Source organism: Colias croceus, chromosome 10 (genome assembly GCF_905220415.1).
Source record: "Colias croceus chromosome 10, ilColCroc2.1".
In the NCBI taxonomy this organism is placed as follows: domain Eukaryota; kingdom Metazoa; phylum Arthropoda; class Insecta; order Lepidoptera; family Pieridae; genus Colias; species Colias croceus.
Window position 1 is genome coordinate 3364484 of NC_059546.1, and position 72089 is coordinate 3436572.

Here is a 72089-nt window from a genome sequence, read left to right on the forward strand (position 1 = left end):
GATGTGAAACACGATCATTTTTTATTTTTTGGTTTCAAGTCCTAGGGGTATCGTCAATTTATTAAAAAGTATTTGATCCGGCAGAGAGCATACAATTACAAGGCTTTTAAAATCACATTATAATGCATAAATAAGTTCGTATAGTGTTTATTTGAGATTGTACTTATTGCACCTTAGCTATTTTATTTTACAATACATATATGCACAAGATTAAGTCTTGTAATAGGTAAGAATAAGGTTAAGGTGTATGGGTAGAAATATTGGTTTCTTCCAGTGCAATCTATTGATGTAGATACCTGTATCTACATCAATAGCTCTTTAACAAGATCAGCTTAACAGTTTTCCAGAAACAGTGTTCTTATTTCATGTATTTCTGAGAAGATTGTTTCTGTTATACACTTATAGCTATAGGATGCATCTATTTTTGAATAAAAGAGACGTAAAAGTTGTTATTCGTCATACTATGCAGGAAAATTCTATGGTCGTTACAAAACTGAATTAATATGCAGATAAACTTCTAAAGTAGAGTTCTAATGAAGATTATAATATGAATATACGTGAACGTGAAGTAAGTCGGAGTTTGCAACGTACTACATAGTTGAGGTAATACGTATATAAGTTGAGGTTTCCCATGCAAGTCCCATGTATACAGGGTGTAATCGTTAAGTGTGCACAAGCGATTATTCCGTAACTATTGCAGATACCAAAAAACTTTAAACTGATATCGAAAGTACTTAACCTAATGAGTAAAATGGCCATAATAAATTTTTAAAAATAAAACGAGAAATATCCAAAAATGTTACATTAAACGCTCCCATACATTTTATTTCCCATACATTTTGTATTCATAGCAGATTTTCCAAGTGATGTCCTCATTGTGCAATACAATGAGGAGCTCTATTTACAGTTTCTAAATGAACTTCCCTTTAAATTTGCGAAGTAGTTAAAGCAGAAAACCAAAAAAGAAAGAAAAAGCTAAAATCTTTCATATTAAATGTACTAGGTTGATCCAAAAGTAATGATAATTGGGTATTTCCTGTGCACATAAAAATATAAAATAAATGTTTTTTGCTTGCTCATGTATTCACTAAGTAATCACAAAAAAATCATATCAACAGGCCACGTTTCCAATTATTTACATTAATTTGAATGTGAACCGTGCGTGCCAGAATGTTTCCCGACGAAAAGAAAAAACAACGATTCGACATGTAGAGTGTAAATTTCAAAATTTTTAATGATATCAGGATAATTTTTTGTCACGTTTTGTGATCATGGACGTTACCCGAGTTCACCATGTTTATGCTGAAACCAAAAAACAATCAATGTCCTGGATGCGAGCTTCCAAAATGACGATGAAGAAATTCAAAGTGAAAATCAGTAGGTTAGATTAAAGCGGTAGTTTTTTGGGACTGAAGGAATAATTATGGTGGAATATTTTAAAAAGGTCACTTTATTGGGCTCTTACTAAACAGACCAAATTAAAAGATTGCGGTAGGTTAGTAAGGAAAAGAGACATGGCAAACTGCGGACCTGAACGCTGTTTCACCAAGACAACGCACCAGATCACAAAGCGTCAGTTGCGATGGCTGCCATTCAAAAATCGGCATTCAAAATGCTTGAACACCTACCCTATTTTTTAGATCTAGCTCCTATTTACTTTTATCTCTTTCCTCGGCACAAGAAACACTTTCTTAGCAATAAATTATTTTAAGACGACAGCGAAGTGATGGCCGCGTGGAGGGGTTTTTGTGGATGAAGTCAAAGTTTTTTTTTAAGTTTAGGAAAAAAATATTGATGTATATTTTCTAGTTAGAAGACTATCTAGAGAACTAAATAATTATTATAACTGTAATGACCTTGTTTAATATTGATTATCATTACTTTCGGATCAACCCATGTACATGGGATATTCGTATCTCATACTAAATGTATGGGAGGGTTTCAAGTTCATTTTTTAGATATTTCTCGTTTTATTTTTAAAAATTTATTATCGCCATTTTACTCATTAGGTTAAATACTTTCGATATCAGTTTAAAGTTTTTTGATATCTGTAATAGTTACGGAATAATCGCCTGTGCACACTTAACGATTACACCCTGTATATTAACCGCTTACACCGCCCTTACTTCCTTCACAATGTATATAATAAGTTTATATAACGTAGATAATATAGAACTATTCATATAATAAAACGACTACAAATTGAATATAGTTTTAAAAGAATACTTGTGATCTACAATCGATATCGAAGCCAAAAATATAGTTTTTAGAATGTTTGTCTGTTTATTTGTATGTATGTCCGGGATAACTCATAAATTACTATATATATTTACTTCAAAATTGGTACAGAGATAGCTTGAGACCTGAGAAAGGACATAGGATAGGCTTTATCCCGGAAATCCCATAGGAATGGGAACTATACGTAATTTTCTTTGAAAACGCAAGCGAAGCCGCGGGCGGGTCGCTAGTGAGTTTATATAACGTAGATAATGTAGAATGTGCTATAAACTAGCCCACTGTGGCATTGCGATGTCTGGAAATGTTACTTATCCGCTGGGAACAGTCCAACTTTCCCGGCCTATGTCTGGATCGTAATTGCCAATTTTGCCACATGTTTATGTATTGCGTTTGTGTTTTAATATGACAGGATGTTAAATTATATAATGTAGTTTTGGAATTAGTTAATTATCAAAAGGTAATTACCTATGTAGTTTAAATTTTTATTATTAGGCTGTAAAAAGTAATTGGTAAATTTTGTAACCTAGCAACCATATTGAATAAAAGTTTCCAAACAACCTAGTAGAAAAAGTAATATTGGAAGTGCACGAAACAGCATAAAACTAAAAGAAAGGACTAAAATAAACCTTATCCGCTGTTGGCAAAGTTGTTTCTAGAACTTTCAAGTCATTTTTATGTTCGATTTCTATTTCTTTCGTCACTTTTAAACGCTAATTAGAAAATACATGAAAACTTGTAGTCACATGGAATTTATATAAAGACATTTATTATAAATTCCATTCGCAGTTGAAGCTTCCCAAACATTTCGTGACAACCACGAAACGCTTTAAAACAATTAGAGAGCACAAAGAGAGAAAACAATGGAGGCGGCATATTCATAACTACGCATCCCACTATTAATTTATTTATCCCGTATCTCGGGAACGCGTTTAATTTAAAACTTTGTATGAGGGACTAATCTTACTTTCGTGTCAAGGGACCGTTGTCTCCGCCGGTCCGTTCGCCGGGCTGCATGGATAATGACCGAGTTTTAGAATTACAATTTTACACATCCCTCTCCCACTCCTGACCACTATAAGCTGACCCTTTCAGTCGTGCGGAAAATCCTGTTTTCAGTTCAGCGAAAAATAAAAAGACAGCTCCAAAAAAATTGGACGATTTATAATTTTAAAAGGGTTCGGGTCAGCTTTACTTATTGTCTTCGCAGACGAATTAACGGTCGTATTTAATTCAAAGGACTCTATAGAACGGGGATAACGACGACCCGGCTTTGTTATGGGATTTGTCATTAAAAGTTTTATAACATCTTGCACGCTAGATAGATTGCTAAACAGATTTTGGAAACATTTAATATTCTCTTGGAAACGCAATTATTAAGTTTATTTTATGTACAAATATAATATGACAATAAATTATTTAATTATGTTTTTGAGCTATATGACTCTATATTTATTTTCATAGAAGCATAGATTTGTAAAAACAATATAAACTAAGACTAAAATTGATTCAAACCAAATAGTGCTCGAATCAAAATTCATCTCGGAAGTGAACAAACCTCAAGTCTGTGAAAGTCAAATAGGGCTCTAGAGTTCATCGACCTCTGTTATGTGGTTTCTACTGAAAGCCACATTTATTATCGGTGTATTAAATTTGAACCTTTTATGGGTTTCATCAATTTAGATCAAGTCTACTCTTACAATAATAATAATATAATAAATAAGATTGAATAATTATATCTAATCGTAAATTCACGTACTTATTTAACTTGCTATAATTTGAATGAAAATGTCAGCATCTTACCACTTCCCAATAATTACGTTATATTGCTATATACTCATATACTTCTTTTTTTATTGCGTCATTCAGATTATATTATAAAAAATAAGAAAATCGAAGTCCGTTTCGTTCAAATGTCGAGTATTAGAAACATTTAATACTATTACCTAATTGTGTATTCTTGTATAACTTAGAACTTAGAAGTGAGTCATGTTAATAATTTTAAATTAACTAAACTTTAAAATTATCATGACAATGTAATAAATAGGTTTAGTATAGTATAGTTAATTAATGTAATAATTAATAATGTAATAAATACTTATCACCAAAATACTTTTCATCCAATAAATTTAAATCCACAGATTTCTCGAAAATAAAACCTAATACTTTTTACGCTTTGAAATTCGTCGCTCATTTTTATCAAATTCGCCAATACATTACTTACTTTTCCTTCACATTTAGTGCTCTTACATGTATGAAATATGAAGCAGTTTGAGCTTTCAAATTTATTATCTATCGTTATTCTATAATCCCAGATGAGCTACCAAGAGATATGACACCATTTAACATTCCCTAACACGTTTTATTTCGCTATCTTTATAAAGAGGATTATTTTTGTGCGTTGTTTTTACTCTGCTTTTTCAACGGCTTATGAAATTAAGGTTCTATTTTTAAATAATTATTAAATAGCTCTTTAAAAGTTATAAATATATCTAATGCAATTGTTTGATTCAGCTAATTTATAATAATATAGATAATAGGTATTACGTAATGATTTAGGAGCTTCTTCATCTTACTCTTACTTACTCGTCCAACGAATGTAAAAATTTCTTTGAAGTTTGAACGCGGCAATCTCGGAAACTACTGGTCCGATTTGAAAAAATCTTTCGGTGTTAGATAGCCCATTTATCGAGGAAGGTACATAGGCTATATATTATCATCACGCTAAGACCAACAGGAGCGAGCACTGCGGGTAAAACCGCGGAGAACAGCTAGTTTTCTATACATGCCACATCACACTGCATGCGATATAATGTCTCCTTATGAACATTTATAGACAAAAACTACTATACTATATTTTCAACCATCATAATTAATTCTGAAGACAAACTTATAGCAACTTATAAGCTCTTTATAGCCAAGCTCATTAGGAGTTAAATATTGCAGATGCAGATTCTATTGAATAGAACATATCATTTTATTTTTAAATTTTTCACTAATAAAAAATCAAATTTCTGCAGTTTGTTTAATGTTACATCTGCATGCAACAACCAGTAACCTTGTTAATTATCTCGCCACATAAAAGGTTGCTTTATACCTCTGTAACGTGCATAATTTATCGTATACGTGATCCAAGAAAATGAAACCTTTTCAAAGCATTGTAAATCCGTAAAATATGGACAAGGAACATTCGCGTCTTAACAATGGAACGGTATACAACTAAGGTATACAGTGGAAATTGTACTAAATATATGAACTCGTAGTTGATGTGATCTGCTTTTATTGACTTACATTGTTGAGTTATATAATATATAAGTTGTCTATTTCAAATCACATGTAATTCTCATGATCCTAAAACTAAAGGTTGCCTGCAAGAGATCGCTGTTTTAGCCATAAGGCCGCCTTTTGTACGTGTTTTTTCGTATTGTTTCCTTGTTTGGTGCAAATAAGTAAGTAAGTATTTCATTCATTCATACACATTTTAATTTAACCTTTCAAAAATCTAAAAGCTTCTTTATGTTATTCTTGAAATCTGTAATTCTATGTGTGTTAGGGATACAAGTTTGATAGAGAAAGAAAGACGAGAATTGTTGTTTTTAGTTGTGATGAGTTCTATAATTGATACCTTAATACTATGATATATAAAAGAGCTAGATCCGTTACCCGCTCTCTATTTTGGCAAGAAAAAACTCAGGTAAGTGCCCGAGTTTCACTTAGTCACGCACCATTCAGCGTCGTGGCTGGACGTTCTTTTTGTATTTTAATCGGCAGTTGTTATTACGAAGTACATGAGTGAGACATGTATTATGTCTCGTGCGTGAGAGTGAAAGAGAGAACAACTGTATTGGTGATAATGCGTTAGTAAGTAGGTATGTATTAATTACGCTGTTTTTAGTGCAATGATGTTGGCGTATGCCGCGTCTACTAGTATAATAGGTCATTGCCTTAATACGGATTAAATCTTGTATTACTATTAATAATTAATTGTAATATTATTGACATGACATCTGAATTTCTACCACTTAAGCTTTGCTTTTTTTGTAAACGTTCTATTTATTTAAACAATAGGAGGCCCGTGCCCCAGCAGTTGGAACGTTTATGGGCTGATGATGATGATGATGATGATGATGATGCTATTGAAATGTTTGATTCTTGACCTCAGAAATAAACTATTTAATTTATATTTACACCCTTTCAGGATATAAATATACATGGACATGAAATAGCAAGTCTTACAGAGATATATGTACATAGTTTCGCAGAAGCTCAAACAAAGATAGCTGGAAGCAAATCGAGTGAGATATTATCAACCCTCCGGCTTCAGGGTCATTAAAATGAAATTTGCTTTCATGTTGCCACTATCGCAGATTTGAGTAAATATTATACAAGTATAGGTATAATTTAACGATCAACAATTGGGAAATGTAGAGAGATATAATGTTATGAGTATGTTTTTAAATTGGTTTAATTACACGAGCCCGAATTTAATGTAGTTGAACAGTTTGTCATACAAATTATTGATAATTCATAAAAAAATACATATTTATCCCATATAGAAAAAATCTTAAGAATATTCACCTTTTCTTGTTTAATATCTCTTTGTAAAGAGTGTAATCGACGGTTAAAATTTTTCTATAGGTAAGTAAATATAATAACGAACTTTAATTAAACCTATGGTCACTACTTATAACAAATCATTTAAAATATTACTTCTCGACATTTGCATTTTAAAATATTAAATCTTTTTATTCCACTTTACAAAAATCTTATTTTCATTCAATCTTAAAAATATACTTAAATCGTATGATATGTATTTTGCTTTTCTTATAATATAATATGTGTGGCTGCTCTCTCAGTACAAACAATTATCTTTTAATAATGTTTATAAAGTGCATTAGCATATACATTATACACATCGTGTGGAAAGTGCACACAATTCAAACTAATCTCGTTCAAGCAAACGCTGCCGAAAGTTAATAAAACTTTAGTGTTTTAGTTAAACGGCAAAACGCGCGGAAATGGCCAGGCTTTTAATTGTTTTTGTTGTAAGTTTAATGAGTGGAGATGTTTTACTCAATAAATTACAAACTATATAAATATAATAAACATAATAAACGGTACTGTAAAGGAAAAACTCATAATTACCTCTGATATAACATTCTGCTTATGTCCTTATGAAATGATCTTATGCTACTAAACTTACGACTATGAATGATTCATCTCACTCGACGTCGAAACCCATTTAGAAGATAGTTGAATATAAATTCAAAGATAATCAATAAATCAATTGAAACAGTTATAAATTCATATAATTCGTGTTAAATAAATTATTTAACAAGAAATAGACCTCTTCATAGACAAACGTAAAACCTTTGATTATTTACTTTAATCAAAGCGTAAAACAAAGGCATGAACAAGTAACCCTAGCAAGTTGATTGCACACAATTCCGCACAAGCTTTGTCGAATCGAATATCCCTAAATTTGCTTCAGTTTGTCCACTACACCTTACAATACCGTCGCCGTCGCTTTCAAGTGGCGATGCAATTACCGCTCAAGGAGTTTATTTAGGAGGAACTGTGTGTCTTGATCTCCGCGGTCGACGAACAAACAACACTGTTTGTTATACAGAATCTCTGTTTAATCAAAGTTATACCTTACATTGCTATATACCTTGTTTACCGAATATGGCCTGTATAAATAGATGGTTGTAGGTCTGAAATGTTATGCATTTTAGGGTTAAAGTCAAATTTCATTTGTGAAAGACTATTAATTATCATCAAGGAAAGTCGACTGTAGTGTATTCTTACATTGCTATATACCTTGTATGGACTGTATAAATAGATGATTGTAGGTCAGAAATGTAAGTATTTTGGGGTTAAAGTCAAATGTCGTTTAACTACTGACTATTGATTATCACCAAAGAAATACTGTAGTGTATTTACAAACAGTTTAGTCTTTAGTGGATATAAATAGAGCTTGTTTACGTTTGAAAGGTTAATAACACGATTGGGTTAGGTATACAATTTTTTATTTACTGCCCAATTCTTAGATTAATCGTACATTATAATGGTCACAAAATGATTAATTAACGTATTCTCACTCATTTTCAATAAAAAAATATCTTAAAATGATAAATATAAAATAACTCAGATTACAAAATTCTTTCAAGGTGACATACAAATGAAGTGACTGATATTATATTTATATTTTAAACCACAAGGGTTGCGATTCCATTACGTGATATTATTTATAAATTTATTCACGTATACAACTCAAGGCAATTCCTTACATTTTTGAAGTTCTTTAATTTCCGCATGTAAATAAAGAGCTCGTTCGTCTTTATTTGTATTCACGACGTGAAAACTTTTCACGTTATCAAAATGAATTGTGTATGAATTTTTTGGTGGCGTATTTTATAAAATTGCGTCACAATTTAATAGGAATTCCTTTGTCGAAATTTACCATTGTAAGTAATTCTCTTATGGAGGACGTTATTTATTTCCAAGAAAAAATTAATTAAATAATAATAGTTTAAAAAAACTAAAAAAACACGCTTTTTATAGAAAATTAGTGTATTGTCATCGGTCCTCAATAAATCTACAAAGTTTGAACGAAATCTGGCCGTTTAAAGTGGGTCAAAATCGCGCCCAAAGAAGTCGGTTACAAACATACAAACATACAGGTGAAGCTAATATAAAGCGTGTAAAAAGATGTAGTACATACATTAATAATTACTCAACACTGTGTTATTTTAAAAGTGCGTAAGAATAGGAAACATTCATTTTGCGGGGAGGGAATCGCGTCTCTTTATAAAGGTTATAAGGACACTCAGAATAAAAAAAGTAGAATAAATTCGATTGCTGCGGTGGATTCACGAGTGGCCTGGCGGTCCAAGTCGTCACTAAGGTTAATTGAAAAATGCCGCTGATAAAAATTTTCTTTATTCATTCTTTTTTTATTAAAATTACAATTAAAATGGGCGAAAAAGTCACTCTATTATAGAGCACTTGCAATTGTGGATTGGGGTTATTTCGGAAATTTATACATATATTTTCAGAGCATCGTTTTTCATTGTTAATATCATGTAGGTATCATATGAATATATACAGGTTTGATAATACTGACATCCATTTAAAAATATAAAATTTGAGATTGTGTTTCAATTATCGTTTTATGTTATCGGATTTACTATTTACCTACCCCGTCATCCTTAATCACGCCCGAGCAACTTATATTTTACAGTTTAATTGAAAATTTATAACTGTCTACTAAAAGTTAACATCACATGCTATTGTACGTAATGAAAGGAAGCAAACAGCCAGCAAGCTAACAATTTGCATTATTTGCCGGCTTCATAATATTTATTCTCTAGGTAAGTCAGTTTACACGAACTTCTAACACTAATGAACTTAACCACAAGTTCAGTTCGTGATCTGGGTTAATGGAGCACTACAAAAAGCGTTCAACATTATTTATTTCACTGCAGGCTATTATAATTAGTTTGTTTTATATTCCATTGTTATCTTTAGTCGAGCGTATTTGCTGTTGCGGGGTTTTGTGTTTGGTTACCGTTTTCGATTGGACTGTGGTTGTATGGATTCTTCACTTCAGATAGTTTTATTTATTTACTGTGCTATTAACTTGTCTTACCGCTTACGAATAAGACGAAGTCAGCATTCAAATTACCTACGTCAGAATTATAGATACAATTAATTAGATACCTACCCTGTTCCGGCCGGGAATGATGAATGGATGTTCATGTGGAATAAAATCTGTCTTTATTATTAAAACCAAATACCTAAATGATAAATCTGTACCACAGTCTCACAGAACATAAACAATAGTTCATATACGTACAAGAATCTTTAAACTGTATGGCTTCTCTATTGATAAGCTTTATATAAAAACAGATGTGAAAACAATTTATTTTCTTTCTAGTTTTAAAATCCTGCTATTAACTACAGAATATGTTTGCTCTACCAACTCGTGTGTAGCCATAGAGATAATATGTACTAATTATCTCTATGTGTGTAGCTAACATTTAATTTTATTCCATTCCATTACACGCGTAACATTACATTGGTCTGCGTTACAAATGAACTCATACATATTGCTTATCTGCAGATTCTGCGTACAAAGGAAAATGCCGGCTGATCTATTATGCATCGCACAAACCACAGGCACTGCAAAACTAATATTTCGTCTCTCTGTACTGCCCATTTCAATATTGGTTTGTTGAATATTTTGCTGTGGCATGAATTGTACATTTAAATATGTTATAAACTGTATATTTTTTAGTTTATTATGTACTATGAAGTATTTAACTTGAACAAATTAAACTGACATGAAAAATGTTAGGAAAATAAATGAACACATAATTTTTCCCTTATTTTTATTCATAAATATTAGTGCACATTTAACAAGTAGCTTCAAGGTATATTACATTTACAAACTATATGATATAAGGTTTATATATTATCTATTGATTTTACGCACGTTAAGAAAATTTACTTTTACAGAAATAAACAAAAAATGCTAATATATTTACAAAACTGATATTTATATTCATTTTGAATGGCTACAATTTAATTTCTATTGTAATAACAGTAAAGTTCAAAATGCCACCAAGAAAATAACATATGTATCTCATTGTCTACAATCGTTACACAGTAGAGATAAAAATGCTAATCGGGTTTTATTTACAACACGTATACTTATATAAATGTACATTTACACTACACTTACATCTACATATTCTGGAAGCACACAGAAATCATTTTACATATTATATTTTGTTACAATATTATATATTATACAAAATGTACCGTCTGCGACAAACTAGAAAGTTCTTGAAATACGTTTAATATACATTATTCACTCATAGTGTCGGGAATTCTAAATTTTCACGAGAAAAATTTTCAGAGATAACGTAATTTTATGGAAGTAGAAGAATATCTTTTCAAGTATAACCAGATAAATTGACATGACAGCAGAGCGAGCGTCAAATATCAAAGCTTTCGTGATACAATTATCATCGGGAATCATATTATATTATATACAATAATAATTATTATAACATTTCTGTGAAATACAAAATTACGAACATAAATAGAAAGCAATATACGCACTTACGTAATCTAATTTTCTCTCAATACATGTTAATAATCTGTTATGAACAGGTTGGCTAATTATTGTGTCTTGTTATTGTATGTTAACATCTCAGTAACATGGAAATCAAGAGTTTATACAAACTTATGTATTTGTTATTTTTTATGTTTTAGTTTGTAGTGTTACAGAGAATAATTGAATTGATCGAGTCGTATTCGTTGTTGTAAACTTTAGGCCTTGAAAAGAAAGGACTTTTAGGATTCATGCATTGATATAGTTTTTATAGATTATAACATTCAATCATCATTTTTAAACGTTTATGCATATCTTTTATCTGTTAATCTCTGTCTATAGATGCGAACAAAATTATGGTTAACAAATAATCTTAATAATCACTTTTGGTGTTGATTCAATTCCGTTAAATTAATCTTATTATATCCATTTGAACTTTGTTCAATTCAAACATTAAAAAACACAATAGTGAGGTGTTAATAAAAAGCACAATCAACTAAATGATCTCTTATACTAAAGATTATCCAAATGACACAAGACTGAAATAAATTAACCGTGAACCTTTTCATAGAGTGAATGGCAGGCACAGAGCATACAAAATGAACGATATTATCGCATCCAACGGGTCATTAAAATGAAATTTGCGCTCGCTTAGAAATAATCTTTTTACGAATCTGTAGCAGAATATCCTCAATTGTCTGTAACGATTGTACTAGGTGAATAATATAAACTGTTGTATAGGTAACTGGTATAGTTTGTCCCGTAGTTCGGAGAAAGCATTAGCATTTGTTTCAGATTGATTTACGATTGAATATATTGATCTTTAGCCTACCTCCTCTTCACTTTTAGAGATATAGGGGGTCTATTCTCAAAGCAGAATGTATAAGTTTGAAGTATCGTTCATCATAAATTTAATCCTTATAAAGTGCATTTTATAATACGAGTAAGACCACATGTCATGATAGTGCCGCACAACAATGATTTATTTTCCGTTTTCTGATTCATTTACATAAGTAATTACTGCGGTTTTTTCCTCTGATACACAATAACGGCTTAACAAAAACATTGTTGGTTTACGTTTTTACAACACATACATAATTCATTAGTATCTCGCAATGTTATAGTTGAAATAATTAAAAAGTACATTTGTTTAACAAACTATAACCGTATAAACATTATAGCCTGAGTTCAAACTATTTTTATTTTACGAACTGCTTCATAAACACAAGCATTATGAATTAAGCGAACAATGTAAATGAGCCATTACTGGTCCTTTGTTTACAACAATTAAAGATATGTCTTATCATTTCTGTACATTATATTACACGGCTATACATCTTCGTCATCGTCGTCTTCCATTTCACCGTTCTTCCCCTTTTTTATTGGCGCACACAAACCGTTTTTACATCTAAGTCCCGGTTCACATGTTCCTTGGAAACCACCACAATGTTCTCCGACAGTCCTTGCACACACTTGACAGCATCTGTGGGAAATAAGATAATTATGAATTATAATAAATATTATTAGATAAGACGCTTAGGATAGCTTTAATGGGTGAGTCTCGGATGGGAAAATATAGATTAAATATTTAGTAGAGACATTTAGCAGGTCATAATGTGTGTCTGGGTCATACAGAGCGAAATCTAAGTTACCTACGTAAAAATGTATATTGAGTATTTCTAATCATTTCAATTATTCGGAGATCAAATCTGAGATCAAACTGCCGTGTATGTAGTATGTTTGTAGTATGTGTATGTAAAGCTATAAAACAAATGACTTAACACGCTATTACAACGCGCTATTATTAAAAAAGTTAAAACTTTTTTATCTGTAATACAGAAATAGTGACTCGCGTGTAGTTAAACAAAGTTCCTTAGTACTTTATTCAACTACGCCCTTATACAGGGAAGTTCTTAATGTAATTGCATTCACAACTCCATTCAAGTTCAAAAACTTTCCATCGTGACCGCCACTGAGTTGATAACGGAAACTTTACAATCATTTGGAAACAATCTTTGTAATTACCTTCTTTGTATTCTCTTTATATCAAGGGAAAGAAAATAAATATTAGAACAGAGAAGAAAAATGCAGTGAAATCTCATCTGTTCAGAAATTAGATGATTTACATTTAAGTTAGTGCTAATCTCATTTTTTTTCTTGTGCTTATTTTTAACTCTATGGCTAATGCGGTGATCACTGATCATATCATATTTCAGAAATGCAATTTCCTTATTTTTATAAGTATAAGGATAACCTTCAAAGTTTAAATTACTAAATGTTTGCGTTCATTGTAGTTCTTAATACTTTTATGGGATTCCGGATTACCCTAAAATAATAACTAATCTATGAACCGACCTAACTTTTCAAATTATAGTTACTAACTTTGACTCGTTTATTGTTTATCTTGTGGCTACTTCAATTAGCCGGCTGTGTTTAATAACCGTTGATTTAGACTATTAAATACATAATACAACTCACTCTATTTAATAATACGTTTGGACACATCCATATCACGTCGAATGAGGGATGCATTAGATTAATATTACATTAATATAATATGAATTAAAATAATCTTAACTGATAGGTGTATTTAAAGAATAATTCAGTTAATCTTCCTTTTATGTCATAACGAAATAAGAAAATAACTATTGTCAGTCTAGAATTATTGTAAGCCAAGAATAACGAAGATTATCAATCTCGTTAAATATTATGAAGATAAATTATTGTACTGTAGTAGACTGCAGTAGCATGTGCAGAAGCCACCCCGTTTAACATTACTTTATATTTAAATTTTCATTTTAATGGATTTATTTCAAACTAAATTTCCGCCCGCGGCTTCACCCGCGTTTGCAAAGGAAAACCCGCATAGTTCCCGTTCCCGTGGGATTTCCGGGATAAAAACTATCCTATGTTTTAATCCAAGTTACCCTCTATATGTGTGCCTCAATTTCAGTGTAATCTAGGTTCAGTAGTTTTTACGTGAAAGAGTAACAAACATCCATACAAACTTTCGCATTTATAATATTAGTAGGATATATTAGATAGAATCACACGTACATAAAATTCCTATTTTATTATACTGTTAATGTTTTGCACTGCGGGTGCATTTGATTTCATTTCAAACCTTCATCAATAGATAAAGCTTTGAGAACATAAGCGTAGCGAGTTAGTAACTTATGTAATTGCGTTAGTCGCTGCCTCTATTCAAGTTCAAGTTAACTCCATCCAGGGAAACCACTATTGAACTAATAACATCATCTAGTCTCTCGTCGGAATAATCTACCGGAACACGTATACGAAAATAGGGATTGTGAGCGAAGCCGCTCGCCTCGGCTCTGTGAACTGGGATGAAAATTACCTCGTTAATTTTGGATAGAAATTCGTATTAAATTCTTCACAAATCGGTCAAACTGTTGCGGATAACAAATTACTTAAAGGTTTTTACAATAAAACTGTACATTGAGAAAATGCACATATTAATTCAATATTTAAGAGATTCACAAATTTAACAAAATTCTTTTGTACAAAGTAAAATAACTAAGATTAGAATATTTAAGAGAGATATTTTGATTTCATTTTCATAAATGAAACGAATTTTCTTTTTATTATATCCCGAAAATATTAACAGAGGCATAATATAAAGAAACATAAAAATAATACTTTTAGAGTTACATTAAATTTATTATTCACTCAAACATTTATTTATTCAATTACCTAGACTTCTTCTAAAAGCACTTTTGAATCGTCATTACACTAATATTCATAAATGATATTATAGGCTCATATAAGTAATATATAATATATTATAATACAAAAAGGTTTAAAGTTTATAATACAAAAAATAATACATACTACTACAATTTAGGTTTTAAATTTAAAATTTAGCACTATTTTTTCAAGCTATATGGAATTGGTTCTAAAATAGGTACGTGAATCACTGTTTTAAGCCGGGAAACAAGCGTTTCAATTTTTATTTCTGATCCCTGTGTCATAACAATATCTACCATTTACTTTTGTTTGTAATACTGAAAACTATGTATTGAAAACGCTACATAAGTATACTTATATTTATGGTAATTCTAAGCAAATCGCAAGCGGAAATTCTGATAAAAAAGAGGGTATATTGAATCGTATATGCTTTGTTCTACAACGTTGAGGATAAATAACACTTTGTCGTGTAAAAATAGAATATGTCAAGTACCTTTCCCCTAACAATATACAATTTGGGATGGCCGTTAATAATATCGAATACATTTCACGCCTCTCGATTTCGTGACATCAAAGCGTACAGAAATAGAATTTAAAAAGCAACAAAAAATATATAAAATTTCACGAGTTTTTCGTAAAACGTGAATCATTATTTTCAGTTAAAAGTTTAAGAATTATCTTGCTCTAGAATTTGGTCTATGAAGAGCTTGAGAATTCTTGGAAATTTTCAGCATCGAGTTTTATTTAGTAATAATAAATTATTATCTATTACAGTTCAATATCAAAATTTCCAAAGAAGCGATCCAAAATTAATCTTTTCAGTGTAAATTGTGAGTTTTTCTAATAATTCGAATTAATCAAAGTTTAGAAGAAATGACGCTTCGGCGGAACAACAGAAGGCGTAAGTACAAGCTGGAGTAGCTTTATTGTTTATCAGTGCCCCTTGTCAGAGTTCTTTGCGTAGTCATCGTAACATTAGTAAAACTTTTTGAACCATAACACTGTAGTTATAAGGCTCAATTTCACCTGCACGGGTCCCACACGACCATCCCCAAGCCGGGGCACCCGCTCGGCCCCAGCACCTCACACTCGCGCGGATTGCACACACAGTTGTACCCCCGCACCGCCCCCACCGCCACCAGCAGAGCGACCATCGCCAACCACCTGTTCATACTGTCATCACATTACGCGTCACTTATCGTCCTTATGCTTTTGTGAGAGTCCATCTCAATTAGGGTGCGATCTGAAACAAATGAAACGCACTTTTAAAATATCTGCTTACACTGAAAACAAAATATTGCTTATCGAAATAGAATGCTTGAAAAAAAAAGAACATAACATTTTTAAGTTATATTTCCAATCCCGTAAAACAATTATTCTCGAAATTCTTAAAAATTACAGTAGTATAAAATACATTATTTTAAAACTTTTAATAACATTATGAATTGAGGTGATAAAGTTCTCAGGTATTCTAGGAAAGTTTCAAAAAGAAAAAGTATTGTAGATTCAAAGAAAGATAACAAGACGATAAATATCTCGGTGGAATACTCTCCAAGGGCAAATAAATACATACGAAAATTATTCAGAAACTGCAATGATTGTTAGTATTATTACGAATCAAAACATTCACTTTTATTCAATTTATAAAAGTCTAATAAAAATAATAATATGAAGAACTCAACCCTATGAAATGTTGTTCCTCCATACATATGATATAAAGATGGAACTGATAAGAGATGATTTAGGTCACCTTTACATTTAGAAGCTGATGAAAAAACATGTATCATTTCATAATTTAAAAGGAATTATTAATCATATTTATATGTAATTGTAAACTTTAATATAAAACAACATTGAATCATTCATATCATAATTACCTCCTCTACGTCCTAACAAACTTGCGTCTTCAGATAATAAAACGTTGCAATGTAAATCATGTACTCAAAAACTGAACTTGTGTAAAATATGCAAATTAAAAATTCCTAGCTGAAATGTTTTTCTCCTATGTTGTTTATTGTTTGTTGTTACACGCCAACGCTGCCCACTACGGCTGCCACTACGCTACAATGAGCTGAAAGAATTATGAACATTCCTTTTTCCATACATGTTCCAAGCAAGCTTCAGCGTTGGTCGATTTTTAGTCAATTTTTACAACACTCCAGTAGGTAGGTGTTCTGTTGCGGAATTTTAATAGTTTGCGTTCGCTTTTAGACATTGTCTTTTTTGGATTTGTATTGTTACATGGCCTCGATTTTTTACAAAGGATAAAAGGGATAATAGAATATTCGTACAAAGTAACTAAAATAAATTAGTATTAGTATTTACTATTGTATGTCTGTGTTGAAGATTTTCATTATGCTAGAAAATTAAGTACGATACAAAATATTTCTTGGAAGAAATCAAACAAAATATTCAACATTAATTTATCTTTTTCATTATAATATAAGTATCCCAAAATTGGCTTTATATAAATATCAAGTATTATACATAAATATTCCGCTAGGTACGACTTAAGATTAATTATTAATTTATTTATTCACGAATCAATTTTACGTATCTAATACAATTTCGTCGATATTATTTTCATCTTCTTGAAATGTTTTATGGCTTCTTCTACAAAAATTAACTGGATCGGTTCCAAAAAAGGTTATTAGGGTCGATTGATAATAATTAATTACCTTACAGAGTCTTTTCAAATCGAATATTTGAAAACACGCTTATTGAATGGTGATACAGCCTCCAAGATTTGCGCTTTCAAAAGGTTTACCCCTCGAAGTAAGATATTTAAATACAGTACTACAGTTTTGTTTATGGGAAATGAAAAGATCTTCAACTTACAAATTATAATTTGGTAGGTATGATTTTCAGCAAGTCCTCGTAATGCTTAGTTATCCAACTAAATGATAACATTACGAGGTAAATTCTAATTTTGATACTAACCATTTCAAAACGCGAAGTGAACTGTTTAAATTTATATATTTTATGATAATAAAATTTTGTTTATTAGTTAATATATGACAATACCGAAACAGATTGTAAAAATAATATGCAAAGTGCAAACGACGTCACGTTAACAGCTAGTAGGCGTTTAGCGTAGGATGGATCAAAATGTCACCGAAATAGCTAAAATACACAATGAATAAAAAAGCAATTACATATTTGTTTAACGAAATGGTATTTCCTTCCTCATACACGATCATTTGTGAGATAATGACGTAACAGAATCAAAAGCCGTTAATGAGATTCCACACGTTTATTCCGTATCTAATAGAATACCAGATCAAAATCATTATTTCGCAGTTGGCAGATTAATGTCCATGATATCGATCTTTAATACGTATCTGAATCAGGTTTGAATCAGGTCATATCGGTTCCAATAATGACGAAGCTCAATTAACAAATTGGTGAGACGATAAACTATTACGAATTATTCTGACTGAGCCGTAATTGAAGGCTAGCTTGTATTAAGCAATGGAAAATTATAGGTTTGCGGCAGGATTTGGAGATAGCATGTTGCAGTGTCTTACTGCAGAATAAATTCGACTAAATCGGTGTTATTATATTATGAGGAATTACTTCTCATGTATAAAAAAGTACATATCATTTGCTAGAATAGTTATACTTTGGTATTAGTTATAATGCATGGAAACTGATAGATATAGTCTATTGAGCACTATTTCATAATCCAGAATTAGAAGAAACATTTAACAATATAAGAATATACAAATTTTTATTAAAGTGACTTGTTAATTATCATAGAAGATTTTAATTTTATAAATTATAATAACCTGCTCTATGTCTTAGAATATTTCCTGAGATTTGAGTTATCTTATAGCCAAAATAGTTGAAAATCGTAACACTCCACTAAATTGTTGAAAGCATTAAGAACAATTGAACCCTCAGAATATTGGTGAATAATGTAGCTAATAGTTCTCGGTAAATAGACTTTAAATGTTCCATCGAGTCTTCGGTTAAACTGAAGGTAAGAGGATTACTTACAAGTATATTTCCATTTGACAAGAGCTGTGTTGAAGACCAAATTGTTAGTAAAGATAATTATACTGTACAATATAATGTCGGTAAATATAATGGTACATATATACTTATATGTACCATTACTTTTTTTAAATCCACATACATGTAGGTATATATAGAATCAAAGGTGCTTCTGAATGATATCGTATAATAAAGTTGTATGAATAATGTTTACAATATATCGATATGCTTATGCATATCGATATGTTGTTATAAACAGCAACGAAATTCACTATCATAATATTAAAGAAACCAAATCTTTTGCGCGTTTTAACTAATCGAGATCGTGGTTCTCCAGGACGATATTCTATTAGTATACAATTTGTTAAGGTTTAGACAATGCGGCCACGGGAGGAATGCCAGTAACGAATTGAATAGATAAATAAAATTACATTACGAACACATACAAACATTTACGATGTACTTAGTGTGAATTTTGCAAATATATTGATAAAGTTTTTGAAAGTAACCATTCAGAATATACATTCATATCATCTCGTTTGTAGTTACCTTTAACTGACTAAACGGTCCACGCTTCAGTTAATATCTTCAAAATTACGAAGATACCCAAGTTCTAATCGCTTTCAAAATTATCAAGATGGAGACAGGATCCTTTTGAAGCACTTTAATTATTTTAATGGAGTTTAAAAGCTATTTATTTCCAAAATTTTGTCAAAATATAATTAATAATATCCTATCGATAGATTTGTAGCTACATATTTTTTAATTATCATAGAAACATAAGGATATAATTCTGAAAGAATAGTAAGGCAGCAACAAATTTCTTATCTGAAGACAATAAAAAAATCTTTCCATCCGATCGAAATCAGCAAATCACTGAAAAACATAAGTGATGTTACGAAGGCACGAAGCTACCCTTAGCGCCGGGAAAAGCACGTAAGAACTAAATCTATTGAGATTTGAGTTCTCTTATCTAGTTTTTGGGTCAAATTATATTATTTTTATATAAAAAAATATGATTAAAATTTAATAACATATTATGTAAGTAGTTTTGTTCGCAGGACGCTGGATGGTAACTTATAGGCACTTTATATTGTGATTAGCAACAAAGAAATAAACTGCCAACAAAAGAATTTTCTAACTACACCTCCCTATAAATTGAATTGAAAATACAAAGAAAGAAAGGGTCGAAAATATTCCTTTGAACAGCAAAAAATTCAATCTACTTATGAAAATACCAATTTAGGAATAGTGATGAAAGAACTCATAGATTTTGCAACATCGTAAAACACAGCTTTCCTTTATTCAAGCTCAACAAAGGATTAATCTTCTGTTGCTTGATTGGGTTCAATAAGATCTTATAACGGGGTATAAGGAGGTAGAAGACAATTCGATCTTACCGATTCTTAATGTAATTACTTTAGCAATAATATTTTTATTACATCTAACTGAGTCTCCAGTTAGTTAGTTAGTCCCTCAACTGAGAGAATTAAAAATTATGTAACACATGCCGACGTATAATTTTTATTCTTATCCAATTTCTAATCCAAATCAAAGTTTGAACTAATCATAATTTTGATTTTTCTTTTCGTAGGTATATTCCTGTTTAAAGAAAGAGTATATTGATTGACTTCCTCTATTAGTATGACAAATTCACTCATTACTCTATTCCAATGAGAAATTCCCTTGGAACTTGACAATCTGTTTATTTTAGGTATGCTAATGGACGAAAACTGTTTTGTCAATCGTTCTACTTAATAGATACGGCTTAATTTGCTTTCTGTGCGAGATTTCTCTAGAAATAAATATCAATTTAGATTTTATAAAAAACAATTTTACTCTCCAAACATTAAATTTATTGTATAATTATTATAATACTAACATAGTTTTAAGATAAACTAACAACTATATGGATGAAAATTAAATTAAATTAATTAATTAAAACTATTTTTTTGCTTTAACATGTTAGTAAGGAAATAATACATTTTAAAGAATAGAAAAAAATCTATCACGAGACGGCATTCGGGTCCGTGTCTTCTACCTTAAAAATATCTCATTTATAAAGCAATTGAATGCTATAAAACTAAATATCAAAGAAAATAATAGTTTCAGGTTATAGTTTATATTAATCGAATGTGAAGTCCCATGTTATACATGATAGTGGGGTAAGGGGCAGATGCATTATACATCTGTTTCACTGATCGATTTTCTTTAGGGACAAGTTGGTGATCAGCCTTCTGCGTCCTACCAGACCGAGACATTCACATAAATTGAATACTTATACAATATATTATAGTTTGTGTACCTATAAGCATTCTCATATCATTGCCTTTCCTAACCCCACCACGCCTTAAAGATATCGGATATCAGTCACGTAGCATCAAAGCAAACACTCCAAGTTATTCACTGAACTTATATATCATTATTTACAATGAACCGAGTCTCTAATCCGCATAATGGGCTCAGCAAATTGCTGATAGAGGAACTTGTTCTATAACAAATAGGCACAATTTGTTAGTTCGAACGTTGGACGTGTAAATTGGCCGCTCTGACCTATTTCATGGAATAATATTAATGAGCCTTATCTTTGGTTCGTCTTTTTTTGGATAACGTAATTATTGAGTTTTAGACTGTTTAATTTTAAAATTAAGAAAATTATTGTGAGTAAAAATTATTTAACAGTATTTTTAATATTATGAGAGTTTTTACTAGCGGTCCGCCCCGGATTCGCCCGTGGTACATATTTATGTTTTCTCTACATAAGAACTATCCTCGTACTTCAAGGAATATAATAAAAAAAGAATTATCGAAATCGGTTCAGCCCTTCTCAAGTTATGCGCTCACCAACACATTTTGCGATTCATTTTTATATAAGTATAAGAAGATCTACCAATAGGAAGGCGGGATAATGAATAGGTACTTATAGAAATTACTGCAATATAAAATAATAGTAAAGTTAGATTAACACGAAACAAAATTTTACACAAACAAAAATTAAAGGGAAATGAAGTTATAATTATTTATTAACAGTATTCGTAGTTTATTTGAACAGAATATAATAACTTACATTTCACAATTTAAATGCCTTTGGGCAGTACAACTATAACATCAACATGCTTTGGAAACAAAAGCGCATGTTGTAAATTATATATGCTCATATAAATTCAGCTAATAAATGGCATCTGTTACTGACTTTAGTAGCTTCCTTTGAAAATTTATATTGAAATACAAACGCTTTATGTATTTGTTCGCGAAGTAATTAAACATTGTTTCCGTTAATAATTAGGCCAAAACGAAACAAAGTTGGTAATTAATTCAAAGTTACTTTAACCTTATTATTAAATGGAATACCTAGGAAATTGAAGCAATTATGCTTTAACACAAGCTTAAGTTTGTCTTTCCAACCTCTACCTTAATATTAAAGGGATGTTGGTCTTTTGAAATCAATTTCACGTGAAGCCGTGTAAGTGTTAACTGTTAATTATAATTTATATTAGACAGTTTAATTATTATTGACTAGATTTCCGCCCGCGGCTTCGCCCGCGTTTGCAAAGGAAAACCCGCATAGTTCCCGTTCCCGTGGGATTTCCGGGATAAAAACTATCCTATGTGTTAATCCAAGTTACCCTCTATATGTGTGCTAAATTTCATTGTAATCGGTTCAGTAGTTTTTACTTGAAAGAGTAACAAACATCCATACATCCATACTTACAAACTTTCGCCTTTATAATATATATTAAGATTAAGATATTAAGATTTATACTGAACTAGCATTCCGCCCGCGGCTTCGCCCGCGTTTAAAAAAACCCGCATAGTTCCCGTTCCTGTGGGATTTCCGGGATATACATATATGTTTATCCAAGTTACCCTCTATATATGTATACTAAATTTCAATGTAATCTTCAGTAGTATTTGCGTGAAAGAGTGAGTAGGTACATCCATCCTCACAAACTTTCGCATTTATTATAAGTATTACATTTCCCAACGTGTAGAATCAACAAAGCTAAAAACAGTGTAATATTTATGGCTATTAAAATATTATATAATATTAAATAATACATCATTTATTTTGATAAGGGTTAATACCAAGGTACAAATAAAGAGCTTTTTGTAGCGGTGGTATTTTAATTTCTTTTTTTCAATAAAAAAACGCTTATTGTGACATGACTGTAATAGTTAGAGATATGCTGCCGCTGATTTTTTGTAGACAATGGTGTGTTCTAAAAAAATGTAGTATATCATTTTGTTCTATCATCAACAGTTTTCGCAGCGCACGCGATGTAAGGTAGTTTTTTGATATTTTTTTCACACCTTGGATTACGTTATCGTAATTTTAGTAAGGATGCCTATTTTTTTTGAAAATGAAATATAGCCTATGTCACTCAGAAATGATGTAGCTTTCCAACAGTGAAAGAATTTTTCAAATCTGCCAAGTAGTTTCGGAGCCTATTCAATTCATACAAACAAACAAACAAAAAATCAAACCTTTCCTCTTTATAATATTTGTATAGATAGGGAATCATGAAGTGTATATGGTACCTACTGTTAAGCAACGACTTACTAACTGAAACATTTATTAAACTTAACTTAACTTAAAAATATATATATAATAAATAAAACCGGAACAAGTGAATTGTGTGCTCTTTAAAAAATATTAACTATAGACTTAAATTAGCCAATAAAAAAGAAATAGACCAATGGTTTATACACTTGATAAATACCCGATAGCTGCCTTTTTATCGTTCTAGTTTCAACGCCTACTTAAAAAACCTTTAAAGAAACTATAAAATTTTATACTTCTTATTATAGGATTTAAATCTTTTAGTAAACAGAATTGTTTACCAACAACCTTCTGTAAGTCTGATATATTTTTAAACAATATTGCGCATATTATTTTATCACGTAGGTTATAGGTATCATACTATATTTAACACATTTAAAGAAAAAGCTTTGTAAAGTTAAGCTATTGCATAGCTTCTATCGCGGGCCTTAAACGCGGGGACCAAATCGAGAAATTCCGTAACGAAAAAACCTCACGCTCCTCACTCCGACGAGCGGAGGTGTGGCTTGAAGGCATAGCATGCAATAGCTTTACCGCGGCAGTCCTCGAGTGCCACGCGTCGTTTTTTTTTAAGGAAACACACAATTCAAGAAACATACATACAGATAACATTTAGGTACATATCGTATTTATAAGGATTATCAGCGCTTTTGAAGCAAATATATCTGCTTTTTAATCAATTATTGCATAATATGTATTTTATATCAAGATAGTTTACATCTGATATGTATTATTGAAATGGAAATTATTGAAATTAGTTTAAAGATTTCCCATTGAATTATTTACATAAATGAAAATTGTATCTTAATAAGTAGGTAATGCATATATGTATATTTCATACAAAAATATATTTATAATTTTCAAATGAAAATAATTCAGTAACCAAACTTTCATAGTGCAATGACCCACACTTTCTGTAAAAACAATTAGCTTATTAATAACATTCATACTTTCGTTTGAACAACTTATTATTATATGCCTCAAGGCTCACACGTAATATTACACTAGCGTACGTAAAAGAAAGAAAGAAAAGGTTTTCGTGTCAGAAACAAAAAACTAGAAAGATATTTTTAATAAAGAAATCATAAATATACTTATCTTAGATACTTATTTAGTAATTTGAAACTTTAATGATGTGATTTTTATCCGATTTTAACAGGGAAGCTGAAGAGTAGAAATTAATAAAATAGTGTCAGTTTATTTTAATGTTTCGATTATTACTTTAATAAAATGAAAGTATTGAATATTTTAACGATAACTACAACATAATATTTGTATACTTAGGTACTTAAAAATTTATCGGTAACTCTACTTTATACAAAAAATTAAGCAAAAATCAACTAAATTTAACAAATATCGACTTACACCGGAATAGTCCAAGCTCTCCAAAATTTATGATCAATGGATGACGAGGTTTTTGTTAATTAACAATATTAACAGCAATATTATTTTGAAATCAAAACGAAAGCAAAAAATTATTACTTAACTAGGTACTCTTCTAACTTCTAGTCTCTTTCGTATATGACTTAAGCTATCAGTGAACTCTCATCTTTATTCATAAAGTAATAAGATTCAATATTTTTAATCCTTACTCCCGCTTGTTTCGGTACAAGCTAATTTTCCAAATCAATTTCCCACTTCGTCTCACCAGTGGATTAATGGATTTAGGTGAAAACCCATTTAATTAATTTGTTATTTAATTTTATGAACGGCATTAGGATATTTTAATTAAGAGTTTTAATTGTAAATTTAATCGAAGTTTTAGTTATTGAACCTTAACTAAGCCGTGATAGTTATAATATGTAGTTGGAGTAGATACCAAAACCTTCTCGGTGTGTATTACACGTTCGTATATAAATGAAGCTCTATGAAGTGTAATTGTTATTAAATTTATCTTTCTCTTTATACCTAATACCTATACCTAATGGTATACACAGTTTTAATTTTAACCACATCATTCACTTCAACGAGTCTAAAGTATGCAATTTGTAAGAAAATGTGTGTTCTTGTTGTACTGGTCAAAATAATTTATGATTTAATTGTAGTATTTATTATTTCACTAACAGCTGTGAGCTTTCCTAATACATTCAATGAAAATAAAGCTATGAGACTACAGTATATACAGTGTATACTGTATACAAAATATAACAAAACACTATAGAAAACGTATGAATTGATACCAAACTTTTTGCAGTTAGGTACTAGTCTATACGAACTGATTTAAAAAAAACATAGAGTAACATAAATTGTAGACGCGTTAATGGCACTGGAATAGCCTATTTTACATTCGCAATGCAGATATCCAATTCGTATAAAATAAATAACATTCTATTAACAATACTCTTATTGATCAAACGGAAAAACAAATTTTAAGACAAAAATAAACACAATATAATTACATTACAAATAATATTTTATGAATTATTTAACGAAAAACATGAAGGATCAAAATACTATTAAAAAAATAAAAATAAAAATCAATAGAGATTAAGCGTGCCAAATCCTCCTTGATAAATACATATACATATTTAAATCAAAATATATTAGACCAACAAGCCCACGATAAACATTCACATTTAGATTCGAGCGGAGTTAAATCGATGAGCCAATTTGGTCATCTAGATTCAGAATAGGTAACCTGAAAATAACTAACTTGGACCTGTCACATGTATGCGTCTATTTCTAATTATTATTATCCAATTTGTATCGCAGAAATGAAGCCAAACGTTTCATTCAAGTTAATTTATTGTGTTTTTCTAAAGTGTCGTATTTCTTTTAACATTATCGATATTTAGGATATCGTATCTTAAAAAATAAACAAATTGCAGAGACTGATTTTATTTAAATGTGATTTATAGATAGAATAATATATATTTTAACCGTATTGTTATAATTTTGTAAATAAGATCCACTTATTGTGTCCATCGTATTATTATGAAATCGGATACTAAAATACGACTACGATTTTAAGATGTTCTGTTTACTTACAGTGTTTTCATTTCTATATAATATAAGAATCATCCTTCAATCGTCGAAAAAAAGCAAATGAAACAAATTTATTTAACAACTGGCAGTAATAGAAGGTATAAGCTTTATGATAAAAACTTATAATAAGAAGTAAGTACATGAATAAATGAAAATGAAACCATACTACAGCAAAACAATACAAACACAGTATGGCAATATAATCTGACACAAAGTCGCAAAACCTTTTTTCAGTAGGGTCCAGAATAGTTTCCGCTATAGTATTTATCAGCAGTTGAATATTTTATTCAATAATTCGGTAATTCTCTTCCTACTTTCCAGTAATCACATTCAGTGTATAATCAAAATTAAACTTGGATGAGAAACCCGAATTCAAAGGACTACAGTGATTGGCCTTTCTGTTTGTTAAATAAATAAATAAATAAAAATTCTTTATTGACAATAGTTTTACATTTTGAAATACTGTGAAGTCTCTGACTCCCAAACTAGGTAAAAACCTGTATGTCAGGAGCCAGCGCCCTCTTCCAAAGAATATTCAAGAAATGCCAATAAGAACAATAAGAAATAAAAATGTTTAACAAACAAAAAAATTAAAGTAGAAATTGTTTTTTCCGGCATGCATATGTGTGTTTTAGTGTTGCCTTGGCCTTGAATGTGTGTGTGTGTGTGTGTGTGTGTGTGTGTGTGTGTGTGTGTAATAGTGGGTACTATATGTTGTTTTCTTGCTTTGTAATAGTAATATAGAAATTAAGCACAAAAAAAAAGAAACTAAAGCACTAACACAAGAAAATTACAATTTAAATTATAGAATATGGGATTGCGGTATAAGAAGTTTGGTCACCTGTAGTTAAATAAAATCTCTTCGACACTTTCTGTAGCGGAGTCTTTTCTGCTATTTTCAGTAGTGTTCATTGAAACTAACGTTTAATGATGAATCAATCATTGCTTCGACAAATCCTGTTTAGATATTCCTTATTAAGGTAATACAAAATAATGTTATTGACATTACGTAGTTTTATGTGCCATTTTCGTTCTATATAAATTGTAAAGTAAAATGTATTCGTGAAATTATAACTTTTATATCGAGAAAAGTTCGGACCCGTTCTGTATATAATATAATTATTAAAGGATCTGGGTCGAGGACAAGAAAGTAGCCGGTCGGCAAACGTTAAAACGTTAATGTTCACGTTTGTTGTAAAGGTCACAAAGGGGCGGTTAATAATAAATCAGCTTAATCGTGGGTGGGTATGAACTGCAGTGGACTTAAGGGTTCCTCGTGCCAACTTTTTACCGTGTTAAATTAAGGATCTTAGGTATAAACAAAATACTGTTTAATAAATAACATCACAATAAGAGAAGAGCCAATGGATATTGTATGTATGGGAAAAATGTTATTTTTTTAATATTCTTGTATAAGCATAAACGATAATATTATGTAATTCCAAATACAAATGCACTATAATATCTATCAATGTAAAGAAACAATTTTTTGTATCCGCGACCAATAGCTACGCGCGCGCGTATACTGGCATGTAAAGGCACGCTGACCGTCGGAGCTGCGGAACGTATGGAACTCTATGAATCGTTTTAGGATAACACGTAGGTATCAACGCGTGGGCTTCATACAGGTTTTCAGCACTGACGGTCAGCATGCGGGTAGTGTGACAAAAATCAGCCGTAGAGCATGAATAATGTCTGAATTCGTAGCGTTAATGTAGCAAGGGTCTACGCTACGTATACGGAGTAAGAAAGTGTTCGAGAATTATCTCTTCAGAAGATCACTATTTTAAAGTTATTCGAATATATTTTTTAAATCTTACGAAGTGAAGTGGTTTTGAACTCAAGAGTGATATCAGTGATGTTGCCTCGAGTGTTCTTCAGATTTCCAATCCTGATTATGGATTGGCGTAGCAAAAGTGAGACGTTCAATTTTAGGTTAACGTTTTAGTTAACTTGGAGGTTAAATAAGAGTATTTTAAGAGATGTAATAAATATTTTACAAGTATTTTGGAAAACGACATAGTATACAGGTTTGATTATTGTTTATGATAACTTAGTTATGGTATAATATATATAGTCGAATATTTTATGACTTATAATTTCTGTATGTAATTGAACAAGCTTATTTTACTTATTATAATCTAGAATAAAGACCTTAACACTAATGGATATGATTTGTGTTTATATTGCATTAAAATTATTAGCATTAATTTAAGTATCGATAAAGGTCAATACAAATTGTAATTAGTTAATTACTATCCAATAACAGCCTACAAATAGAACACTAATTTAAATGCAATATTATCTTCCACATTATATTATAGTGTCGAATATTGCAACGAAGCGGCCATGTTTCATATATTTAATGCTGACTGTTAATAATTTACGGCGAAATAATAACCTCGTTTAAAATATTAACTTGACGTTGAACTTTGAAATGTTATTAAAATAAATTGACTGTCACATTAATTTATCACTTAATAAATCACACATAGGTAAAGTAGAAATGGCGGCGGCAAATAATTTAATATGTCATTAAAAATACATTTTATATTTAACTACTAATTGAATTGAAATGGGGAAACATGTATATTTTATGAGTGTGAAATTTTAATTTGTTACGTAGGTACTTTTAGCTGATCTATAAAGATGTAATATTTATAATAAATGATAGGAAAGTACCTGTCGATAACTATAGGTAGTTGCGAGCAGGTATACTTTCTGGATCTTATCTCCCAAAGACCAAAGATATTTCAATTTATAACTGAGTTTAAATTGAAATGATAAGTTGTGACAAAATATTAAAATGTTCTATCTACACGGCTATCTCAATTTATGTAGGTGTATATAAGAATCATAATGGTTATATTAGTAACTGAAGAATTAGAACTTTGAAGTTATGTAAAAATTAAGATAAATATTTGCAAAAATAATACTAAATAAATTGCTTAAAACTGTGTTAAAACGTTTCTACATACGCACAAACAATATAAAACCGAAACCTTCATATAATTAAACACGTCTCAAATTTTAACTACCCAGTTAAAATGTAAGAGTAATTTGCATGTAAACAGAGTGCTCTAAAAATTCGGTGTATCAAAAAAGTAGGATCCTAACCGTCCGCCCTGCCGCGATGAATATTTCACTTGGCCAAAATACGTAATTCGGAGACCGGCATGTGTTATACCAACCTGTGTGTTAATATTAAAATATGCAAATCAAAAAAAAATGCAAATGCAAATGTAGTATACTCATTTATTTAACTATGTATAGTATATTCTTATGTGTATATATGTATAATTTTATTATTAATTGTGTTGTGCACCATCGACCTCAATATATTACGTAATTCTCATGATCCTTGACCTAAGGTTGCCTGGAAGAGATCGCTGTATTAGCGATAAGGCCGCCTTTTTGTACTTTTTTTCTATTTTCTGTGTTTTTTTGTTATTATTTTGTTACTGGTGCAAATAAAGTATTCATTCATTCATTCATTCATTCATTCATTCATTCATTCATTCAAATCACAGCATTACCATGTTCAACCTTCTTCCATAGCCCGACATGTAAATGCACTCAATATTAAAACGTCGGCGAAATTTGTATGAGTGAAATGTACATCGGAATAAGTGATCGATGTTGCCAACATCCAGCTGTATCGCTAACGTTAAAAGCGAAAATTCAGTCTTTGTAAAAGAGAAATTCCTTTCTTTGTAGCATGCTCTCAATAGGTAAAGTACCTAGTGGGAATTTCAGCGTTCCGAAGTACCTACAAGTGTAGTACTAGTGGTGGACTAATACCCATTTGTAGGGATGTAGTCCGCTCTAAGCGTCACGATTGTCGTCTGTTTCAATCATTGATTTTCGCCATTTGTATCTATATACAGAATATTTAATGGTACTGAATATTTAACACATTGACGACAAACACTTGACCGAATTCTGACCACGACAGAAATACAATAAATTCAGTCACAAGGTATTTAGTATAAGTATATTTTTACTAATTTTTAACTTTGTAATTATGTATGTATGTATGTATGGTTTTCACGCATAAAGTACTGGACCGATTTTGATGAAATTTGGCACAGACAATCTTTAGATCCTGAGAAAGAACAAAGGCTACCTTTTATTGCGAAATATGTACCACGGGCGAAACCGAGGCGGATCGCTAGTAACTTATACATCTATTTTGTAAAGGAATGGAAATTATTTTCAATATGATGCCTATATAACAATGAAATTTAATTACTGCTGAAGAACTTGATATACGTAGTTATAAATTTAATTTTCGAATTGTACCGAGTCCTTATTTCCCCTAACAAAGGTTCTTAGAAACTGGGTGTGACATTCACGTAAGACACGTTAATTTTAATTAATATGTAGTTTTGTGAGAATTTACAATAGCTTAGTGTAACAGCTCCTTATGTACAAGCTGAATGTGTAGATTGTACATAGCATTTAGCTCTGAGATACTTACTATATATTATATACTATCTTTATTAGTTTATCAATAATATCTCATTCTATGCATGATGAGACTGACTAGTCTTTTTCTAAAAACACCTGAAACTTGAAATTACGTTTGAATGGATTTAAGTCGTCGAGATCAAAACTATTGGATATTTGTAACGATTATTATTTTATAAGAATAGACTAGCTGATTATAATATTATTTGCGTATAAAATGGTAAAGTATATTATTGCTGAGATAATAATTTTTCTAAAATTTTACTCCCTATCTAAAATCGGTATATGCGATTCCGACGTCATTTGTATATGAGTTAGTGCCATATCACACTAGCGGATTGCGAGCGGTTTCAAAGCGGAGCGGGTGCGCAACGAACACGCCGCGGATGCGCAGCGAACACGCCGCGGACGCGCTGCGAATAGAAGCGTCAACGTCATTTTGTATACTCTCGCACAAAAGCCAGCCCTTGCCTAACTTCCATTCAATATTTCCATCGTTTCTGTAGCACTCCATTTTTTAACCGTACTGTGGAAATGCACTTACTTAACTAAATATGTAATAACAACTGAAGTTGTTGTAAAAGGTGCTATAAAATTGAATTACTAGGACTTTAGAATGTAACATACATTCCAAAAGTATGTAACGACTGACCACTTGACCAGTATAATCTCTCCCATAGCAACGTATTTTATAAAGAGATTTTGTGAACCTAATTATGAGCAAAGTGATAGTGAGTTGCTGGTTGCTTGATAAAATTTTCTATTCACTGCTATTTATCTAATAATAAGATAGTCCTGTTTAAGTTAAGGAGCTTTAAAATTTATTTCGCTAGTGAACTTTCATAATGAGCAATTAAGTTATCTGATTGCATTTCGACCAAGATTTAATAGATAAAACAATACCTACCCTAAACATTAACATGTTATGAAACTCGTAAAAAATAATGATCTCATAATTATTATACTATAACAAGTTATAAGAAACAACCAGCACGGATTCCATTTTGTTAATGAGTGTACATGACCGCGACGTAAACGTTGCGCATCTGCCACGCGTCCGCAACGAATTCGCTGCGCATCCGCGGCGTGTTCGTTGCGCGCCCGCAACGTATTCGTTGCGCACCCGCTCCGCTTTGAAACCGCTCGCAATCCGCTAGTGTGATATGTCACTTAGTGCTGATTTACACAGGGTCAGTAGACAAGTCAGTCTTATGGTAAATAGATAGATGAATATACATATTTGAAATTGTACAAATTTATTTTGTTAAAATTTTATATATTTAATAAATTTGTCTATGTATCGTTCCCTAGAACTGTACACATTTCAAATAAACATTATATCGATGTTTATATTATATGTTTATATGTATAGCTGTACAAGTTGTTATTTTGACATTATAAACAAAATATGCTGGTATGTTGTTTATTTGTATAATTTGAAACACAAACATTACCCACGAATAATATGTCAAAATTTATACAATTGTAGTGTAACTTTATCTATCTAAACATTTCATGTGCGGTCAGATGCGAACTGATACGGATTGTCAAAACATAACTCAAACAATGCTATCGGTAAACAAACCAAATGCATATTGTTATTGACAATTATACTTATTTGTGTAAATATTTTGTACTGGATGGAATAATCAGGCTCTGAAAACAACTTCAAAACGAGAAATATATTCGCGATATTTCATCTAAAACTTGTCTTATTTAAGCGTGCATTTACTAGATTTGTAATTAAATTTATCCATAACAATCTAAGACAGCCGTAAAAATCAAGTAAATAATAGATAGGTACCCAAAGGTGCTTGTTTTTTCCGCTCATTATAAGAACTCGATAAATTCGAATAAGTAAATGAAATTATTTTTATCGCACAATTTTAAACAATTACTTAATAAACACAATCTGCATAAACTCTCTAATCTCCGAAAATATTGTTTGTTTGCCAAATCAAAATAAACCATACATTAAAAACGTAAACAATTCTTGTCTAACATCCAAAAACGCTTCACGTTACACAAAATTGTTTCCCAAAGTGTTCACAGCAACCTTTTGCTCAATTAACAAATACAGAGCAAACGTACCGTAATATGTCAGACTGGGAAACTATTAAGCCTGACCACGAAACTTTGGTTCGCCAAAGTTTATCCCGGGCCTCTTTAGACCGTGTGTTCAGTTATTCCCTTTATGGAGCTAAATATATATTAGAGGTATAATTTAATTAATGATGATTCAATTTTAGTAATTGATTCCAAAAGTTGTGTAAAAGCAGATGTTTCGATATGTTCAAAGTGAAGCTTTCATTGGTACGTCGGAAAAATATATTTAAAGCAGAGTTTTTAATTATTCTAAATGCTTTCCTATAAATACACAATTTTTAATGATGACTTTGACTTTCACACAACAACAAATTTCTCAGTGTTAAAAATGTGATAGAGCTAAAAAGGAAAAATTAAAAGAATATTATATTGTTTTTTTAACAAAACATTCTAATAGCATCAATTAATATCAATGTATTTATTATAGTTATTATAAAGAACCACACGAATGAATAACTTTTTAAGAAATAAATTTACATATTATAAACAAGTATAAAGAAAGTACCGCCTAACAATAATTTTAATCAAAATTCTCGTTCTGAATTTCTAAACTAAGAACTACAAAGTAGATTAAGAACATTTATTTTTATTTCCAAGTTATAATAATATATTCTACTGTATAATTTTCAAAATAATCAAATGAATTGAAAATCTTTCTTCCACGAATCTATATAAAACAACTGTCAATAATATGAAGTCACATCGACCACAAACCGACCTTAGAGTTCACTCAAGGGTCGGTACCTCAGCTGTTTAATCTTACACAATTTACTGACTCCCTTTATCTCAGCAATGTCCAATGACAAACTTAAATATTTTGTAGTAGAAAATATTCGGTGTACATTTTGTGGACATGCTGTAGATGTACCAAAATGTTTTAAAGTACGGTCCGTAATTATGTAAATATTTAAATTGCTGTCGGCACCTAGGTTTTTTTATGTTCATTTGTATGAAATAGGAATATGATTATTTGCTGACATAAATTATGTTTTAATCGTGTTTTAAAAAATTAACTTACCAGCCAAGAATTATTTCGTAAGGCGTAGAAATAATTTAATATTTATGTCGTACATTCTACCTACAGGTTGTAACATACATAAAGTACCTATTGACATATTATTCAATAATTAAATGATTTCATCGTTGATATCATTTATTCATACTATTTAGTTTTTAAGAAATCTGTATGTATACCTAAATATATATAAAAATAACTAATCTATACATATAATAAATCTGTAGAAGGGTCAATTCTGTACATTGAAAATATTGAAAAAATAAATACCAGGGGGTGTTACTGGATCGATACCAAACCCAAATATGTGATTAAAAAAATTTTTGTCTGTCTGTTTGTCTGTCTGTCTGTCTGTCTGTCTGTATGTGAAGGCATCACGTGAAAACTAACGGTTCGATTTCGATGAAACTTGGTATAATTATACCTTATTATCCTGGGCGTAAAATAGGATACTTTTTATCCTGGAAAAATACGTAGAAAAAAATTTATCTTAATTTTTCAGTTTTATCCATAGACGTTGTTCTGTAGAACCGCGAACACATGTTGCGTATTTTTATAAGCCTAGCCGTATTTGGGTCCAATAGATATTTATAAGATGTCATTGTCAGAGTTAGGTACCTACTCAAAATGGAGAAATTAACCATCCACGCCACCCACGCGAAGACCGACATCCGCGCGGACGGAGTCGCGGGCGGAAGCTAGTAATTTAATATTATACAACTTTTTACCACGCGCGCGCCGTGCCAATATTCACTTCATATTCATACAAAACATAATCTTAAGTAAACAGAAGAAAAGATAAAAGAGAATATTTTACTGTATTCCAAGCAATCCTTTAAATTCCTTTCCAACCTTTCAAATCCACAACCCTTTTGCAAAACATCCTTTATATTTATTGTGTAAATATTTCAAGAACAACCTTTTTAAATATTGTTTTATACATATCTCAGTATTAATGTATTACGGGCTGAATTGGATATCCATATAGAATACAGGGGAGCCACTGTATCACCGTAACAGGGCTTCGTTGCAATATTTACGACGTCGAAACCCAAGCCAAGTAAATAGTAAACGTGAATCCGTATAAAATATTACTCCTTACAGATTTATATGGAGCTGTAATTCAATTCCTGCAAACACGTTGATTCACGCACATTACAAAAAGTGCAATAGTTTTAGAACTTACGCTGATATTTTTTGTTATTAAAGCTTTATTTAGACAGTAATTATATACAATTGTGGATGGGATTTTTTTGTAATTTTTAAACTATGTTAAAATTTACCTTTTCCAATTCACTACATGAGTTCGAGTTCACAAAACAAACACAACGTTATATAATGTTCGCGTACGATCACAAGAGCGGAGGAGCACAGACACGACCGTCCCCAACGACTGCTGGAGGGAAACTGTTTCACGTCACGTCAACTCTGGAGCTTAGGACTCAAGAAGAATGGTGTGAAATGCGCAAGTCACGCTTCAACTTACCTACTCCTGAAATTCAAATTGTCATTTATTCGACTTATTATGCAGTGTACACGCAACTCGGAATAAATTTTCGTTCGAGTATAAAATTTACGGTTTGCAAACAACGGACAATAATGGTTATGTATTTTAGATGGTTTATTGGCTTACCTTCGACTTGAAGGGTACACTTTCGAGATAAAGAACGCGTTGTAGTTTGGGGTTATAATAATTTTAATTTTTTTAATAGCTTTATTTATATACTTATCCTTTACGTACATTTTAAAATTTTCAATTGACTATTGAAATAAAAATGACTAAAAGGTACATGAAAAATAGAGCCTAAAAGCTCACAAACTTAAATACAGTTGGTAAATTACACTTTTTTGGCCAGAAACATATGTTCCGTAGCACGTCGTAGCACATTCAGTTTTTAGGAAATAATCACATAACAAACATTTTAATTTTTAAAGAATACTATAATAATTATAAAATAAAATTATTAGCGTCTGTACTTAGTATAAAATTATATATCTTCCAGTTAATCTTAATTCTTGTGTTGAGATGTATAATATATATCATTGCTACGTTCGTAGCGTTTCCATTATTTAATAAGACAGCAACAGTAATGCAAAGAAAAATAAAATTACAACAATTTGTTTAGTTTGCACAAAAGTACTCGCTTTGAAGTCAACTCCTGTGTACAAAATAGTTAAATAAAATTATAGTCTTGAATTTAAAATATTATTCCTTCTTGATTTACTATGTATACAATTTACTAGCTGGGCTCGGCTCCTGGTTTCTGTTCCTGTTGCTCTTAGCATGATTATATATAGCCTACAGCCTTCCTCGATGAATGGGCTATCTAACATCGAAAGAATTTTTCAAATCGGACCGCTAGTTCCTGAGATTAGCGCGTTCAATCAAACAAACTCTAGCTCAGCTCAGCTTTATAATATTAGTATATATGAGAGAAATATAATCTGGTGAGTTATACATATTTTAATTTAGTTCCTTTAAATTTATATTCCTTGTTGATTTACTATGTATACAATATATTTGGAAAAGGTCGTTTGTTATGTATTAGGGCGGCCTATTTTCGCGATATATTTCAAGATGGAAACTGACAGCTTTGGGTACTATTGTCTCCGGGTGACTACCGATATTTTGTATTGTCTGTATTTAGTACGATCTCTCGGTGGTCGAAATTCGATATCTTTAGTGACTGTCTTTAAAAACGATGAAACAAACTTTCGACAAATATGCATTGTAACTCGATAACAACTTAATACATATTTTTGCGCTACGTAGAGCGAAAACTCTTGAATACCAACGATCCGTCTTATAGTTACCAAAATATTACACTATTTTTATATGTATTTTTTTTTAACATACATTACCTACACCGTAGAGATGTATGGACATAAATTAACGTAATGGTTTTGAAAACTATAGCACATAGGTATATATAAATTATATGAAATTCCATTCGCTTTTCCTTCTATACTATTTATCAAGATCCAAATGACCTAAATCGATATGGAAAACTAGTAAAACTAGTAATAACTTATTTCTACATAAAAAGCTATATCTTGTACTGTTATTAGTTGCGTGCGTGATTATGAAGACTTAAAACGTTTTTGTTTAACAAGGCGTTATCAAGAAATCGACCTATTATTATCAAGGTTGAACATCAAACTAACGTAATGACAACCTAATGGCAGCCATTTTAAATAACTATCTTCATGGAAAAAAAATAACAAAGCTCCATAACTTAATAGCTAGATGATATTTCTAGAATTATGTTATGTATTAAAAGTTCCTGAAGATTTTTTTTGTTTATTATTTATTTTTAAAGTGAAACTTTTATTACATCGTCTCAAACTTTTTGGTCTGTGTAGCGCATGTCGCGTGACGCACGATACGTACGATAATAATTATCGTACAAATACGATAATTTTTAGTTAAATGTATATAGTGTGAAAAATAGTTTCACTTTTACCGTGGTTTCATAAAACCAAACAACATTTTTTTTATTAATATACATAGCCGAGTATGGTACGAGTCATAATCTCTCTAGTCTCTTCTAGATAGGTACTAAAATTCAGCCATTCACGACTATGTATACGACTGTGTAAGCTTATAAAGCGAATTTAACTTATAAACTGTTCACAAATAATATGTAAAATATAAACTTTTGTACTTAGATGAAAGCAGGAAATAATAAGTTTATCACGGGAAATCCTATTCCTACTAATATTATAAATGCGAAAGTTTGTGAGGATGTGTGTGTGTGTGTGTGTGTTTGTTACTCTTTCACGCAAATACTACTGAACCGATTACAATGAAATTTATCATATAGAGGGTAACTTGGATTAGCACATAGGATAGGTTTCATCCCGGAAATACCACGGGAACGGGAACTGTGCTTTTTCTTTCAAAACGCGGGCGAAGTCGCGGGTGGAAAGCTAGTCAAAAATAAATCAGTTTATCTTACACGTGCTATTGCGTATTCCAAAATACCTTAACAGTAAATGCGAATAAAGATTATATGTGACAAAATATGCTCGTCAATTTATCTTGCGCCACTTGTTTCTTTTGATACAAAAAGTGAGGCTCATAGTTGAACGTATGAAGATAATTTCATTTTCTGTTCACTTTGTATGGCCGTTGGCTTTAGTTTCTGTTACGATATTGCTTCCGAATGAAAAATAGCCAGTTTTGGTTTTGGTGTTAAGGGGCCATCCATAAAGTACGTCACACGTAAAGAGGGGGGGAGGGGGTCGACAAAGTGTGACATGGTGTGACAAGGGGTGGGAGGGGTCCTAAGTTTCGTGACATCACATTTCAAAATCTAGAGGTACTAATCGCGTAATTTGAAATATAAATTATATAAACTAAAAAATATGTCCAACTCTATCTTTAGGTCAATAGGTACGGTTTAAATTGTTTTGTTGACAATTTATATATTTTATTCGTTAGGTAGTTTATTTTTTTGTTATTGTTTCAAATATTTGATATTATGTAGATTTCATAAAAAGTACTTAATTTAAATGGAAATAAAACTAATTTCGGAACTGCTGTTTTAATTTAATAAATTTTCGATGTTAAATTGCAAAACATGTGACGTCACACTAGGGAGGGGGGGTTTTAGAAATGTGACCACCTGTGACAAGCACGGAGGGGGTACTCAAAAACTCATGAAATTAGTGTGACGTACTTTATGGATGGCCCCTAAGTACTGGAAATTATTTGTTCACTGTTTTAGCGTATTAAATTTAATAAACACGTTTTAAATAAAGGTAAATAAAAAAACGACGTGGGGCACTCGGGGACTGCCACGGTAAAGCTATTGCATGTTATGCCTTCAAGCCATACTTCCGCCCGTTGGAGTGGGGAGCGTGAGGTTTTTTCGTAACGGAATTTCTCGATTCGGTCCCCGCGCTCAAGGCCAAGGGCTCAAGGCCCGCGATAGAAGCTATGCAATAGCTTAAAAAATCAAGTGAAAATTGAGCAGTTTTGTGAAAACATTATAATTTGACCAAAAATTATTTTATTTTTGAACGTTATAAAATGAAAGAATGTAGAGGCCTTTTCTAACTAAATCATAACTAATCTCAATTCTATATAAGTACACCTACGACTAAATCACGAACGAAAAACATTCATCCCAACCAAAACATATTTTGGAAAATTATATCGTTAAAATAAAATGTAAACAGTTACTGTATTGAGAACTAAATAAATGTTGTTACCAATATTTCAGAACATCTATCCTAGTCCGCCTTGACCTTGCCGAAAAATAAATTTGTTTTGAATAAATTACAAGAACTGAACCTGGCCTAAATATAAATTATATTTATTAATGTGTATCACATAATATAAAGATGAAATTATATTTTATAATATTTCATATTTATGTTATGTTTTATTTTTAACCGACTTCAAAAAAGGAGGAGGTTATCAATTCGGCCGGTATATTTTTTTTTCATGAATTACATAAAATTTGATTAGTCCGTAAGCTCAACTTGTGTTATTTAAAATAATAACGACTCCAAGGATCATTGTAGGGAACACCCTCCAATGATCTACAATTAAAAAAATCGTTCAGTACAAAATATGATAAATTGATAACATAGGTATGGTAACATACATAACACAGGTATAATAATGTTTAGGCACGTAACATTAACCTACTATAGTAGAAATAATACAAAACCTCAAAATATATAATTTTCCATTACCACAGGGCTGAAAATATAAAATAAACGCAGAAATTTCCAGTATTTCAATATACAAAATTATTTTACCTCAGCAGTTTCACCGAGATTACATTGTCTACATTCGGTCGGACACAGCTCAAGTAAAATGAAAATACCAATCGCCGGTTTCCAATATTTTTCTCCTAGATAAGATACAAGCAATAACGCTATTTTGTTTATGTTGACGACGGTACAGCCCCGCGGGAGAATCGAAAGCACTGGCGAGAAACGCCCAGTTATCATTGACCTCACTCGATACTCTTTACATAGCTAAGCGTATCAAAAAGGGCTTCACTTATTTTCGTTGATGGGTCTCGTTTCGCTGGACGCATAAGTAATGTGTGAAGCGATACAGCATGCCCAGGGGAGAGATCCCAACTCTAGCCATACTTTGATAGCAAAATGATGGACCGTGTTTCAGTTTAGTTAGCAAAGATGTAATGTGAGTTTCGTAAATTGGATTTTATGTAACTTTACTCCAAAGACTTTGTAATAACGTTGTTATAAGTAACATATATTTGACTTCGAGTGATGACGTATAAGGTCACCCAGTAAATGGTTTAGTAATATTGGAGCTAATTTATAAAGTAATTTGAGTTCAATCACAAGTTGATATGGAGTTTCAAGGATAATGTTTATGTAATTAGCTATTAAAGTAGGTTTAGAACAAGAAAATGGTTTTATACCTAACTTACTTTAATACATGTAAGAATTTGAAATAAGAATTATTTTTAGCTCTATCATCGAATACTTGTAATCTATACTAATATTATAAAGCTGAAGAGTTTGTTTGAAAGCGCTAATCTCGGGAACTACTGGTCCGATTTGAAAAATTCTTTCGGTGTTAGACAGATCATTTATCGAGGAAGGCTATATAATTATATCATCACGTTATGACCAACGGGAGATGATTCACGGGGGTGAAACCGCGCGGAGCAGCTAGTAGGCAATATAATTTATTATTCTACGTATAATATAATAGATCGCCATCGTAAGTTCTTGTAAGTTTTACTTTAAGGATTTTTTTGTCCGATGTTTTTATGAACGTTGGTTTTAAAATCATCTAAAGGTTTACTTTATATTTAGCACTACGAAACAAAATTGTAGCAAATTATATATTTAATTTAATTGAAATGTGAAATTTTAATCATGCGTCCACCGCCAATGAACGAATAAGCATGCACTGAAAATCAGTCACATTTCGCGGCCTGCCACTACTGTATATTAAATTACTTACTTAATGTATATTTTAAATTAAAATATTTTATTTAATCTTATTATTTTTCAAATACTTTATATTAAATTTTATCTTTGTGTCGTAAATGCGATAGTTTATTCACTTACGAACCATGTACAAGAAATTCTAAATAATCTCTTGAAAACAATAATAAAAACATTTCAGGTTTTGCAAATGTGTTTAAAAAATTTAGTTTATACTTGTATCGTGTAAAATAATTTGCTAAAATCCTGAAGCTTCTCTACAATCCGTAAGCGGATTGAAACGGAAAGAATTTCTAAAAATCTGTATTCAATTCTCAGTTACGTCACAGTTCAGTTTCGTGAAGTGTCAGAATAAACGTAGAGATTTTAGTTATACATATTATTAATTATTATGAAGCGTTTGTTTATAATTATACTAGTTAACTGCCCGCGGCTTCACCTGTTTTGTCTAAAGTCAAAAAAATCGAGAATAACTCTATCTATAAAAAACGCATCAAAATCTGTTGTGTAGTTATTAAGATCGCATACAGACACAGAGACAGAGGAAAGGGACTTTGTTTTATAATATGTGTATAGAACTTTATTTGTTAGAAGATTGTAGCGCTTCATAGGAACGTTGCGACAGCTTTTACAATTACACAGAATGACTAAGGCTTCTGTGTAATTGTGTTGTAATACCTAAGGTAGTAGGTAATAAACTTTTCATAAATGTTGTCTTATTTTGAAAATTGGGCAACTGATATAAAGTTAAGATGACATGTAGTGTATGAGTTAGTTGATTTTCTGCTCGAATATTCGAGAGCCTTTACAAAAATGTAGACTGCATTAACAATCATTTTTGCAATTTCTCTACACTTTAACCTATTATATATGTATTACCAATTTCAAAACTTATTGGTAGGAAGAGGAAAACGTTCCTCCATTTATCTTATTTTATTCCAGTCCCTTGTGTGGGGACACATGCATTTCACGTCTATTTCTCCGATATATTTACCCTACCAGTAAATAGATTACCAATGTATTGCGTGAAGATGGAGATTTTTATTAGTTTTGAAGATCAATCTCACGCATTTTAACAACACGATCATTGCGCTAAAATAGGTTTTTTTTATGGTTGGGCGTAAATTCACATTTCCCTTTATTTTAATGTAATATTCCACGTATAATGTGTCAATTCATGTAATTGGTTAATATCATGTAAATCAATTTATGTGTATCTAGGAAAACAAACGTTATCAACTTCCTTTAGTAACATCTTCCCTACTTAACAATACGTCCATTCAATTCAGTTATTTGTATAGGTAGATAATTACAGATAATGAAGTCCCTTTACGACACTATTAGCATCAAGAATTTCACATATTACGGGCGATATTAAATAAAACTAGCCTCAAACACGGCTTGTACATTATCCATACATGATCAAAAGCAATTTCCTAGTACAGTCCTAATCGTTCCACCTTCTACACGCAATATCCGTTATCAAGTATACTTAACTATAGTTATATCGGTCTATTAAGGGGATATTAACATCCGTTCGGGTTTCAATTTTGCATGCATTTACTATACAATATTGGTATTTGTACTGCTAGTCATTTGGTTTATATTTTGAGCTTTTTTTCTATTTTGGTAGGAAAGATGACAGGTAATTTATAATATCCCGTCCAGGATTTTCCCAGTAAACCTATTTTTAATACATTTTTTAATAGACTAAATCCATACTATAATATAATATTATAAATGCGAAAGTAACTCTGTCTGTCTGTCTGTTACTCAATCACGCCTTAACCACTGAACCAATTTGCATGGGTATAGAGATATTTGGATACCCGAGAAAGGACATAGGATAGGTTTTATCCCGGAAATCCCACGGGAACGGGAACTATGCGGGTTTTTCATTGACTGCGCGGGCGAAGCTGCGGATGGAAAGCTAGTTTATTATAAAATTGGTCTCATTCTATTATCACGCCGGTGAAGGTCGACCTATATTTGAATCTTAGACTATTTTACGAAAAAAACATTGAAAATGAAGCACTATTTTTTTAGTAGGTAGGTATAGTATTAAACTTCTAAAACATAATATTGAAGAAGGTGAAAATCAATAGAATGTTTATCTCTCTGTCACGATAGTAAAACTGATCACCGTACCCGTAAAGAAAATTGATTTCTGAAACAGATGTGAAATCCGCTCCTTTATACCGTTTGCTACAAAGGGTCATGTTTCATTTTTAATAGGAAATATTATGATTATTTATTATTATTAGATTATATTATATTATTATGTACTACCAAAGGTTTCGGGTCAAAGTATGAAAACTTCAGATTGGCCGAATTACTCCGCTGCGCGTAAAATGAAACAAGAATCTATACTAATATTATAAAGCTGAAGAGTTTCTTTGTTTGTTTGTTTGTTTGAACGCGCTAATCTCGGGAACTACTGTTCCGATTTGAAAAATTATTTCGGTGTTAGATAGCCCATTTATCGAGGAAGGCTATATATCATCACGCTACGACCAACAGGGGTGGAGCGACGGGGGTGAAACCGCGCGGAGCAGCTAGTATTAAATATTTTTGGTAAATGCTCGGTTCGATTTGTTTGTATAGTACGCTACACTGGCATGGTGAAATAGCTGAGCTGGGCTTACCCGACAAAAGCTGAGCTAAGGCGACTTTGTAATTGCATTCATATCGCTATCTGTTTATCTAGTAAATATTAAAGTAATTATTATTTTTGCACATGTGACACTTATTCTGTTTAATGTGCATGTGAACTGCAGATAAAAGCTAAAATATTCATGAAAAGTTGTTGAAGCAAATAAAAAACAAATAATTATTGCAGCTTAAAATGGAACCAAAATTGAAAACATTGAGTGTTAAAATTTTTGATTGTTTATTTCAAGCCTTGATAAATATTTAAATGTAAATTATATGAAGTTTCATATTATATAATTTAATAGCTTACATCAGCCAATTTTAGATTACAGTACAGTCCTATCCCATATCAAAATACAATGTACCTAAAACGTACCGTCTGAAGATTGGAATTAGGATTATTATTAATTGCTTTTCCGAAGGCTGTGTTTATGCATACAACGAACAAAGCGCTAATTGCACAATAAAACCGGTAACTTGCGTTAAAAGCTTAGTAAGTAGTTAACAGAAACGCGCTATCATCAAAACTTGAGCATTCAGAACAATATCTACAGCATTGTTTAATTCGTAAACAATGAAGCGGTTGTTGTTTGCTTCATTAGATCGTTTAAAGTACAAGCATATATACGGGTTATTTTGGTTAAAATAATTTATACTTTGTATTGTTACCTCTTGTTGGAACAGTTAAGATTTCAGAAACACACAATTCATGAATTCCACTTTTATTTCGAAATAACTACAACCGGTTTCGATAAGTACCTGATACCTGACAATAATGTATACTTACCTATACCTATACTTAACTATATTTAGGTTAACTCTATGCTAATAAATCTCAGTTGGAATTTGCATATTATGTGGAAGTCCCATCGTAAAATGGCCACATCGTGAAGCGACCGATCATTTCCTGAATGCCATCGTTTTGATGGCGAACGAGGCAATAAAATGCGAAATATTTATGTCGGTTATTTGTCGGTATAGTGCACTTTTAGTCCGAATAAGTGTAGACTGAAGGTATTTTAATGATCTTGTATTTTGAAAATCATAACAAAAGGAAGGTTTAAATTATTATTAACTGAAAATACACACACCCTCCTTAATTCGGTAAGTTTGTCAAAATTTCAGTTTTTTTTACATCATTCGAGCCCAGGATTTATAGCTTGCATATTCCGTTCAAAATGTATTAATCTATTCCTATCTGAATGATGGCGGACTGTCAACATGTAGGTACGTTACTAAAACCAGTTGCCGTTCAAACGCTCAAATAAAACGTCCACGGAGAATAATAATAACGGTTTCAATATTAAAACGCAATACGACATTATGCACCGTTTCCCCGGGATTTTTCCCGAGTTTATTCTATAAAAGATTTTATTGTATTGGATTTACGTTGGGATTTTACGTAGGAAACGCAAATCTAATACATTAGAATCCCTATATATCTACATACATGTCTTGAAAATTGACATTGAATATATACTGTGTACATAATATTATATCAATACTTATTTTCATTTCTTCTGGCTTAGATTTAGTTTTGATGGGTTATCATTTCTTTACATCATGATACATTATTTTGGCCTTTGAATAAATAAATAAATAGCTTTTTATCACATCCTTTGGTTCAAAAGTAGGTACATAAAGCTTTAGAATAATTAGGAGAAAAAAATATTACATAAAACGGCAAGATAATATATTCTTATTTAACTGCAAGGAAAAGCGCACAGTCCCCTAACTCAGTGGTGCCGTAACGAGCGCCGCCTTCCGTCCAAGGAGCGGAAAATTAATTAAACGAATGCAAAGCATTATTCTGCTGCAACTGCAGCGACGTGCTAATCCGAGTTCTTCGCTAAGAATACAATTGCTCATACGTGCTCTTAGTGTGGAGGGAAATGACGAGTGTGAGTGTAAGGTCTGTGTAGTGTGTAACACAACAGTCAAGGTAAACAGAAGAGCCCTCATCTGCAAAGAGGCCAACAAATGCGTATTTTGTATTACATAGAATTTAAAGGTTTTATTTGTATGGTGTGTAAGATGGACTAACAAAAAGAATTTTAATTATTTTCCTGGTAAAAGAATTCGTATTCGTTGTAACCGTATCCGTCGCTGAATATATTTTATTTTTATATATTTCAAATCTTAAAGGTTCATACCTTTATGGCTTGAAATACTGGTACAATGATTGTTTCAGAAACCTAAAATAGCTAAATTCTAATATGACACAAATAAGATTTAGGTAATTGAACAACCATTAATATCATAAGTTAAACAACAAGATAAAACAAACTAAATGTTTCAACCTCTTTTAAAATTCTCAAATAAATACAAGAATATTTTAGTCAAATCTAGCAGCTGTTGCTTTAAGAGAAACAAAAGTTTAAAAGCTATATAGATGGGTTCAAAGTTCAAACTTAAGATAGGATGCATTTTGTTGAATTTTAATACTATTTTCATACGTTAAAGTTGGTTCAAAACTGTATTCTTTACGGGAGAAGCTAAGCTTATACGCCAACCTTATGGAGTTTATCTTGTATGGACATAGAACAGACACAGTTTTAACGTGCAAATTATAATTGAATAACCGTGAAATTTATTGAACTTTCGTTAATCTCGATTGACTAAAGGTGATATTTGAATAAGAATTCTTCAAATAAATTACTACTGAAGAATGGTAATCTTCTGATAGATTATAACTCTTCTTGACTTATGTTCAAATACCTTAGTAAAGCAGTAACCACTATTTCGTAGAATTCAATAGCTCAGACACCAGATAGTGAAGGTCAAATTTTGAAAACCAATAAAACCGCAGACAGAATTGACAGTTTCAAAATTAAATTAAGGTCAACGTAACCTTATTAATGAAATTAGCAGACCATCAATCTAAACAGAAAATTTAGTCTTCTGCTCACGACAAGTGAGTGACAAGGGGCCAACTTAGAGGCTGCGCGGTCTAAACGCTCCCACGAGTTTAAGCAATTTTTCTTCCTCTAATCATATTAAATTTACAAGCCTTAAAGAATCATTTGGCAGTATTACATCTAAACTGAATAAAGTCTCTCATTAAGCCGTAATGTTTTATCTCTTTGTGAGATTTTTCATTACACTTTTTCAAGACTGACGTATTTCCTTTATTTATATTATCTTCAAGCTCTCGTAATTAAATAGAAACCTTTTGATATCTTATGATAATATGTACTCCGAGTTTCTTCTTAAGGTTGTTAGTTGTACTATTTTTACAAGTATCGTATTCCATTATTTGTATGAATGTGGATGTAAGCCGAAAGTCAATATTATGGCTCCTGGCAAGGTACTCTTTTAGCTTCTTATTTTGAGACATAACGATACGACTAGGTAAAAATTAAATAGGTAAAAATATATTATACACACACAAACATCTACACATAGACATTAAAACTGTTGTGAGGTTTTTTAATCCAAACATTTCCTACATATACATACGTCTGATAAATACATTGAAGATTTTAATCAGAATAATACCAGCTAAACTACAGTTTTTGTTTCACAATATCTAGTACACTGTTTTTGTGCACAATATTAATCAACGCTTACAAATAACGAGAGTTTACATTATGTTCATATAGAACAAACCAGATGATTAACGCAAGGACGGATATATGCTCTAATCATGTCACTACTCTATATTATGTGATTATGAATTTCCTACGCGACTCGACTACGTACATGTAACTCAATTAATCCAACATATATTTGTAAATTGGAAGCAATGTCACGAATATTAACATATGCAATATATTAATACTATAAATAGTACAAATGCCCTGAATTGGATTTGAACATTTGAAGCCATAGGAGCAATAGCCAGGCACAATCAGGATCTTTAAATGTTTAAAATTTTTCTAATGGTATCCTTGTGTCACAACCCGAATTAAATATATTTGTCCACTTGTAGAATACAATTTTTAAATAACATGAAGATCTAGCTTTTGGCCTTTGTCATTAATTGTTGCCTAATAAATTATATTGCTTCTGATCGTAATAATGTTCTAATAACTATGAACCATAATTTTACTTTAATTTTATCTTCCGTTTTAGGGGGTCATCTAAACCATCGGCTGTTATCAACAATCAGCAGAAAATATCACTCATTTTTCACCCTTTCATTGTCAACAATTTGTCATCATTGAAAACGAAAGTGAATAATGGGGGTAGATAAAACAAAACATTCGTCACGCGCAATCTCATGGTTTGAAAACAGTAACGTGTATTTGACGGCAATTAGTTAGAAGTGAACTTGACTGAGTGAGAAACTCGAATGAGTGAGGAATTTCAATGAGTGAGGAACTTGAACGAGTTGATGTGGAATTTTGGCTGTTATAAAATTTTCCTTATAAATTTCTTGCTGTATCATGCTTCGTTGTGGTATTCCTAATGTTATTTTCGTACATGATTGAGGTGCCGACGTTGCATTTTTTGGTGTATCATCCTGTCATCGAATGTTAAAGAAGAAATATATCTTTTTAAATATGCCTACATGTCCATTTATTTTCTCTTTGAATTCCTAATTTGATAATAATAAGATCAGCTATAACTGGTATACCTAACTACACATACGTCATACATTCACAACTTTCGCACAAAAAGTAAATTTAACTACATACCGAACACAATGTTTTGCAGATCACAGTAACTTAACAATTTATAGCTGTTGTTCACTAAAAGTGCTCTCAACGAAAGTAGTGACCACAAATCAAACAAGTGCTGGATCGAACTGAGATAATTTATTAGTCCCGTTGTTGTGAACAGTATTTGGTTGTTAGTGATGCGATTTGTTAAAACGACTGACAGGTTTTGAGAGTTCCGTACCGAAAAGTTAAAACGGGACCCTATTACTGAGACTTCGTCTGTCTGTCTGTCTCAAGGCTGTATCTCATAAACCGTGATAGCTAGAAAGCTGAAATTTTCACAAATGATGTATTTATTTTCGTTGAGTCCGACTCGCACTTGGCCGGTTTTTTTATAATGTTTGAACTTAAATGTTATTTTACGCTAGTTATGCTCTATTCAGAACATATATTATCATCTTGAGTTCCAAAGTATTAAAAGACGAAGACTATAACAATGATAATAATTGATAATATAATATTAAGCGTAGATAAAATAAATAGGTACTGAACCTCTGTAAGGAGTTGTTGATCTTAATACATGTTGTTCTTTTGTTAAATATAACAGAAATGTTATAAGTGAAAGAATCATTATTTTAATTATTTAAAATCTAATTCATTCTTATTCCTTACTCTCTCTCCGATAGATATAGAATTACTAAAGGAAAACAAAACAAAAATGAATAATAATTATTACAATATAGTGAAATATTTAATTTAAATGCGTTACAATTAATTATTTATTATATCATTTACCGTAGTAAAATCTGAATAAACCTTTGATGTTGCATTTTACCTTTACCAACAATTTTTCGGCTTTACAATCCGCCTCAGGACATAATTTGAAAATTCCCGGGAAGCGTGGTCGTTGAAAAAAGTACAATAGTTCTAGGAAACAGAATGGATGGCGTACCTAATCGATACTCGTTTTTCTAAACGATTCAGGTAAAGTGTAAAAAATAACTGCTCTTAGGTCAGTTATTGTAAGTATTTCCTGGCAATTGAAGGAGCAGGGAAATTCGTACAGTACAGGCTAAAAAGTTTTCTAAATTAAGGTCATGGCGTTGCGTCGGTCGGATAACAATATGACTATTCAATATGAGTGAAGCCTTTGGTGAACGTTTGGCTTATTATAATATGTATCAAGTATTGTAAGTATATTTTCATCATAAAAGGCAAGTAATTAAAATCACCGCATCCACTCCAATGCTCGAGATTATTTTTACTAGCTGTTGTTATTGTATAAATTTCAAAGAAATTCACAAATTCAAATTAATTTTTCTAAGTAAATTGATACCATATACATACACATTAATTTCTAAATCAATATCAATGTTTGAATCTAACCCGTATTTTTCTCGGAAAAATAGCATCGAGCTGCAAATATTATCATACTCCTGGCCTACATATCTACTCGTGTTTGTTTTAGCAATAGCTAGCTACTAGTTATTCTGTGGCAATAGCCCCATGTTTGTGTGTACATAAAAATAGGGGTGTAACACTGAAACTATAAGCGGTATATACGTACTAATTAACTGCATCTAAACAATGAAAAATATACAATCACTTAATTTTAATTGGTGTCACATTCAAAGCCCTATTTACCTCAGTACTTTAAGCCCTACGTAATCTCAGATACGGTACACCTTTATCACGAAACGCTCTTATTATTTCAGAGTCAAACGTAATGAAATTTAATTATTCCGAAGCAGTGGCAAACGAGGAACGGAAATTAATACATAGGCACGTTCAAGCCGAACTTCGGTGATTACAGACTCAACCGAAGCGGCCCTAGGGTATCGAAACTTTCTTACGAATCCTTTAAGACAAAATTTAAATGCAAACGGAACAAATCTAACGGCCCGCCGATGAAATACAGCATAATTCTAAGTATTCAAAGATTAATATTTAAGAAAACTTCGCCAGCTCTACAAAGGATTGCCGAAGTTTCCGTATATCGTTCTTTTGATGATTAAATTTTCTTTTCATTAAACTTTCCGAGTGGATACAATTACTTCTTGGCGTCTTGACTCTTGGGATTAATAAAACGATTACATTTCACTTGGGTAATGAAATATTTTTCCTTTGTTTTCATTGGTATGATTGTAACTTTGATAAGAATATACCTTTAAATACACAATTCTGCAGAACCTTTTTTCCATAGCATAAATTGGAATATGAAATGAGAATATGACGGATATGTGGGAGCACTAATTGGACACGATATTTTATGGCCGGTGTAAGTTACTAAACTTTTCAATGGCGCAAAATGCTACAAATATAGTTATCCACGTGGAAATTGGAAGTGTACTTTGTTGTAGAAGTATACTTTGTTGTCAATAAATGTTTCATTCATTCATTCATTCATTCATTCAAGTGAAATTCATTTTACAAGTGTATTTAGGAATAATTTATTAAATAAATAAATAAATAAATATAAACAAATCATTTATTTGCACCATTTTGAGTTACAAAAATTTAATGACCCAGGCTCCTAATATAGTTGTTAACTGTTTTTCAGGAGCCTGAAATATTATATTTATTTCTGTTAAACAATACCTACCTTCTGATTAATTTAAGGAGTTTATTCGTAAATAAGCCATCTATGACAATGTGTGATACGTAAACTTCTGTCATATCTTTGCAAGAATGGTGTTTTCGACACCATACAAATGTTTACCAGTAAATTGTTGCAATAATAATCTTACGACTAAAATACATATCAGTCCATTACTGCATTACGTTGTACATTAAATGTAAGTGTCAGCCAGTTAAGGCACATCTCGCACGTAACCAACAAACGCCGGGACGCACATTAATCACACGAAGAAAATATTCCAACATTATATCCTATATGGAGTTTTATAAACTTGATGGATTACACGCCGTTATTGAACTTTTTACGTGACTAGCTTCACCTATATGTATATTTTTTTTGTGTGATCAAATTATGTAGAGATATCATGTCTCGTTTATTTACCTGTTCTTTTTATTAATAAAAAACACCCACAAAATAAGTATAATATACACGTATTTGTGTCGTTTCTTTTTACAGTAAAGAGATTTCATCCAATTCAATGTTAAATAACATTAAAGATAGGGACAACGAAGCCATTTTATTTTATGGCCACTGTTTTAAACTGTAGGTACCTTAAGCCAAAAGTAAGTTTCGCAGAAAATCTTGTCTTCTTCATTTTACCGTCTAGACTAAATTGGTCTATTATTACTATGACTATCGAATAAAATGTCACAATTTATAGTCAATCACATAAAACATAGTAAATGTGGATGATAATGTGATCTCTGAGGACTTTTATCTTTCATCTTTCACTCGAAACGACTTTGTGTTACAAATTTTAGGATGGTTTTTCTGCTTCATAACTTTTAAATTGCAGTTCAGAATACTTTTGTTTACAGCAATGCGTTGCTCGATATGTTTTCTTGAAAGTAATATGTATTTATTCTATGTCTTCTTTCATTTTAAGAAACATGAACTACCTACTTACTATTAAATTATCTACTCTCTGACATAATCAATATTAAGTTCTAGTGGTATTTAATTGTATAATATAATTTATAGAAAAACAGCGACTCAAATGTCTGAGATTTTTAACCAAATTGAATTATACTAAACACAGCAGACATTATTCAAATCTCAACCAGTCGGTCGGTCTTCACATACCTTCTAGATACATTATTAATTCATGAAATCACGTTACATATTCCGAAATCAGTATTTAGGTGTATTAAATATTCAGTATCGGTCAAATTGCATGTAAAGCTCCATGTCCACTAAGTTCTGGACGAATTCTTAAAGCAATATAACGAATCAGGCATATTACCACAGATCACTTAATATATAGTTACTACCTACTAGTATTGTATAGGATATATAATTATATAATATTATCTGTAGCACGGCCGATGAAATTGCGTGTACCGCTGTTTTCCTCGGCCGAGCGACGTTCACACCGACCGAGCGCTGCAATTGCTTCGCGAGGCTGCTCGCTCTGTGTGAACTCGCCTCATCACGATCGAACTCCGTTACGTAAACGTTCGAGGCAATATGAAAATGTAGAGAGCCATAAGTGGACACGCAGCTTTGCATAACGGTTGGAGGTTCTTGAAGCGAGGTTCCCCGAAATTATCCAAAATACCGCTGGAACAAAATACGAGCCACGATGGGGAATTACCGCTATTGTGCTTGTATTAAGCTCTTTAATATGTTAAGCTATTGAATTCAATATGAGCACATACAAGGTTTAAAGGAACCTGAACGAATGTGGCGGGATTATAACCATAATTTATTGTGTACTTTATTAATTTTAGGGATTTTATTCATGTGAATGAAAACGGTTTCTACAATAACACGTTTCGAAATAAGAATTTATACATATAATATTTATGCATATACCTACGTGTATGTAATATGAAGAAAACATATACGTCTACTTAAATAACAATTATACTCCACTAGCTATGCCCTGCGGTTTTACCCGCAGTGCTCCACTCCTGTTATTCTTAGCGTGATGATATATAGGCTGCCTTCCTCGATAAACGGGCTATCTAATACCGAAAGAATTTTTCAAATCGGACCAGAAGTACCAGAGATTAGCGCGTTCAAACAAACAAACAAACTCTTCAGCTTTATAATATTATAGTATGGATGAATAAATGACCAGTTCGTACAATACGCACTAAAGGTGAAATATTACTTTGGAATGCCTATAAATATTTTATTATTCAATCCATTGGTAAAAGACAAAGGGTATATCAACCGCTGAGGGTATAATAAAGTCATTATTCAATATTCATCATAAGCACGTTAGATTACAGTGAATAAGAATAAAGTGGGATAAATTGTGACCACATTAGAGGTTCATTAGGAGAAGTAACTCAGCTTGCAGACTCATCCACAACAATGGGCCCATTAATACTTGTCTTTATTATACCTCAGATAATATTTATATCGCAAAGAAATGATAGTCTTTGCGTTTTCATTTTACTGTTATAACCTTATTAGCAGCGGTTTGAAATAACCATTAAAACTGTCGAGACTTTTTATACTTTAGCTATGATAGGAAAAACGATTTTGATTTATGAGATTTTGTAATAGTTTTGGAATGTGGTTTTGTTGTTTCATTTAAACAATTGTGGGTTTTAATACCGCGTTTAATAGTTATTAATGAATTCTATTCCCTTGTTGGCGGTTTGATGGATGTAGTTGACATTTATTTTAGGGCTGTTTTTTCAATCCTTGGTTTAAACTTTAAACTTATTCATCGAATAACGTAATAAACTACCATTTCAAAAATGTATTCTAATTGTCCGTATTTGACAGTTTTCAGGTGACATTTTAAAACGTTCGAGTTATACTTTATTGGACGTATAAACTTTAACCAAGGATTAAAAAATCGGCCCTTTATGGTGTAATTAATAGCAAGATGATCTTTGGTTTCTCATAATTTCAAGGCATTTTCTCTTTTGAATTGTTTCCATAATCTCTCGTAAAGTTTAAGTTCGTACCAGAGGAATGCTAAATTAAGAATTTTTTTTCGTACATGGAGAAAGATTAAATGTTAATTTAAGTGCATTAAATTATAAAAAATTAAATAAACATCATTGATAGAAAGAAATAGAAATAGCCTTACAATTAAAATACCAGCAACTTAACGTTCTATTCCAATTCGCATTACTTATGTTGAGTGAGAGCTAATTTACACAACCGTCTGAACAATTGCTACTAGATTTTTAATGCTATTCAAAGAAACGCTTTAATTAAATATTCTTAATTAAAGTATGCATGCGATACGTAGGCATCATGGCCAAAGAGAATACAAATACTACGTATCATGGCGTCTGCTAGTTTGATTTAATTTATACGTTTTATTTAAAACTTCATTTGTGAAGAACCTATAAATGTGGAAGTGAAAAAAAAGTAAATTCCGTGAGATAGTAAATCTATTTAATGCAATTCGTTAACTACAATATAATTAAAAAAAAGTAGGATAGTGAAGGGTTGAGAAATTTAATTTTTCTACTGAAATTTTACCTTTTCCCTTGACACCGTCTTGTTTCCAAAAGAGCCGGACTGCAGTAAAACCTGTTTAAAATTCTCCAATTGTACTGCGTACTATAAATCTAACTTCAGAAAAGCTTTTAGTTGTAAATTTTGCCGTATTTTGTACAAAATTTTGAGCACCCTTTTATAAATAAGAACTTGGTTCTACAAATATCCCGGGTTAAAGTAACGTTCAAATATTAATTAATGGCACGATGTAAATTTTAATTATAATTTATTATTTATAATCTATGTTTCTAAACTGTAAATGGCGTAAATAATATATACCTACTCTGTGCTTTGTTATGACGTCAATTATTGTAAATTATTATTGAAGGTTAAAATAAAACTACCCACATTATCATTGTAAAAGTGTTAAATCGTTTATATGTATCTCCTCTTAAATTAGTGAAAATGAATTTTAAAATAGTGAAGTTTAATAATATAAAAACAAGTTCTTCACAAATTTGTATGCTCCCTACTCGTAAACCAGAAGAAATAATTTGTAAAATACGAGCCCAATCTATTTAACATGTAGAAAATAGATTTTTTTAATAGTAAGTATATACCTATGAAGTTATTTATTTTTTCCTTTTCTTTATGTTGACGTAATATTATCTAGGTGAGGATAACTATAATTTTGAAATAGGTACCAACGTTTATCACGTAATAAGTAGTAGAAAGTACTATCTATTTAATTAAAAATCAAGTCAATACATAAGCACCAAAATATATCCCTACTTAAAAATCCCAACTGATTTTATCTCAAGTACTAAATTGTGTCTCATCACTCCAAATACAATGCGGGTCGCTCTTGACCTGACTTTCTTGGGACCCTTGAATGGACCCTTAAGGGAGAGCTTATTTAAGTTAGAACCGAGTCCGCATTGTGGCCAGATCCTACTGGATACCTCATAATACTTGACTTTTGACGTTTGAGCCGAATCATTTGTATGCATAAGCGGCATCATGTCAGGGATTGTGAAGCTCGTAAATGTCCCCTTTAATCCCAAAGATTTGGGCGGATTGAAAATATGACGTACGAAATGGATGATTATTATCAAAGTATTATATTAATGGTTGTTATTAGCTTCTGTAATGAGTTTTCAGGCTTGATAAATCATTATTACGGTTTGAAATATTGCTACTCTAACAATATAAGGCATTACAATATAATATTATATCTATCTATAGAACTGAAAGTTTCTTAATATGTTTGGTATATATTATACTACTTTATTAACAATAGGTATTAACCGATATATAATAATACTAGCTGCTACGCGCGGTTTCACCCCCGTGGCTCCAGTCCTGTTGCCCGTAGCGTGATGAAATATAGCTTATTACCTTCCTCGATAAATGGGCTAACTAACACCGAAAGAATTTTTCAAATCGGACCAGTAGTTCCCGAGATTAGTGCGTTCAAACAAACAAACAAACTCTTCAGCTTTATAATATTAGCACAGACTAATAATAATATACTACGTATACAATATTAGTATAGTTAAATGACAGTAATTAATGAATAAATTTCTTATTAAATTATATTTTTGCAGAAAACATATGAATATTTAAATATACTTTACATGAATATAATAATAAATGAATATATTATTTACAGAATAGTAAAGTTTCTCCAATATTGTGATTCCTCCAACAATACATCGACACATTAATTGGAATTGCGAGGAAGCGATCCAATATCGGGCTGCAAGTATAATTTTATTTGAATATGTATTGAGCCATGCAATTATTTTCAAACGAATAGGTAATAAACGTGAAGTAAACATTTGACTTTTTCAATTAAAAATGAAAGGTTGTACGTGGAAATGAATTTAATTTCGCAATTTACTTCCACAGCGTTCGTGGTATCGTTACGGTTGTGTATAACTGCATATGTTACAGGTTTGTTTTATATTGACGTAAGTGTGTTTTATTTTAATGCCTAACTTTACGTAATGAGATTTTTTTCAATCATGACCTGTGATTCAAAGCTAACGCTTTTGTTTAATTCGTTTTAAGCCTATATTGCAGAGGAAGATAGTTACTCTTTCGTAGCACTGATCGAGTGAGTAGATATAAAATGAATTGTGTATACCTACACTAAACATTCTTGTATAATAATTCATACTTCGATTACCTCTTGATGGAACTGCATTTTCATAGTTAAGATTTTTAAAGAAACACACAGTTCATTAGTTCCACTATTATTTCGATTTTATTGCAAACAACTACGACTAACTATTCTTTTATATAAAATAACATGATTCAATCAATACTGAACTGATCTCTAGAATCAAAAATCTGAATTTGCTGTATCGAAAAACTAAAATACATTTTTCGTGTATACCATGTGCAGATTTATAAGGGCCATTAATTAAACTCGATTTCGCGTCAATTATGTTCCAGTATCGTTTTAACGGATGGCGCTAAAAGAACATGCACCGGGACTATTATTCACGACAACGTTGTTATCACCATCGCCCACTGCTTGTTAGTATGGTATCTTTAAAATGAAGTGCTATGTGCATTTTTACGCGGCAATAGGGTATTGGATTGAACGTAATATTGTGGTAATATAGTTTGTTGAAGCGTTTTCTTAGCTTGTGGAATGCTGAATTAAGTATTGTAATTTTCTTAGGATTTGCTTGATTTTCTTAATTGTGATACTGTAGTTAATTATTAATGCAATAACAGTTTCAATATTTAAATAAGTTTGTAAAAATCTAATGTAAAAATTTTATGATACAGTCTTAAGTTTTGTTTATATCTCATCTTCGTTTTGTTTACCAACTCTGTCGGCCAAAAAACAACTAGATTTTATTTAAAATCCTAGACTAGAGCAGCGTTATTAGTTCTTAGCTTAATTTAAATTTATGAGCAAACATAGACAGAAAATTATATTTAAATAGTTGTTTTATCTATATTAAATTTAATGATATTTCTATACTTAGTTTATGCGTGGCACCTAGAGGTACATACTCTTCAACAATCTTAAGTTTCATCAACATTGGTAGTTTTGGCATGAAAGAGTAAAAATATTCCATCCATACAAAAATTCGCATTCATACTAATTCATAGTAGCTAAGATATCATTCTACAGGATAGGACGTAATTCTTTATTTAAAACTAGCGGTCCGCCCCGGCTTCGCCCGTGGTACATATTTCACAATAAAAGGTAGCCTATGTTCTTTCTCAGAGTCTAAAGATTGTCTGTGCCAAATTTCATCAAAATCGGTCCAGTAGTTTATGCGTGGAAGCCATACATACATACAAACCTTTTCTCTATATAATATTAGTTTATATAACACAGGTGTAAGAAACAAAAGCCAAACAAATATAACATTTGTTTCTTCTATCCCAACACATACACAATGTATCTCCTGTATTAATAAAACCTAGCGAGATTTACCTTTTTTGAATTATTCTAGTGCTGTTCAAATGCACAATTTATTCTAGAACATGTAAGAAACTGCTTATAATAAAACATACGCTTCTGTTTTATGAATTCTAAGATGTGGTACTTTCGTCTACTTTTTTCGGATGCTACATTTTATTTAGATTTTAGCTTCCTTGAATATACTTAGATTTATTATTATCAAAGGTATTATTGTTTATTTTGTGTTCTTTAACCGACTTCAAAAAAAAGGGGGAGGTTATCAATTCGGCCGGTATATTTTTTTTTTTTTTTTTTATGTATGTACACCGATTACTCCGAGGTTTCTGAACCGATTTACGTGATTCTTTTTTGTTCGATGCGGGATGGTGTCGAATTGGTCCCATAAGAATTTTATTCGGATAGGCCTAGTAGTTTTTATTTTATGAGCATTTTTGTCTGTAGGTATTTGTAAATTTTGCAAGTGCAAGTTTGAAGTCGGTTGTTTTTAACGCAGTTATCACTTGTTTGGAGAATAAAATCTATTCAGTAGTTTTGGAGCCTATCTTTAGAAACAAATATAAATTAAATATTAATTATAATTTATATTATGTATAGTTTCAATACAAATAAATACCTATTTAGCAATATGGCCACCTTGTGCTGCTTTATGTTATTTTTTTGGAACGCAGTTAAGAATTTTCAACCAACCATTCATAAATATCATATTAAGTTTTTAATAATAAACTTTATTAACAACTTTATTAATAATAATTTATTAAATAAACTTTACAGCATCCAAGAGAAAGACAGACAAACCCAAGCAGAATTGACCGCGTCTTTCGTGGTTATTGGCACAAAGAAAATGTTTGACACCGGTTATGAGCAATACCTGCCTATAGAGCGAGTGATCATCCATCCAGACTTCAAGGGATGGTCTCATGACCTGGCTCTAGTGTTCACGTTTGCAAGTATGGTATCGGATAAGCCTGGGAGGATAATACCGTTGGCGAATGATGGGTTAATGACCCCCGTGGATGGGAACGTGACGGTTATCAGTTGGGGACGGTGTAAGGATGTAAATGTAAGATTTTTGGAAAGTTTATGTGGGATTCAGAAACATTAATACTTAATCAATTGAGTCTATAGACAGAATGCGTAACTAGTATATTGTAAAAACGATAAAAAATATTTCCAAAAGAAACTAAAAATAATAAATATTTTAGATATAGCACGTGCTTCCAACATCGCCATACCTTTTTACTTCAGAGAATTAGAGCTGAAAAGTCAAGTCATTAAATAAAAAATAAAAATTCACACTTTTTATTACCAGTATTCAAGAATATTCAAACTAAAAATAATGGTACATTCATCTGCAATGTTATCGCTTTTCAATAAAATTTAATTAAGATTATTAATTGGTCTATGTGAAACTTATTTTCACATTAATTTAGCAATTTACACTGAAACTCGTTTATTGAAAAGTCGCTTTGTAGTCCTTTAATAAATACTTTTGTTCTCAAAATTATATTGATTTAATTAAATTTAATGAAAAACCCTTTAAGTGCTGTGATAAAATTATTATTATTTAATCCATCTATTCAAAGCCTCGTGTAATTTTCCTTATAACAATTTTATTTCTGTGCTATATAATATTTATTTGAGCTATTTCACAATATCAAGAAAAGTAATATATAATATAAAAATTATTTTAAAAACAAACCACACTACAAACGTGTTAAACGTGTCTAGGTATATTTTAATTTCAGATATTAAAACCGAAAACCACGAGGGAATATTGGTCCAATGAAGAGTTATTGTATACAACGGTAAAATTTATTTTTATACTTGAATAAAAGTTTGTTTGTTTGTTTGTCTGTCTGTTTGTACGCGCTAATCTCTGGAACTAATGGTACGATTTGAAAAATTATTTCTGTGTTGGATAGCCTATTTATCGATGAAGGCTATGGGCTATATTATATCATCACACTAAGACCAACAGTATAAAGGCAGGGCACAGCTCGTACCTAGTAGATATATGTAAATGTTTTCTTATTAAAATCAGTGCCGTTGCAGAGTAATAAAAAAGATTTATTTAAGGTCAATTGCGTAATATAGGATTCAACCAGACTTTATCGTAGTAAATCCACTGTTAATTTTATTTCTTTTTCAGGAGCAAACTAGGTTGAGAAAAAGATTCAAAGTGACGTCACGAGGTAAACATCGATATGATTCTAATAAAGGAACAAAGGTGAATATAATTAAGTTTCGGATTATGAAACAATCTATTCATTTTAAACAAATCCATAAAAGAAAGAGCTTGTTATACCAAAACTACATAAAAGAATTAAAATAAATCTACTTTTCAAGAACTTCAACAACACTATTTTATAAAATTTCTGTAAAAAAATAAGCCCAGAAAATTCTTTCATAGCTCATACATATTAAAAATTGCTGAATAATAGAAAATAAAGGTTACATTTAATTATATCTAAAAGCAAAGTAAGTATATTAGCGTTGAGATACTTATCGTCGACAAAAAGGCGAGAGATTATTTTATACAGAATTGCTTAGTCTAACAAGAAAAGGCTTTTAGATGCGGGGACTGGGAAACTAAGCGATTCCAGCGTTGTATAAGAGACAATTTAGTTCCTATTGTTATAAATTAACATACATTTTGGTACTATTAAACGTAATGGTGAAATGATTTCTTATTCTGTATTCATGTGTCGTGTCTATGCTGTTTTGAATTAGTGAAATTTAAATTTAATAATTTCAAATATACATTTGCTCAGATCCTGGCCTAGATACTTCCAGTTTTAAAAACTTGGTAACCGATAAATCTATCTAGTTTCTAACTCCACTATGTATATTTATATATTAAGGTATTATTGAGAATAAAGCAAACATGGTAAAACACAAGTGATAACTGCGTTAAAAACAACCGACTTCAAACTTGCATTTGCAACATTGATAAAAACTACTGGGCCTATCCCAATAAAATTTTTATGGGACCAATTCGACACCATCCCGCATCGAACAAAAGAAGAATCACGTAAATCGGTTCAGAAACCTCGGAGTAATCGGTGTACATACATAAAAAAAAACATACCGGCCGAATTGATAACCTCCTCCTTTTTTTAGAAGTCGGTTAAAAAGAGAAGACAATTCCTAAATATTTAGATAAAAGAAATGAAAACGACAATTCATTATATCTACGGCTTGAAATTAGTTTTTGGAAAGAAAACGTCGCTGTAATATTATAAAGCACATCATTCCTAACTTGTAGAGTGAAACTGCTTATTTATTTTATTATTAAATATTATTTGTTAGTCTGAAACAGTAGGATTCTACGAACCGAGGGCTCAAAAATCAACAATTATGGATGTTGGAGACGATTTGAGAAGTGAATATTCACAATGGCAAAGAACGCATATTGAAAACTCAGAAGAAAATATAGTGAGTACATTATTTAAGATCTATAAATTGTTATAAAAGCGTAATTATATAGATGTATCTATATGGAGTAGGTACCTATACCTAATTCGAGAAGAGAATATTAATAGTTGGCTATCGTTCATTATAACTTACCTACTAGCTGTTCTCCACTCCTGTTGGTCTTAACGTGATGATAGCCTAAAGCCTCCTCGATAAATAGGCTATCTAACACTGAAAGAATTTTTGAAAATGGGACGAGTAGTTCCTGAGATTAGCGCGTTCAAATAAACAGCTTCAGCTTTATATATTATAGTTATATAGTAGGTATTATTTATAGTATAGATAGGAGAAAGGTTTATTATACCCATATATTATAAAACCTATAAATTGAAAATCGAAATACACTCCCTTTTCCGCATTTTTCACGATTAATTTCGCAACATCGAAAACACGCAATTAAGAATTAAATCATCATAAATTTTGTAAATATGATGAGTGTTTAATTAAGAGAGTGAAGTGCTTGATGTAAAATAATTAAAATTAATATGCCCTCTCAATTAATTTCATTACGGTATTTTATTTACGTCAATTTAGGTTAAAATGAAATCTGTTGAATGTTTCTCCTGCGATAAATATTAATAAACACATTAATATTAGGTTAATTACTTCCGAGAATTATATTAATTATAAAATTAATTATTGAGACTGATCATAAAAAGGTCGTTATCTGTAACGCCACGTGGGTAGTGTTTATGAGAGGTTGTGAGCACTTAACCTTTAAGGTGGCCATAAGATGGCCCACCTGTTCCTGTATTTATTTATGACACTTTATAGTACAATAACAGAAATCATATCAATCAGAAATCGTCTTTTATTTGCTTTGCATATTGTAAATTCTTCTTAATAATATTTTAACAAATTTACGGTTATTTTATGTCGGCAGGATCTATTATATGAACAACTGAACAATCAATCAGATTTCGACAGCGCGGAGGACAAGAAGAAGTGGGATAAAACCAAGGTAGGTATATTTATAATAAATATTATTTACTTTTATGATTAAATGATATTGAAATAATAAAAAATAGCGTGTGTGCCGAGCACACGTGTCAGAAGGGAAACTTCTTTGGCAAGTTTCAAAGCAAAATCGTCGCCTTACACCATGACGTGACGATATAGCCATAACACGAACTTGAAATTTTACCCTCAACGCGCTTAAAGAAGTTTCGCTTCAACAAATTTATACATTAAACATTTCGTTATCCATAATTAAGCATACAGTTTATCATCTTCACTCATCATAGTATTGTCTCAATAATGTATCTTAGAGCCACTTACTTATCTATCAGCCCATTACAGCTTCCAATTCCAACTCCACCTCTTTGCTTTAAAAATTAAATATCTATATTACATATAATAAATCTGTAGAAGGGTCAATTCTGTACATTGAAAATATTGAAAAAATAAATAGCAGATCGATACCAAACCCAAATATTTGATTAAAAAATTTTTTGTCTGTCTGTCTGTCTGTCTGTCCGTCTGTCTGTCTGTCTGTCTGTCTGTATGTGAAGGCATCACGTGAAAACTAACGGTTAGATTTCGATGAAACTTGGTATAATTATACCTTATTATCCTGGGCATAAAATAGGATACTTTTTATCCCGGAAAAATACTTAGAAAAAAAATTTATCTTAATTTTTCCGCGCGGACGGAGTCGCGGGCGGAAGCTAGTTAAAAATATATTTTTCATTTTAGGTATTCTAATAAAGAGCAGCAAAGTTAAAGCCTCTTCAGATATTTCCGTTCGCGGATCGAATTACGATATTATAGAAACAACCTTTAAAAGTCAAATCAAATATTGAATTTCATGAAATTTTTCTCCCTTTCCATTAACAGAAAGTTTATTTTATAATTGAAGTCGTGTTTTTTACTAATATTTTTAGCTTTTTTAAAAGGCTTACTCTTGTGTAGTTTCGCCCGCGGCGTGGAACCCTGCATTGGTTGCATCATTACTGGTATTGTCATACTAATTGGATCGCTCCATAGACCTATTGTGCTCACACAATGCACGATACCTCTGGATAATGAGAAAATCTTTCCCGTTAACTATCCAATAGTTTAACTGAGAACTTATGATGAACGCAGTTCAATGGATGGAAAAGTATTATTAATAACTATTAATAAGCGTGCTTTTGTTTCGCCCGGGTTGGAAAAAAGGTTTTTGTTGTAGGAATAATAATATCTAAGTCAGTAGGTATGCATCATAATAGGTTCGACAGTTTTACTAAATTGGTCAAAGATCTTGTCGCATCAATATGATTAGTAGATACTTTAGGAGTAAGGCATAGTGGGAAAGGGTGCTTTTAAGAAATAATAAATACATTCAAGCTATAATGTATTCTTACAATCAAAATTCTCAAAACAATGAACTTCACAAATCTTAACTAGATTCCTAACTTGAACAAAAAATGCTCGTTATAAAATTAATATAACTTTTATTGCGAAATTCCTTTGTAATGTTGCCTCGAAAAATACGATATTTATTCAAGCTAAAGGTTGCTACAGATACATGAGAATTGTATATTAAAATACCTACGTTGAAAGGACTTTTGAGCGATACACGGTCAAAGGAAACCTACGCGCGTTTTCAATTTTTTTCGTTCCGAACTCTAAAATAAAAATATGTACGTGAATGGGCAAGATTCCAACCTGCTGCCAGTGATTGAAGCTTATGTCTGCAACCTTTTTCCAGTTTTGTGTTATTGTTTACTTAAAAAGTTATCCGAATGCGGAATACGTGTCGAAAGGCAAATTTAAAATACTATCTATGCCTATTTAGTCTATGACATGAGCTGAACGAACCGAACGACTGAATAAAAAAAAACGGTTCAAGTTTAATACTGCATTAAAAATATTAATATTTATTTTTAACATTGGAATAAAATTCAAATAGTCAAATATTATTTTACTGAAAATCTAAATTATTCTAAGGTAAAAACTTTTTACACAAAAACTTATTTTTTTTACATCAGGCAGGTCACAAACAAAAAAAGAAACATTCGGTATTCCAAATTTAAACTCACAACCTACATAACGAGGCGGCATAAAATTTGTATCTAACGTATTTAACAGGTAGCTCTGGATAAATTTCAATCCAAAATGGATATTCGTAAAATGCGAAGCTCTTATCTACAAACAACATACAATGTTCTGCCGCATTACAAAAATAATTGGCGTAGAAAAATGGGAAAACAGGTGAGTGTTCCAGTTATTACCTTTTTTCATTTTGTATCAATTTTATTAGAAGAAATATTTGGTACAAAACTCAAGGTACATATTAAAACATTTCTTTGCAATAGGAATTTATATGAATATTTATGAATAACCTTCCGTCCAAAAATGGTGATCATATTACTTTGCAATTATATAGGCAAATTGATGTTTACATTTAGTTGTTGATTCCAATTATTTAGTAAATGAGGTATAGTTTTGATTTTAAATACAAAACATTAATCAGCATCTAAAACATTAACCCATTAATCTAATCCTGAAAAACTTCACAGCAAAACAAATTAACGGTCGAAGTATTCGGTTTCATAAACGTTGCCAGCTGCAAGAAAATAGTAGAAAAAACTAAACCAGCTCTCTACCAGATCCGTGAGTATTCATTTATTTTTTATCTCATTTCCATATATTCAATTAACGATATTCTTATTGGCGCAGAAAATGGGAATGAAGTCATATGCTACGCGAGTGAAAATCGCTTCGTGACCGTGGTAAGTTTATATTGAAAACTTAACTAAAAATTCTGCTAGTATTAGACATACGTTTATGCAATTAAAGCGTTAATTAGAACATGAATTATAATTAACAATGTATTGACATTTATTAGATAGTCTTATCTAATAAAATAGGGTTTTTAGAAAAATAGATCCCCGAAAGAAATACTTAAAGATTCAACGTTTATATTTGAGCCCCAAGCGCGCGGCCCGATCGGTCCAAGACACAATAGATTTTCTATTGTGTCTGTGGTTCCGGGTCCTGAGTTATTAAAGTAAAATCACTAAAAATTAATTACAATTAATTATTCGCGTTATAAAAAAATCAACATCGTAGCTATTTCGGGATAGGTATTGGAAATAGGAATTGATCAAACGCTAGAAACATGAGCTGAGTCAAGTCTAACGAATACAACTTATGCATTGCTGCTTAAGCTATGCCTACTATTATAATATTAAAAATGCGAAAGTAACTCTGTCTGTCTGTCTGTTACGCTTTCCCGCTTAAACCTCTTAACCAATTTTGATAAAATTTGGCACAGACAATCTTTAGACCCTGAGAAAGAACATAGGCTACCTTTTATTGCGAAATATGTACCACGGGCGAAGTCGGGGTGGACCGCTAGTAGTACATGGGCTATACTATAGGCTCTGTAGTATTCTTAAAACAGTAAAGTAACTTATTGTTTCAAACACAACGATTTGTGAACAACAATGGTTGAGTAAAGTGAACTCATGTTTTCATAATACCTACTAGTCGCTAAAAATTGGTATCGGACGAAATGTTACAATGTTACGAAAGACCTACTAGTTACTATAAACACAAAAAAAAGCCATGTGATGTTTTACACATACTAACAATTTACTTTGGAAATGATTATCATAACATTTTTGTAACATAATAAACGTGGTTTTACACACATCGTTTGCGATCATATTTCGTATGAGTTGTTTTACCTCTCTACAAAGTGAAATGTTATCGTCGCATTTACAAATTTTGGTGAAAATATAAATTAAATGTGTTGTAGCTACACTGGAATGTGTCATTCGTTATTTATTCGGTTTCTGAATCCATTAAAACAATTTGTTTCTTTGCGTAATATGATACGGAGAATTCTTTGATACAAAAGCGCATATAAAAATATTATAAATATTTAATTATAAGAAATAATGCATATTAAATCACATTATGAAATTACCGTAAACTACTAATTTACAACCTTTTTAATTCTGGTCACACTCATATTGTCATGATGGATTATATCGTTTTTTATTTTATATCATTTAATTAAGAAAAAATAAATAATCACTATAATTATAAAAACAGCAACCTACATCTGCAGCATACCAACTCCATAAAACTTTATTACAATTAATTTTAATAAATGCACTCCTTAACCGCCAAATAATATGAAACGCGAAATATCCCGCCTTAATAATACAAGTTAAACTACTTAAAACATTTTTCACAATTTTAAAACATTCCCAACTCTAAACCGTGTTAAAGTTTAACGTGCGGTGCAATCTATTATACTACTTTATACGGCTAAACCTGAAATCTAGCGTAAAATTTACGACTAAAGCATTATGTTGAAATGTACACTGTTTTGGCTTTGCACCAACAGGATTTGAATATTAAACTTTTAATGAATACATTACTTTGGGTGTACTTAAGTCCCACTTTCAGCACTATCATTAAGCGTCTTGAACTCAATTGGTTAGCGTGCTGTTGTTTAGGATTTAGTATTTAGTATATTATTTATTTTTATTCATGTGGAATTAATATAGAACAAATTTTGTGTGTCAAAGTTTAGTAATATGCTTTTATAGATAAGCTAAAAGGGGCTTAGCAATTATGAAATGAGCTACGACCACGAAGCTCTGACGGCTTTGGTAGATCATATAAAATAATATTTATACTGTGATCATATTAGATGAATTAAATACTTACGAAGTATCTCGTAACTGAAATATGCGGTAAAATTAGTACGTCGTCAAGTTAACCAGTAGGTATCAAGAGCTACTTAAAAAATAATAGTTCAGTTTAACACCGGAAGGAAGTTAGCGCGGAAAGTTTTTTTTTTATTATTATTAATATCTCAAAAAATTGCTCCTTAAATGCTCCATCAGAATCTGTAATTGCTCCACTTCTATAATTATTAGTTTATTTATAATTAATTTTTAATAAAATCCAAATACTGAAAACTTGATTTCCCTATAGAATGAAAAATATTCACTTTTCATAAAAAAATTTTTTCCAAAAAAATTGCTCCCGATTTGCTCTATCAATTACAAAAAAAAATATTTAATTTTGATAATTTTTACAATAATTAACTGAAAAACTATGTTTGTGTGGTAAACTACTGCGCTGTGACGTCATCAATTATTGTCGTTGCGACGCATAAGGGCCATATTTACATGTATCAGCACCGCAGCGATATGTATAGACCTTAATGTTTATGTTTTCTTATTTATATTATTCACTAGATTTCCGCCCGCGGCTTCGCCCGCGTTTTCATAGGAAAACCCGCATAGTTCCCGTTCCCGTGGGATTACCGGGATAAAACATATCCTATGTGTTAATCCAAGTTACGGTCTATATGTGTGCTAAATTTCATTGTAATCGGTTCAGTAGTATTTGCGTGAATGAGTAACAAACACACACACATCCTCACAAACTTTCGCATTTATTATATTACTAGCGGTCCGCCCCGGCTTCGCCCGTGGTACATATTTCGCAATAAAAGGTATCCTATGTTCTTTCTCAGGGTCTAAAGATTGTCTGGGGCAAATTACATCAAAATCGGTATAGTAGTTTATGCGTGAAAACCATACATACATACATACAAACCTTTCCTCTTTATAATATTAGTATAGAAGTATAGATTAAATGAATGAATGAATGAATGAAAGAGAGATTAGTAGGATGGTATTACTTAAAAGGTTATTAATTATTATCATGTAATTATTTGGTTCTGATCACAGATCACAGAAACTAAAGGGTTCTGATGATAAGAATAATAAGAAATAATTATAATTTTTGTTTTATTGAGTCTTCAAGTTAGGATTGCAGGTTCGAATGATAATAATTTTTGTATACCATCGTATATATTACATATAACATAATATGGAGACATTTCATCATGTCCACAACAATATCAAGGTTAGTAATAAATATTTCTACTATCAATTATCATCAAAGTATTAAATCGGTAATAAGTATTTTTATAATTGAATTTGAATTTCTGTTTACTATAAGAAAAATTAATAGGCACTTTTTATTTTAGGGTGTGAAGGGATTCAGTCAAGGAGTTTTAAATTATTGAAGAGTGGTAATTATTTAGAAGTAGGGTTCGCGAAAAAATTGAGCCCTACTTTTATATAATCTCCTGAAAATTTTTCACTAGAGTATAAATAATAAAATATGTGCTAATTATAAAGAATTTTATTTTTGACAAAAGGTTTTACATACAAGACATAACTGCGTTAAAAACAACCGACTTCAAACTTGCACTTGCAACATTTACAAATACAGACAAAAATGCTCATAAAATAAAATACTGGGCCTATCCTAATAAAATTTTTATGGGACCAATTCGACACCATCCCGCATCGAACAAAAAAAGAATCACGTAAATGATTTATTAATTTGGCTTTATAAATATAAATTTATAAATATAAAGAATATAAACATTCGATCACGAAATTATGCGGGTTCGAGTCCCGCCTCGTGATCGAATTTTTTCTATTCTTTATAAATTTATAAAACACGAAGATTTTAAAAATGTAACCAATGAACACAATCAATATTAGATTAATTGTAATGGTGTATAAAAAGTATTATGTCCTATGGAATTCTACTATGGGGCAGGGCAGCAGATATAGAAACTATATTTATCTTACAGAAAAGAGCCATTCGCTCTATATATAATTTACGTGCTCGGGACTCGCTAAGAGATCTCTTTAAGAATACTGGTATCCTTACTGTACCATCACAGTATATATTTAATAATATTTTGCATGTACACAAAAACGCCGACTTACACACAAGAGTAGGAGATAAACACTGTTATGGCACAAGGAACAGAAATAAAATTGAAATGCCATTTTACCGGTTAGCCAAAGTTAAAAATTCATTTATGGGTCTAGGTATACGCTTTTACAACAGAATTCCACATTGTATTAAAGAGTTTGGTAGTGCTAAATTCAGGTAAAACTCATGTAAAAAATATATTAGTTCAGAGAGCCTATTATAGCATTAAGGAATATATGGAAGATGAAAATGATATATTATGAAGTTAGATATAAGTTACAGAATATGTAATATTGACATGATTTTAAAAGAGCAACTATTTAATATGATTAATTACCTTAAAATGACATTAATAAGTTTAATGCTGGGAATAATAATATTATTATTTAATACTTAGTACTTACCTTATGTTGCTATTAATTATACTCTAAGAATGTCTAGGCGCCATATTTTAATTATTGAGTTTTCATCTAGCAAAATTTCAAGGAACAGATATTATTATGTACCTATTTAAATCATTCTTATTATAGGTATTTTTATAAACATTTCCCTACCCATCCCTAAACTCGTACGTTTATTCGTATTATTAAAACTTCAAGTACCTAATTATCAATTAATTTGTGTTTCAGTCGTTTGTTTCATCTTTCGGTGTCAAGTTGCTATCGTTTGCGTTAGCGGGAACTACCTATGCGGGTTTTCCTTTGAAAACGCGGGCGAAGCCGCAGGCGGAAATCTAGTGAATAATATAAATAAGAAAACATAAACATTAAGGTCTATACATATCGCTGCAGTGCTGATACATGTAAATATGGCCCTTATGCGTCGCAACGACAATAATTGATGACGTCACAGCGCAGTAGTTTACTATGCAAACATAGTTTTTCAGTTAATTATTGTAAAAATTATCAATATTAAATAATTTTTTTTTGTAATTGATAGAGCAAATCGGGAGCAATTTTTTTGGAAAAATTTTTTTATGAAAAGTGAATATTTTTCATTCTATAGGGAAATCAAGTTTTCAGTATTTGGATTTTTTTAAAAATTAATTATAAATAAACTAATAACTATAGAAGTGGAGCAATTACTGATTCTGATGGAGCATTTAAGGAGCAATTTTTTTGCAAAAAAATTTTTTATGAAAAGTGAATATTTTTCATTCTATAGGGAAATCAAGTTTTCAGTATTTGGATTTTTTTAAAAATTAATTATAAATAAACTAATAATTATAGAAGTGGAGCAATTACTGATTCTGATGGAGCATTTAAGGAGCAATTTTTTTGCAAAAAAATTTTTTATGAAAAGTGAATATTTTTCATTCTATAGGGAAATCAAGTTTTCAGTATTTGGATTTTTTAAAAAATTAATTATAAATAAACTAATAATTATAGAAGTGGAGCAATTACTGATTCTGATGGAGCATTTAAGGAGCAATTTTTTTGCAAAAAAATTTTTTATGAAAAGTGAATATTTTTCATTCTATAGGGAAATCAAGTTTTCAGTATTTGGATTTTTTTTAAAATTAATTATAAATAAACTAATAATTATAGAAGTGGAGCAATTACAGATTCTGATGGAGCATTTAAGGAGCAATTTTTTGAGATATTAATAATTAAAAAAAAAAAACTTTCCGCGCTAACTTCCTTCCGGTCAGTTTAACGTAAGTCTATATACCTACCTACATTTTTTGTTTAAATATTCTATACAATTTTAATTTAGTTTAAAATACATAAAAAATACTGTTGTAGTTAAAAATATAGAAAAAAATACTGTGACTTTTTATAATTATTTTTCCACTGTACTTTAAATCATAAGAAGAGAGCGGCTGGTAGTGATTGAATAAGGTCAACATAAGAATTGTACGTAGAGTTGGCTAGAAGAAAATTAAATTGGATTTGTTTATTTATTTTCGTGTCTATTTTAATTATCTAGTTTCAAATATGTACTAGGGTATCACAGTAATTTACTCGAGACCATTTTTGTTGTAGGTACTTGTATGATTCTCGTATTAAAAAAAAAGAATCGACAAATATATTTGTTTCAAAAGAGCAATATTTATTTCGTGATCAAATAAAGACAGTCTATCCCTCTTTGAGGCCGATAGTTATACCTATAACAGCAATTAAGCTTATCCAGTGGTCTTAATTGGTTCGAAACAGTGACTCTCGAATTTTTCAAAACTTTACGTATAAAATTTATTTATGGAGAATTCGTTTCAGAGGAGTAAATTTCAGTGAAAGCGAAAATAGAATTGTGCTTTAAATTTTCACTAGAAGCAGTTACAGAATTTTTAAAGAAAAAAATATTGTTCGATATTCGTTGTTCACAAAAAAGTTTAGAGCAGATCGAAACGTGTCGTAACTAACAAACTTTATTTGCCCAAAGAATTTGATCCTATATTATTTTCTTGTAACAATACCGAGATATTTCTTTGTTTTCCACTTGAAGATTACGTACGTAATTCATAAAATGTCATGAGCCCTCTTCACAATCGATGCTTTCGATTGTGAAGAGGGCGCTAGATGGCCTAACAAATGATCTTCGATGTTTGCTGCCATTACGACGAATATGAATATTGAATAACCATCTACAATGACGGCCGATCATAGCCATTTAGGTCCTCTACACTATCGTGATTGCCTCAACTCGCTCAACGCTGCCCATTGTGAAGAGAGCCCATTACATTATTGATTGAATCGTCAAAATGGCCACCAGTATTTTTTGTAGGTATCAGTTCACTAGAAAAATAACACGTATACTTAGAGCAAAAATAATATACCTAGCCAAAACTATTTAAGCTTTAATATATACTACTAATAAAACTTAAGAAATATATGATATAGGAGGATTCCGGGGCACCAGCTATAAGTCATGGGCACCTGGTCGCTGTCACGGTCGGCGGGGCGGAGTCGGAAGGCGACGAAGTGGCTATCGGTATGAAAATCAGCTGCTATTGCTCGTGGATTGC

General features: G+C 31.1%; 2 protein-coding genes across 4 annotated transcripts in view; one reads left to right on the forward strand and one right to left on the reverse strand.

Annotated features, from left to right (window-relative positions):
• Positions 1 to 10611: 10611 nt before the first annotated feature.
• On the reverse strand, positions 10612 to 35590 carry LOC123695071 (insulin-like growth factor-binding protein 7). The gene is made up of 3 exons (XM_045640770.1): positions 35481 to 35590; positions 16091 to 16307; positions 10612 to 12839 (listed from the first exon to the last, which is right to left on the reverse strand). Exons 2-3 carry the CDS (start codon positions 16234 to 16236, stop codon positions 12686 to 12688), a joined length of 300 nt encoding a protein of 99 aa, XP_045496726.1. The 5' UTR covers positions 16237 to 16307; positions 35481 to 35590; the 3' UTR covers positions 10612 to 12685.
• Positions 35591 to 56322: 20732 nt separating this feature from the next.
• LOC123695093 overlaps positions 56323 to 72089 on the forward strand; it is a 17992-nt gene continuing 2225 nt past the window's right edge. The window contains exons 1-12 of one of the 3 annotated variants that reach the window (XM_045640811.1): positions 56323 to 56403; positions 56521 to 56566; positions 56908 to 56991; positions 58670 to 58958; positions 59644 to 59703; positions 60048 to 60125; positions 61208 to 61333; positions 62256 to 62333; positions 64445 to 64567; positions 64876 to 64969; positions 65036 to 65088; positions 71965 to 72089. The exon at positions 71965 to 72089 is cut by the window's right edge and continues 12 nt beyond it. In XM_045640811.1, the coding sequence (XP_045496767.1) occupies positions 56328 to 56403; positions 56521 to 56566; positions 56908 to 56991; positions 58670 to 58958; positions 59644 to 59703; positions 60048 to 60125; positions 61208 to 61333; positions 62256 to 62333; positions 64445 to 64567; positions 64876 to 64969; positions 65036 to 65088; positions 71965 to 72089 (1232 nt within the window). In that variant the 5' untranslated portion in view covers positions 56323 to 56327. Of the gene's footprint in view, positions 56404 to 56520; positions 56567 to 56907; positions 56992 to 58669; positions 58959 to 59643; positions 59704 to 60047; positions 60126 to 61207; positions 61334 to 62255; positions 62334 to 64444; positions 64568 to 64875; positions 65089 to 71964 lie in introns of all 3 variants that reach the window. The other 2 variants (XM_045640810.1, XM_045640812.1) reach the window with 2 other exon arrangements.

Bases quoted from the DNA above. Each gene is read 5' to 3' on its own strand.
- LOC123695071 (XM_045640770.1), bottom strand. From the start codon at position 16,236: ATGAACAGGTGGTTGGCGATGGTCGCTCTGCTGGTGGCGGTGGGGGCG. The intron at 12,840-16,090 runs GTGAAATTGAGC...TATTTCCCACAG, and splicing joins GTCGTGTGGGACCCGTGCAG to ATGCTGTCAAGTGTGTGCAA.